The sequence below is a fragment of the Felis catus genome, chromosome D3 (assembly GCF_018350175.1).
Source record: "Felis catus isolate Fca126 chromosome D3, F.catus_Fca126_mat1.0, whole genome shotgun sequence".
NCBI classification, from domain to species: Eukaryota; Metazoa; Chordata; class Mammalia; order Carnivora; family Felidae; genus Felis; species Felis catus.
In genome coordinates, this window is record NC_058379.1 from 27,321,303 (window position 1) to 27,393,391 (window position 72,089).

The 72,089-nt window shown below is 41.8% G+C and overlaps 1 protein-coding gene across 1 annotated transcript; it reads left to right on the forward strand.

The window, feature by feature from the left end:
• Nucleotides 1-31,027: 31,027 nt before the first annotated feature.
• On the forward strand, nt 31,028-59,793 carry PIWIL3 (piwi like RNA-mediated gene silencing 3; the record flags this gene model as incomplete). The annotated part of the gene is made up of 21 exons (XM_045042081.1): nt 31,028-31,126; nt 32,234-32,336; nt 35,211-35,339; nt 35,909-36,123; nt 37,414-37,532; nt 38,403-38,483; nt 39,131-39,325; nt 41,442-41,553; nt 44,860-44,986; nt 45,205-45,322; nt 45,713-45,827; nt 46,329-46,516; nt 47,084-47,156; nt 50,014-50,142; nt 53,896-54,096; nt 54,242-54,345; nt 56,701-56,771; nt 57,178-57,334; nt 57,896-58,021; nt 58,918-59,065; nt 59,229-59,793. Coding segments are annotated over 21 exons (2,727 nt in total), but the record flags the coding sequence as incomplete, so codon positions are not given.
• Between the last annotated feature and the right edge of the window lie 12,296 nt (nt 59,794-72,089).

The following is a 72,089-nucleotide window of genomic DNA, read 5'->3' on the forward strand; positions in this document are numbered from 1 at the left end:
GAGAGGGAGAGAGGTGGTGGGGGGTGGGGGCAGAGGATCCAAAGTGGGCTCCGCACTGACAGCAGTGAGCCCCATGCAGGGCTCAAAACCATCAATCGTGAGATCATGACCTGAGACAAAGTCGGAGCTCAACCAACTGAGCCACCCAGACAACCCTATAGTGTTCTTTTATACTCCTTCATATTTCTCTAAGGTTAGTAGTAATGTCTTCAATTTCATATCTGATTTAGTTATTTCTGTCTTCTTTTTTCTTTGTCACTGTAGATAAGAGTTTATCAATTTGTTGATCTTTTTAAATAATCAATTTCTGGTTTTGTTGGTTCTCTCCATTGTTTTTCTAGTCTCAATTGCATATATCTCTATTATAATCTTTTCATTTCCTTCCTTGTTAGCTTTGAGTTTTGTTTTGTTTTATTTTGTTTCTATTTCTGTGATATTTCTAGTACTGTAAAGTGATTGAAGACCTTTTTTTTCTTTTTTAATGTAGTATAAATTTACCTATGAGCACTGGTGTTGCTATGTCCTGTAAGTTATGTTTTGCTGTGTCTTTATTTTCATTTGTTGCTAACTATTTTCTAATTTCCTTGTGACTTATTCTTTGGCCCATTGGTTATTTGATAGTGAGTTGCTTAATTTCCATACATTTTGAATTATCCAGTTTTCCCTCTATTATTCATTTGTAGCTCCATTCCATTGTTGGTTAAAAAGATACATTGCGTAATTTCAATATTTTTACATTTTCAGACTTGTTTTGTGACCTAACGTATGCTGTACTCCAGAGAATGTTTCATGTTCACTTGAGAATAATGTATATTCTTCTATCATTGGGTTGAGTGTTGTATATATCTCTGTAAGGTCTAATTTATTTAGTGTTGTCCATTTCTTCTGTTTCCTTATAGATTATTGGCCTAGATGTTTTATACATTATTGAAAGTGGCATATTGAATTCTCCATCTATTTCTGTCTACAAGTCTGTTAATATTTGTTTCATTTTTGGGTCTCTATTGGCAGTGCATGCATGGTTGTAGATGAATCTTCTTGATGAATTGTTCTTTTCATCACTATATAATGCCCTTCTTTGTCTCTTTTAACTGTTTTTAAAATAAAATCTATTTCATCTTATAGAAGTATATTCAATCCTGCCCTCCTTTGGTTATATTTATATGGAATATCTTTCTCCATCCTTTAGCTTTCAATCTATTTATGTCTTTGGATCTATAATGAGTCTCTTGTAGACAGCATATAGTTGAATCATGTTATTTTATCCCTTCTGTCAATTTCTACCCTTTTATTCAAGAGTTTAATCCATTTACATTTAAAGTAACTGCTGACAAGGAAGGACTTCTGCTATTTTGCTATTTGTATTCTGTGTATCATACAGTTTTTCTGTTCTTCACTTCATCCATTATCCCTTTTTGTATGTTTAGTTTCTATTTTTCTAATGAGTTGTTTGATTCTCTTCTCATTTCCTTTTGCCATGATTTTGTGAGATTTTCTTTATGGTTACCATGGAGATTCATATAATTCTAAGTTTAAAAGAATCTACATTAAACTGATACCAACTTAACTTCAAAAACACACAAATCTGCTGCTTCTATACACCTCTGTCCCCCACTCTTTATGTTGTTGTTGTCACAAATTATGTCTGTATACACTCTATGCCCAATAACAGAGTTATAATTATTTTTATGTTCTAAATTCTGTAGGTAATACAATGTAGGATTATAAACCAAAAATATAATAATACTTGCTGTTATATTTGACCAAGACCTATGTTTCCTCATATGACTTAGCATTACTTTTTATTGTTCTTTCTATTCAGCCTGAAGGATTCCTTTTACCATCTCATATAGGGCAGGTCTAATTAACAAGCCCGCTTAGCTCTTGTTTATCTGGAATGTCTTAATTTCTCCTTCATTTTTGAAGGACAGTTTTGATGAATACAGAATTTTAGTTGTTTTTTTTTTTTTTCTTTAAGCACTATAAATACCCCATTGTCTCCTTGCCTCCCTGGTTTCTAACAAACAATCAGCTTTTATACTTATTAAGGGTCCCTTATATTTGGTGAGTTGCTCCTCTCTCAGTGCTTCCAAGACTCTCTTTGCCTTTGGCTTTCAATGATTTGATTATCATGTTCTCAGTCTGGGTCTTTTTGAGTTCATCCTATCTGAACTTCATTAAGCTTCTTGGATTTGCAGCTTCATATCTTCTACCAAATTTGGGAAGTTTTCAGCCATTATTTCTTTAAATATTCTTCCTGCCTCCTTTTCTCTCTCTCCTGGAACTCCCATAATGTGTATGTTGATCTACTGGCTCGTAGGCCCACAGATCTCTGAGGTTCTTCTCACTTTTCTTCATCCTTTTTTCTTTATGTCTCTTAGACTCCATACATTTCAATTGTCCTATTTTCAGTTCACTGATTCTTCTGCCTATTAGACCTGCTGTTGAATGCGCCTAGTGTTTTTGGGTTTGTGTTCTGTCATTTCAGTTATTGTATTTTTCAGTTTCAGAATTTCTGTTTGGTTCCTTTAAAAAATTTCTACCTCTTTATATTATTATTTTGCTCATACATTGTTTTTCTTATTTCCTTGTCAGAGCTCTTCTTTAGTTCTGTAAGCATATTTAGAAAAGTGTTTATAGTCTTTGTCTAGTAAGTCCTAGCTCTGTCTTTCCTCAAGGATGATTTCTGCCTATTTATTTTGTTTCACACATAGTTTGAACCACATTCTCCTCTATATACCTTGTGATTTGTTATTGGTGGTGGTGGTGGTTGTGTAGAAAACTGGACATTTGGCTAACTGGAAATCAGATTCCACCTTCCCCAGGGTTTTCTGTTGTTTTCCTATGTGTTTATTTAAAATTAGTGGTCCATTTTCTTTGTGATTTTCCGAAACTATTATCGAAAGACTGTAATTATTGTTTTTTGTGTTCACTGAAGTTTCTGTACCTTAACTAGTGTTTTGACATAGATTTCCTTGGATGCCAGGAGCTCTCCCAGTGTTTGCAAAATGGTTCTGTGCCTGGAACCTCCAACACTTACCAAGGCTTACACTGTACCTAGGGATCAGCCCTAGGTGAAAGCTTAGTGTCTTCTTAGGTCTTTTCTGAGCATACATCTTGCCCTGGGTAATTTTCTAAATTCCCCAGTATAACTGAGAGCTTTTTAATCTCCTAAATTCCCAGAGAAATGCTCCTCATCTTTTTCCATAGGCAGTCTTTTGTATCTTTGAGCTATAATCTTTTGCTCTATGCACATGAGGTTTGTTCATTCAACTTGTGGTGTTTCCAGCTTTCTCCACCTGAGTTTTGAGTTAGACAAAACAGAGGGGTGCCTTGCATCAGTCCTTCAGGTAGCCCCCAAATAGGTTAGAACAGACATATAAAATATTTTAGGAATAATCTCTGCTCTGCTTCCTCCAAAAACAGGGAAATGGCTCCATCATGGTAACATGAGCTGTTACCACTTTAAGATCCCTGCTGTCTTAGGGACAGTTTGGGACTGGGGCCACTTTAACACATCTGCCACATTATGATCACTGCCACTTTAAGACGACTATCACACTGGAGAGGGAGACAGGGCATGTAAAATCACTATAAACATTCCTACTATTTTGAAGTACTCCCCTGATTTAATTTCATTTAGCACTTGCTTAGTTGCTATAAGCTTTTGACTGCTTTCCAGAGTTCACAGAATTCTGAAAATATATGCCCGTTTTTCTATATTTCTTTGTCGGGATGAGACTTGGGAAATTCCTACGCCATGTTTTGCTGATATCCAGCACTAAACTCTTATTTTTTAAACTTTCTTTTCTTCCCAACCCCCCTTAGCAATAGTGTGCAATCAGATGGAATCGTAAAAACAAATAAAGAAATTATGGCCAGTTTTGTTTGATTTGGCATATGGTTTTTACTTTACATATTGTGCCAATTGTGATTAATTGTTCCATTTGGAAGCAGATATGCTGATAGAATTAAACAAGTCCTTATTTCTGTATAAATTTGAATGAGTACTTTTAACTATATAAAAAATCAATCTCTAATTTAATTGACTTGGGTGTCCCCATTGTTCGGATGTGGGGTTTACCTTGTTAAGCACTTAAAAATTGTTATCTAGGCATTAGGGTTAGTTTGAGCTCTTGTAATCAGAAAGCTAAAATACTGAAAATATCAGCAAACACCAGTATTTAGTTGTAGAAGTAACCCCATAGAATATATTAATTGAGTGATTCTCACAGCAGAGTTCCAGAGAGGACTCTACAGCTACTTATTCTGAAGCCACCTATTGAATCAAGTCTCTGGGGTTTCAGTCTGAAAATCTATATTTCAAAAATGTCTTTAATTGATTCTCCTGTATAGGTAGGCTTGGGAACAAATGATATAATTCAACTCTCTAGATTTTCAGGTAGAGAAACATAAGGCCCCAGTAGGTAGAGGGAATTAACCACGATGGGTATCTCGTTAGAGTTAATAAACTACCTCGCAACTTTGTTATTTTGGAAAGAAAGACCACATTCCCTAGAAAACAAACAAAATCAAAAAACTAAGAAGGAAGGGTGAGAGGGAGGGAGGGAGAAAATAGGGGAGGAAGGATGGGAAGGAAAAAAGACCAAATTCAGTTTTGTTAAAGTCATTAGAGTATAAAAATAATGTTAATCTAGTGTGGAATCTCCAAGGTACCAACAATTGGCTTGACAAAACTTTCCTACTAGGTAGTTGGTTCTGAAGATACACATTTATATCAATTCTCACTTATCTTTACTAATAATTATGGACAGTGGTACAGAAAATCTTATACTGAAGGCAATTAGAAAATGATTTTTTTAATATTTATTTAATTTGAAAGAGAGAGCATGGTTGAGTGAGCAGAGGAGAAGCAGAGAGAGAGGGAGAGAGAATCCCAAGCAGGCTGTGCACTGTCAGAGCAGAGCCCGACACAGGGCTTGAACTCACAAACCAGGAGATCATGACCTGAGCCAAAACCAAGAGTTGGATGCTTAACCGACTGAGCCAGCCAGACACCCCTAGAAAATGATTTATATTTATTTGTCTTTGAAGACTTTATGTTTATGTAACCAGCATATGAAACATATAGGACTCATGAGGTATAAACATAATGCAACTTTATTTTTGTCTCCCTTTGTTCCCTTTAAGTTTTGTGGCTAAGAGCAAGATCTTCCTCTGCCCCATGAAAACTCAGACAGGCTATGTGACTTTTGTGCTCATTAGCAGGTAGGACAAAATCCTCCAGTCAGAGTTAAAATGTCCATGTCCGTGTCCATGTAATAAACAAAATTGGTGACTTGATTTAAAGTTAAGGTGCCCTCCAGCACCCTTTGCTAGAGCATGCTGCATGGGATAGCCCTTAATGGGGAGAAAGGAGCTTACCAGTTCTCTTCTTTTTTTTTTCCTGAATATAATTTATTGTCAAGTTTATTATAATATTATAATTTATTGTCCGATTAAAGAATTCAGATTCTTTAATGCCCTTACCCATTTAGCCCATTCCCCCTCCCACAACTCCTACTACAACAGTAACCCTCTGGTTTTTCTGCATATTTAAGAGTCTCTTATGTTTTGTCCCTCTCCCTGTTTTTGTATTATTTTTGCTTCCCTTCCCTTATGTTCATCTGTTTTGTATATTAAAGTCCTCATATGAGTGAAGTCACATGATATTTGTCTTTCTCTGACTAATTTTGCTTAGCATAATACCCTCTAGTTCCATCCATGTAGTTGCAAATGGCAATATTTCATTCTTTATCATTTCCAAGTAGTGTTCCATTGTATATATAAACCACATCTTTTTTTTTTTTTGTAATTTTAACGTTTATTTATTTATTTTTGAGACAGACAGAGATAGAGCATGAATGGGGGAGGGTCAGAGAGAGGGAGACACAGAATCTGAAACAGGCTCCAGGCTCTGAGCTGTCAGCACAGAGCCCGACGCGGGGCTCGATTTCATGGACTGTGAGATCATGACCTGAGCGGAAGTCGGACGCTTAACCGACCAAGCCACCCAGGCGCCCCACAAAAACAAAAAGAGAAATTTCTAATCTGTCTTTTTAACATCTCTTTTAGCCTGCTCTTGAGGTTCACAGATGATACTTTTGATCCAGAACTTGCAGCAACAATAGGTAAGCCTGTATTTAAAAATTCAATAGAGGGGCGCCTGGGTGGCTCAGTGGATTAAGCATCTGACTTGGGCTCTGGTCATGATCTCATGGTTTGTGGGTTCCAGCCCTGTGTCAGGCTCTGCTGACAGCTCGGAGCCTGAAGCCTGCTTTGGATTCTGTGTCTCCCTCTCTCTCTGCCCTTCCCCTGATCTCTCTCTCTCTTTCTCTCTGTCTCTCTCTCTCTCTCTCTCTCTCTCTCTGTCTCTGTCTCTCAAAAATAAATAAATGTAAAAAATTTAAAAAAATAAAATTAAATTTAAAAAAATTCAATAGAAATGCCACATATTTTCTTGCCTTCAGTCTGTCTTATCTGATTCCTTCTATCCTTCATCTCACCACCCCATTGCTTCCATGTCTGTTGCTTTCATGTCTTCTTTATCTTTCAAGGCTCAACTTGGTTTCATTAAGTTTCTGGAGCCTTTGTAGATCTCACCAAGCAAAACTAACTTTATTTGTTGGTTCATGGCACTTTGTTTTATCACTGTGGACATTATGATTATCTGTACACACATTTCTTTCTTGTACTATGCATTGTCTTTTATTTAGCAGCATATAATTATCTGACTATTTATTGTATGCCAGGCATTGTCCTGAGAGGTCGGGTTATAATGATGAATAATGCAGACTTGGTGTCTATCATCATGGACCTAACAGTATCACCTACTAGCAGACTGTGTTGCCTTTTTATCGTTTGCTACAGTATCCTGCATATGTTCTGAACTCAACAGGTTTATTGATATTAGTTGTTAAAGATCGTTAGAAGCCCTAATACCTAAGTGGCTTTTTAAAATGAAATTTAGATTGCCTGAAAGTGGTTTGCTACACTAGCTTACTAGAATACATGAGAAAATAGAGCTAAATATTTTGGTGTGTCACATGTTTAGAGAGTAGATGACAATAGAAAAGTATCAAGAGACAGCGTGCAGGATGTGAAAGAGCTGAGTCACGGCAGGATAGTAGTCTTGGCTCTGCCTTGAACCAGCTGTCTAGATTTTGAGCAAGTCCTTTAACTTCACTGTTTTCAGAGTGATAATACATTTTTCTTACAGCTCTAAAATTTCATGATCTGATGAGAATGTAGTAAATACGATCCTAGCATTATTATTAGGGAACATGAGTTTCTCTTAACTAGCTTTATTTGTTTTCATTTATTGTGTGTGTAGATTTATTTTTGTTTCCTTTTTTTTTCAAATGTTAAATAATTTCATACTTAGAGAAAGGTTATAAAAATAGTACAAGAATTTTTGCATACCCCCAAACATTAATATTTATGCTTTAAACGTATGCTTTATCATTCTTCCTTTACATACACATACCAGTATTCTTGGGTTTTTTTTGTTTGTTTGTTTTTTTTAACTGAGACTAAAACTGGAGACATGATTAACCTCTAAATACTTTGGTGTGTATTTCCTAAATGAAGATGGATACAATTCTACTCTATGTAGACAGATTTCATTAATTGTCTCCCTAATGTCTTATTTATATAAAAAAAGAAAAAACTATGTTTTGTTTCTGGTCCAGGATCCAGTCCAGGATCACACACAATTTCTCTCCAGTCATTCTCTCCAGTCTTTCTTTGTCTTTCATGGCTTTTACATTTTTGGAGTTCTTACAGGTCAGTTACATTGTAGAATATCCTTCAATTGCATGGTTAGATGCAGGTTATGCCTTTTTGACAGGAATTCTTCAAAGTGTTTCTCAGAGCATGGTGGATATCTGTTCCATTCCTGTGATGGGATTTAGGTTACTTAAAGTGACATATGCCAAATTTCCCTACTATGAAGTGTCATTCAGTCATTCTAACTATGGTGGTTATCAAATGGTGATTTTTCAAATCCCATCATTCCATCTACATTTCTTATTTACAATTCTTTAAGGAGGAGGTCCCTTTTTTGTTTCTTTCTATCAATATGTACTCACAGTGCCTCTAAATGTTTAGTCAGTTATACCAAGCATTACTTAGCTTTTGTGTGGCATATTAACATTTACCGATTTACTTTTATGTGTGTGAAAAGGAGTCATTTAAAACACTAGTAATTTAGGGACACCTGGGTGGCTTAGTCGGTTAAGCATCGAGCCTTGGCTCAGGTCATGACCTCATGGTTCGTGAGTTCGAGCCCCGTGTCGGGCTCTGTGCTGACAGCTCAGAGCCTGCAGCCTGCTTCAGATTCTGTGTCTCCCTCTCTCTCTCAAAAATAAAATAAAAACATTAAAAAAAATTTAAAACACTAGTAACTTAAAATCCATTTTAATTTGGCTTTTATATATTACTTGTTCCTTTAAAAAATTGGTTGAACTTCATTTCACTCAGAACATGCCTAACAATGGATAGTGAGGAGAAGGGTAGTAACTGGCAGGAAAATAAATTTGCCTAGAGTTAAAATTTTACTAAGGGAATGATCCATATAGAATATAAAGCCATCTGTCCTCATTTCAAACCCAATTGGAATCTGGGGAGTATGATACATTATGTGTTGTCCTTCCTATTAAAAAGACTTTTTCTGTTTTAAAAACAAATACTGAGATTGTGGCATACTGATGAGTATATACATAGTTTGTTCCCCAGATGGGCCCTAGGTCTTGAAAAGTATCTTTTACATTTAGGCATCAGATTATTTTCTGCCTTAGCTTATAACTAACATACACATGAGTTTTTAAAATAAAAGCAATTAGCCCATTTGCTATAATGACCTTGTAAAAATTAGTGCAGTGTGGAAAATTAGTATCTTACCAATAAAATAGTAAGGAAAGCATACTTTTGTCTTTCCGTAATATGGTGAGACACTCAAGTTTTTGTCTTGTATAAAATGTCCTTTTAACATATTTGTTAGATTTGGAGTCTGAGGATGGTACAAGAAAGTTGGCGTTTTCTTTTTTTCCTTTCTGTCAGTTGGCCAGAGTAACAACAAAGAGAGGGAAAAACTAAAACACATACGCTGTATTCCGCTAAACTAGAAGAGAGCTAAAAACCCTAGGCCACAAAATAGGCGGAATGTCTGCCAAAAGCAGCGAGAACAAGCAGGCTGCATGTGGGAAGTGGAGCGAGGATACCACAGCTATAGAGCTTGGAACCAGCAAGAGATGCTTCATGAAACCGAGAGGCCCACCCTGAGATGCAAAACCAAAATCCCTTGTTTGCAAAAGCAACATGGGCTTTTAAAGCTGATGGCAGGAGTTTCCCTGTACCTGGTTTGATTCTAAGAAGTTGGGGAGATGAAGCCAAACAGGCTTTTTTTTTTTTTTTGGCATTTTTCTGTCTCTGTAGAAGTGGGGAAGAGATGTCTTTGCATCCTGAAAACCTCAGGGCTGCTTGTCTCCAGTGGCTGTTGAGAATTTAAAAAAAAAAAAAAAAAAGATTCTCATGGAAAACCCTGAATCAAGACAAAGTTTTTCTGGTCAGGAATAGGAGTCACTATGGCCTTCTTCATGAACCTCTTACAAATAGCTTATCCAAAAAACCCCCAACCTCCTTTAAAGATGAATTAACAAAAGGATTTCAGCTGAAGGCCACTCCTACCTTTCCAGAATCAAAAAGGAAGAAAGTAGCAGAAAAACCAAGGACAGATAAAGCATACTCAGCAGAAAAAATACTTCTGTACGGGAGTTGAAAATCACGTCCAACCATTTTGTTACTTTAAAACACTTTTTGGAAGTATTTACCACTGAGAGCACAAAGCAGTGATAGAAGAGGTCAGGGAAGAGATAGTGTAGCCACATGAGAAAATGCAATGTAAGCTGATTGAGCAGAAAGAAAAATAAGGTAAGAAAGTAAAACCATCACTGAAATGAAGGTGAAATTAGAAGGATCACAAGGGACAGTAGAGACTGGAACACAAAATAAAGGACAGGGAAGCTAGAAATGGAAAAAGTGGGTGGAATTTATCAAAGTGAATACAAATGTTAAAACACATTAGAGAAAATGATGTGGAAATCAGAAAAGGAGATTCAGCATATGTGTATTTGAATCTTAGAAGAAGAAATAGAATGAAGCAACAGATACAAAGGTATAACCCAAGGTAATTATTTCTGACATAAAAATAAATACAGACACTCACAAAATTGTAAGAATATACTGAACAGGTTTTTTGTTTGCTACGTAGGGGTGTTTGAAAGAAAAAGGCATAAAGTTTCTTTTTCTGCTGTGGCGAGGCCATATGATGGTACTTAATTGGCTGCATAAATAGAACTAATTGAAATGTAAGCATCGGTTAGATCTTGTAGAAATTAGTTACACTAATTTCATATAATTTGATTACATGGGCAAAATTTGCTTCATGTTAAAGTTTCTATTTTTAATGTTAATTTTTTTTAAGTTTTTGTTTTTTAATTTACTCTGTTTTAGGTAACTTACCTTTGAGTAGAAAAAGTGCTTTAAGTAAAAAATTAAGGGAAAGGTCAGCTATCTGTTTATTCAGTGAAGTTTCTTGGTATAATTAAAAATTGGCCTCTGGTTTTTTTCATTAAGTTTTATTTTAATTCCAGTAAAAGCAACATCCAGTGTTATATTAGTTTAAGTTGTACAATATAGTGATTCACCAACTCCATGTTCACCCGGTGCTCATCACGACAAGGGCAATCTTTCATCCCCATCACCTCTTTCACCCCTCCCACCACTCACCTCCTCTCTGGGAACCATCTGTTCTCTGCAGTTGAGAGCCTGTTTCTTGGTTTGTCTCTCCCTTTTTTTTCTCCCTTTGCTCATTCATTATTTCTTAAGTGCTACATGAGTAAAATCATATGGTATTTGTCTTTCCCTGACTTTCCTTAACATACTACTCTAAGGCTCCATCCAGGTCATTGCAAATGGCAAAATTTCATTGTTTTATGGTTGAGTAATATGCCAGTGTGTGTGTGTGTGTATCGATATACATATACATACATACATACATACATACATACAGGACTTCTTCATTCACTATTTGTCCATGGACACTTGTGCTGGCTATTGGAAATAATGCTGCAATAAACACAGGGGTGCATGTGTCCCATGGAATTCGAGTTTTTGTATTCTTTTGGGTAGTATCCAGTAGTGCAATTACTGGATCATAGGATAGTTCTGTTTGTAATTTTTTGAGGAACCTCCATACTGTTTTCCACAGGGGCCTCACCCATTTGCATTTCCACTAACAGTGCCAGAGGTTTCCTTTGCCTCCACATCCTCACAAACACTTGCTTCTTGTGTCTTGGAGTTTAGCCATTCTGACAGGTGTGAACGTGGTATCTCGATGTTGTTTTGGGGAGCATCTTTTCATGTGTCTGTTGACCATCTGCATGTTGTCTTTGGAAAAATGTCTGGTTATGTCTTTCGCTCATCTTTAAACTGGGCTTTTTTGGAGGGGGGGATGTTGACTTGTATCAAGTTTTTATACATTGGGGATACTAACCCTTTACAGGATTTGCAAAACATTGGCAAATATGTTCTCCCATCCCAGAGGTTGCCTTTTAGTTTTGACAGTTTCCTTCACTGTGCAAAAGCTTTGTAGTTTGATGTAGTCCCCATAGGTTATTCTTGCTTCGTTTCCCTTGGCTCAGGAGACATAACTAGTAAAATGTTGCTACAGCCAAACATCAGAGAAATGACGGCCTGTGCTCTCTTCAAGGATGTTTTATGGTTTCAGGTCTCACACTTAGGTCTTTAATTCATTTTGAGTTTATTTCTGTCTATGGTAAAGAAATTGGTCCAGGTTCATCCTTTGGCATGTGGCTTGTCCAGTTTTCCCAACACCATTTGGTGAAGAGACTGCCTTTTCCCCACTGGATAGTCTTTCCTGTTTGTGGAAGATTAACTGACCATACAGTTGTGGATTTCTTTCTGGGTTTTCGGTTCTATTCCATTGAGCTGTGTGGCCATTTTTTACACCAGTACCCACCATACTGTTTGGATTACTACAGCTTTGGAATAAAACTTGAAATCTGAGATTGTGATCCCTCCAGTTTTCCTCTTTTGCAATATTGCTTTGGCCATTCAAGGTCTTTTGTCGTTCTATACAATGGTTAGGATTGTTTGTATAGCTCTGTGACAAATGCTGTTGGTATGTTGACAGGGATTGCATTACACCTGTAGATTCCTTTGGGTAGTGTAGACACCTTAAAAATACGTATTCTTCCCATCTATGAGCATCGGAAGTCTTTCTCTTTCCGTCACCTTCCATTTCTTTGATCAGTGTTTTACGGTTTCCAGAGTACAAGTCTTTCAAAATTTGGACCCTGTTTTAAAACAGCTTTCAGTTCGCTATTTTGCCTCCACCTCTCCTAACCTGTGAAATCTCCAGGAAAGACCCAGTCTGAGTTTCCATAACCAAGTGTGACAGGCAGGGAATTCTCTGAAATGGTTGAAAATTAAATGTATAAAAGTTACCACAATGACTTCTCACCTCACATCTGTCAGAATGGCTCAGTTTCAACACACAGGAAACAACAAGGGTTGCTCAGGGTGTGGAGAAAACCCTTGTGCACTGGTCACGGGATGTAAATTGGTATCGCCACAGTGAAAGCCAGTATGGAGGGGCCTCAACAAATAATAAAATACAAATACCGTAGGATCCAGTAATTCCACTACTGGGTATTTATTTACCCAAGGGAAATGGAAATACTAATTTGAAAAGATATATGCACCCCTATCTTTATTATAGCATTATTGACAATAGACAAGATATGGAAGCAACCCAAGTGTCCACCAATACATGAACAGACCACACACACACACACACACACACACACACACACAATGGAATATTACGCAGCTATAAACCAGAATGAGATCTTGCCATCTGCAACATCATGGATATACCTAGACAGTACGAGGCTAAGTGAAATAAGTCAGAGAAACACAAATCCTATATGATTTCACTTCTATGTAGAATCTAAAAAAGGGAACAAATGAACAAACAGAGAAAAAGCAGAAAAGGATCCATAATGCAGAGAATTGACTGTTGCCAGAAGGGAGGGGAGGTGGGGGGATGGACAAAATGGGTGAAAGGGGGAGGGAAGTTCAGGGTTCCAGTCATAGAATGAATAAATCACAAGGCTCAAAGGTACACCATAGAGAATCTAGTCAGTGATATCGTAATAGCATTATACATTAACAGATGGGAGCTACACTTATGGCGAGCATGGAGGAACATCCAGAGTTGTTGCATCACCTATTACATTGTGTCAGGTAGACCTCCATTTAAGTAAATATACCAAAGTGAAGGTTTCTATGTTATGAGTGGAAGTACTAACTGGAGATTAAAAGATTAAAAGTTCCCAAGGCCAACTTTGTTCCTACACTGGTCTTGCCTTATTGAGGTCCATAAGAACTAGCAAGACCTTCCAAGCCTTCAGAGGCATTCAGCTCCCCAAGGAGAGAGACTGCGATCAAAATGGTCCTGGTAGTTGTGCCTCTATTTCTCTATTCGCTGCCTGAACATTTTCTTCCCTATGAGCTCCCACTCCTACATCCCTCTTCGGCACGGTTCAGTGGCATTCTCCAACCTTTCAATCTTTAGCCTATGAAGGCACAGACCCCTACAACAAGGATGGGCTCAAATGACCGAGGGCAGGAGCCATGTCCTGCTCCTGGAAAACAAGCTAATTGGGAGTCTCAGTCATCCACACAGTCACCTCAACTTAGGCATGTTATCACCTATCCAGATGAAGCTCCCTTACTGATTTGACAAGTCAGTCGTACCCCTGCCCAGCCCTACAGGTACATGGGAAGGGCATCACAGATTCAGGAATAGAGGTGGAGTGAGGAGACAGCTTGCCTTGGGCCATACATCTCTGTAGTTCAGAATCTCCACCCCCACCCCCAATTCCTTGAGAGGATCTAAGCCATCCTCCCTAAGTGGGGGTGGAAATAGATGGTATCATATTTCTCTTTGCTGTAAACAGACTCTTCCCAGCAGCTCAAATGATTTTTAATCTCTCTCAACAGAAAATCTGAAGTATGCTCGCACCTTCAATGAAACCAACAGACAGAAAAGCAGAAACTGGGCAGGACCCTCTTGAACTCTCTATTTGGATATGCCTTTCTAAGCAACTCCCCTGATCCTGGGTCCTTCATTCCTGTCATTCACCTTTATCTCACTTGGCATAAACCCCATATTGTGACATCTTTTCTAAAACTCTTATTCCTATCCAGCTCAGTGTTCTTGAAACCTGGTCTCCTCTGCTAATTCGATTCTTACCCTCCTTCATTGTATTCATTAGACCCGCTCCCCAGCTTTCTATTATTAAAACATTTGCCTGCAAGGTGAAGACAAAAAACAAAGAAAGAAAGAAAGAAAGAAAGAAAGAAAGAAAGAAAGAAAGAAAGAAAGAAAGAAAGAAAGAAACCCGAATTTAAATCTCATTTCTGTCACTTATCATATCCAAATAGGTCACTTCAATCTCTTTTGAGTTTCAAATTCTCCATGGAAACAACCATTGGGCAAGGAGGTTAAACATAGGTTGAAGTACCAGAGGGTATTTTGATGAATTAATCTCTGAGGTTCCCTACATCTTGAGATTCTAAGTGCTTTTGATTTGGCCTCTGGAAAAATGGAAAGTCCCTAGCTGGCAGAAGTGGAATAATTAATGGAAAAAAAGAAATACCAAGAAAACCAGAGAAGAAAGTAAAAAGGCAAAACACAGTAAAGTCATGGGAAGAAAAATCTCCAAAAAAAGAAAAAGCTTCCTAGAACAAGTCAAGGGTACTGGCCCAAAGGGAAACCAGCCTGGGAACTTAGGCAACAGAGAATCATATAGTAATATCCTCCAAATAAAGGCTGAATTTAATGAACATAACATGGTCTACAACTAGATATCCTTCCCTTATGGAAAACTCATTTGTCTCAAGAAGAGGGGATATCACCACATCTAAGGAGCTGCCTGATGAGATCTTGCTTATTATGTAAAAGCCGTGACACCATGGCCATAGCTGACATCCACCCTAAAATCTCTGATCGTAAAAACAAGGGACTAGTTACCACTGCACTAATTACTTTTGTTAGCAGTAGTGGTCAAACATATAAGGGCAAATGCTTGGACTATCCTGGTTTCTTAAGAAAACCTTAAATTAGAGTTCCGACATCATTACCTTTGACATTATGAGTTGATCTGCCCTAGGATCTGTGTCTTCATCTCAGTGCTGCTGAGGAACCAGAGAATGGATGTGGAAGCTACACAGGCTGATGGGCAAACCCCTCAGCTACTCATTAACTATGAAATCATGGGGCAAGTAATCAACTGCCCTGAACCACATCTGCCAAAGTAATAAAAAGTAGGCTACAATAACACAGCTACTTTGCAAAGCTAGGCAATGACTATATAACTTAACAGATGTTATGCATAGGATATAGTGTCTTGTCCAGGGTAGAACACTCAACAACTGCTTTTGTTCTGTGCATTCCCTTAGGAAACACATAATTTTCAGTTCATTAATTGCATTCCCTTTCCTTTCATTTTCCGTTTCATTTCATTTCATTCCTTTATACTGTGAGAGTGAGTGCACACAAAAAGAGGGAAAGATACCCCAAGGAGGCTGTCAGCGCAAAACCCGACGTGGGGCTTGAACTCACAAACCTGAGTTGAAATCAAGAGTCACACCCTTAACCGAATGAGCCACCCAGGTGCCCCAGCAAATGTCATTTTTACAAATCCATAAAAATCCTACCTGGTTATAGAGTCTTCTTCAGCATTCTTATCTGCTCCTAAAGAAGAAAGCAAAATACATGTTAAATCAACAATCGAAAAATATAGTAAATTACAAGTGTACAGCTAATGATTTGTTCAAAAGTATTCCTTTGGGACCACACCTGGAAACCACACTACACTGAATGGTAATCATACCATTGGTAGGCTTAAAGCATTAAGAAATCTTACTTTCTCCTCTATATTGACCAAAAGCAAGAATAGGTTTTATCGGAATTTGACACCTACAGGTGAAATGATGTTTACAATGACCATCACTGACCGACTCTATGATGCTGGAGGAAAATGGTATCGTTAGGTGAATGTTTATCATGAGCTGACAATGTCAAACTGAAACTAGCATGATTTTTCTGGACTTCCACTACTAGAGGAGTTAAAAGAGAGTATGTTTATTTTTGCTGTAACACGGCAGAACTTCCCCAGCCCTTCAGTACAGAGTGTTCAGTTTTAGGATGAAACACCCCCTCACAAAGTGTGCTCTATAGCTATTGTACTTTGCAGCATGGCCAAACCATAGCAAACAGACTCTCCCTGGCCTTATTTCCATTGGCAAAGTAAGAAGGATTTGACATTCCAGTTTGATAAAGTTCTAACCTCTTGAGACTGTCTCCTTCCATTGCTAGACAGTATATCTAGACCCACCTCACATCACAGAGGAGGATGATCCCAATGTGAGTGCAATATAGTGGTTCATGATGTCATTTTTCTCAACCCTCCCCATTAGGTGACACACATCTAGAGAAATCATGCTTTTTTTTCATGGAAGGCATATATCATCAGATCCTCTACTGATGAGCAACAAAACAAAACCAAGTGCAAAGAATATCTTGAATGCCTACATTCAATTCTGGGGGAATTTAATTTTCTAAACATTCAAACATATCCACTGTATAATTCTAACCATATGACACTCTGGAGAGAGCAAGACTATGGAGGTAAGGGTTGGGGTGAATGTAGGAATAAAGGGGCACAGCACAGAGGACTTTTAAGGCAGTGAAACTCTTTCACATGATACCACAAAGGTGGATTCACATCATTACACATTTGTTAAAACTCATAGAATGTATAACACCAAGGCTGAGCACTAATGCAAATTAGAGACTTTGCCTGAAAATGATGAGTTAGTGTCCGTATAAAATGCACCACTGTTGTCAGGGTGCCTGGGTGGCTCAGTTGGTTCAGCGTCCAAGTCTGGATCTGAGCTCAGGTCATGACCTCACAGTTCATGGGATCAAGTCCTGCATCAGTATCGGTGCTGACAGCACAGGATTCTTTCTCCCCTCTCTCTCTGCCCCTTTGATGCTCACACACGTTCATGCTCTCTCGCTCAAAACTAAACAAAGGAACTGAAAAATACATACTACTAAAAATGGACCACTGTCATGCAAGATGTTGACAACAGGGGAGGCTAGGCGTGTACGGGAGCATGGTATGGCATATGGAGACTCTCTGTACTTTCTATTATATTTTGCTGTGAACTTAATACTGCTGTAACAATAAGGTTCATTAAATGTAAAAAACAACAACAAAACACAGTATCCATTGAAGCTACTCTTGCCATATATTAACGCATGATACAGTCACCTTGAAAATTAAGATAGAGATCAAAGTAACACAATAGGGGGACTGTCTCCCATATGGAAGCATATGAAAAAACATAAAGCAAAATACAAAAATACAAAAGTTATTTGTATACTTAGGAAAGAAAACAATTGGTTAATATGATCAAATATCTTATAACTATAAACAGGTACTCAGCACTATAGGAATCAAACCTGGGTTTTCCATATAATTAAGAGATTGTATTCTAATTTTAAATCAAAAATCATTATGTTGATCGTATCTAAGAATCATAATGAAAGCTTAATCACATTAAAAAAGATTATAATGACCTAATATTGCCCTAGTAATTTTTGTACAAATACCTACTTCATATGGATGATGAAACTGAAACCAGTACCATGGTAACCATCATATTACTTGCTAGTAAAATAAAATTTTAAGACACCACCAAATATTAAGTCAGGGCTATAATTCCTATACAGAACAGATTTCATCCAGCAGGCCAAAGATGGTTACCCTCCGAACATCCTCCTTGAATGACTGGCCCTTGGTTGTTCCCGGGGATCTTGGATTTAAGGAGGGTTCCCACCATTCCCTACCTGGTCAAGAGTGGCTCACTGTGCCTAAGTGCTGGTAAAATCAATGTGCTTAAGGCCGTACAAATGATTTCCTTCTGGAAACGTGGAACTTTGGGACATGCTAAGGAGAAGATGCCTATGTGATTAGCATTTGATGAAAACCTCGGGCACTGAGTATCCATAAGCCTCGTACTGGCAGACAACATTTCACTTGCGCTGTCCTAATTTCATGCTGGAGGAATTAAGCACATCCTGCTAATTCCATAGAGAAAGGATTCCCGGAAGCCTGCGCTTGGTCTCCTCTGGACTTCACCCCATGCACCTTTTCTCTGTGCTGATTGGCCTTCCTAGCCTGTCGCCATACCAAACCACAGGCATGAATACAACTATATGCTGAGTCCTGTGAGCTCTTCTAGTGAATAATCAAATCTGGGTGCCGTTGGGGAGCCTCTAACACAACTGCGTTATATGAAATTTTTATTATTTGGGTTGATGTCTTACACGTGGTTACAGTCAGAAGGTTATGTCATAGAATGCCTTTCCTGGAAACTCTTTTTCTTGGTATTTGCCTGGAAAATTCCTACATTCCTATATATCCATTTGAAGAAAGGTTTCAAAGCAATAGATGAAATCATGATGTCAGAAAGTGTGAAACAAGCAACAATCCTATTTTACTCAGAAAAAAAAAAAAAGAGAGAGAGAGAGAGAATCCTGGTGACTGCCACTATGTTCTACCATATACAAGTTCCTCTCAAATATGAAAAATAAGTTAATTTTCTCCAACTCACTGGGGCTTAGTTCATTTTTCTGGCCGATAGGAATCAAGAAGTAACAGGGATCATTCTAGAAAAAACAGAACTATCAGACCCAGTATAAAAACATACTACTGATTACAGGTTTTTTTTTTTGTTTGTTTCTTTTCCTTAATTTCTTAGAAAATTAAAAATATAGTTCACCTATTAAAGGCACTTATTGCCAAAATAATCAAAAAGTCATAATTCCTGTGTCTTCATTCCTGCTGCTCTCCTCTGTTCATCTGATAAAGTCCTACTCATTCTTCATGTCCAATTTAAATGCCAGCACACAACGTGGAAACCTCTGAATCTTCTGAGAGTTCTCTATCACCCCCTAACTTTTTATATTCAGGAATCACAAATTCATATTAACTATACTGTTTCTGTCTCTGCTTTATCTTTCCCCTGCCACTGCCCTAGTCAAACACAAGTTCTTAACTGATGATTTTCACAGGAAAAAAAAAAACCACCAAATATTAATGTTATTTCTTAAATGAATAAAAAAAATTTCAGCAAAACAAATGAGAAAGACACAGGCCCAGAAAAAAAAATTAATGGAATAAATTGAACCCCCTGACGTTTTCAATCTACACAGCTGAAAGTTTCACAATGGACTAATACCAGGCTAAGAAAACAAGAGCTTCCTTTGCCTCCCAGTCTCTTTATGTGGTTTCCTATAACCTATCCTCCATATGAGGGTTCAGAAAACTACGGCCACAGGCCAAACACAACCTGCCATCTGGTTCTGTAAATAATGTTTTATTGGGGCATAGTCCCAGGTCTTCACTTACATATTGCTACGGCTGCTTTCACACTACAAGGGCAGAGCTGAGAGACCACATCACCTAAAATATTCACTGGCTCTTTAGGGAAAAAGGCTTGGTGATCTGTATTTTATGCCATAACCAGAGTGTCCTAACTCAAATCTAATCTTCTTAGTCTTCGGCTTCAAATTCTCCAAACTCCCTGCATCAAATACTGCCGCCTCCCTCCCTAAGAGCCCTTCCATATTCTTCATCCTTGCTAGAGAATCACAACTTTATTTGGATATTACTGTCTCCATACACAAAGAAGGTGGCCTCACCCTGGCTTCAAAAAGAGAAAGGATTATTCTAAGCTAATCACAGTACCTGATTTACCAGGGACCAGTTTAGGAGTGAGTATGTGATGTAACCTAGTCTTTAAAATGCTAGAGGAAGGCTACTGAAAGCCTCTTCCTAGTGAAAAGAAACACCTCAAGAAAAGCAGTCCTTCCCACCCACTGGATGTTGCCATATGAGAGTATGATAACCTGGAGCTGTCGCTAATTAGCCACCCCGGAAAGGAGAAATAAAAACACCACCAACTCCAAAACTGAACAAGAGACGACTGGGATCCTGATGACATCACTGAACCATCAAAACATTTCTGGTTCCTACTGTTTTCGTCGCTGTTAGAAGTCACCTATTATTTGCCGCTAATTCTACCAAAGAAACTTCCCAAGGCTTATCGGGTAAGATCTACTCCTTTCTATAGCACTGACAAACTTCCATAAGCTTGTCTTACCTAGGTATTCACCTCATTCCCAACCATTCCCATAGCACACGTTTTCTACCAGCAAAACCCAACTGCTCATAAATCCTGCTAAGTTCACTCGTACACCTTCGCCTCTGCACTGTACTGTACTGTACTCCGCCAAACACGTAATCGTGACAGTTTACAAACACTGTCAAACATACAAATGTTGGTCCTGCCAAACATTGTCATTCTGCCTCTCTACCTGGCAAACTGAACTACTCACTCTGCATGCTTACCGTAGATTCTACCCAGTCTTTGAAAACTCTGATTCCTCACCGTGAACTTACAGTAACTGGAACAAATGCCAATACAAAATAACAATGATAATTATAAGCTCTACGAGACTCTGGCACCTAGTAAGCACTAAAGGGAGTAAGTAATATAAATGACAGGGATAACAACAAACTCCTGGGGCGCAGAGACTGGTTTTTGAATGTTTGTACTCTACAACAACAGGATAACACTTAGTAGCTAAAAGGCACTTAAGAGTGACTTGCGAAGTGAACAAATGGGCATGAATAAAAATGATTCCTTTGAAAATTATTTTTAAAAACCACAGAAACTTTTCTGTTTCAAAAACCGCAGAGACAGCTCTATTCTGTTATGAGCACCTTTATGATCCAAACGCTGTCTGCTCGATCTTTGCCTTTCCTGTAACTTCCAAAACTCACCTACAGAAGGTCTTTGGTAACAGTCTACCAAGTTAAAGCTTTCTTCCTACTTTCCAGATTGTACAGTGCACTAGTGTCCGGCTTTGGCTCAGGTCATGATCTCACAGTTTGTGGGTTTGAGCCTCGCATCGGGCTCTGTGCTGACAGCTTAGAGCCTGGAGCCTGCTTCGAATTCTGGGTCTCCCTCTCTCTCTGCTCCTCCCCCGCTCATGCTCTCTCTTTCTCCTTCAAAAATAAAGAAAAACATTAAAAATATTTTTTTAAATAGAAAAAATAAAAAGCAACTGACTGTTAAGCCAACAGTTCCAGAAAGAAGGGTGGGAGGTGTCTCTGGGCAAGGCTGTGACAGGCAGGGATGTGGTTCCTCTGAACCCAGAAAATGGGGAGAAGGAAGAGTAGACTTGACTCCTGGATTGCTAGGCAAAGAGCTTCCCTATGCCACTCCACTGGAGCCTGGCTCTCTGATACTGGGGGGAGATGCTCCCCAAAGAGGTGGGCAGAGAAAGGGAGGAGGGAGGAAGTCGGCTTTGGTGGGACAGGGGCTTGTCGCCATGCCCTCAGGGAGCACCCGTGCTGAACAAAGGGCTCACAAACAGAAGACCTGAACTTGTCCTTTACTGGTTCTGTGCCCTTAGGACATCATTTATTCTCTCTGGGCCAGTTTTCACATCTGTGCGATGGAAATCATGGCACCACACGTGCTGACATTGCAGTGCTGCATAGACTTGGATGGACATGGTTGGGTTATGACAGGCAAAAGCCTGGCTCTGATGTCAGACAGACCTGGGGGTGAAGTCCCTGGCTCTGCACCCTGTCGGCTGTGTGCTCTTGAGCAACTCACGCCTCCCCTCCAAGCTCGGGTTCTCTGTCTGTAAAGTGGGGACAATCGCACTCACCTCAGAAAGTTACCTGTACACACAGGGTACGGCACAGAGTAGCCCCCAGGAAATGGAAGTTCTGATTCCTGAAACGATGTGCCCCAAGAAATACAGAATTCAGAATCAGCCACCAACTCACTACTGTAAGCCCTGCCTTCTGACTGCAGATCCAGAGTCAATGGGCGCTAGAGGCCTTTTGCCCAAATTTTCAAGGTTCTGTTCCTGCCCCACTGAGGCACCAAGGGAGATCCACACAGGTCCCTCTGATCAGGCGATGGCCTTGTCCTCATGTCAGGAAGAAAGCTCATTCCATGCCCCAAACTCGGCTGCTCCCAGGAGAGAGGATGCAGGCCCACACCTCTGGTCACCAGGGGCAAAGTATACCCACCCCACCACCCCAGTCCCCCACCCCGCGGCCAATAATCCAAACTAGACTGACATGGGTGGGACCTCCAAGGACACTCCTTCTCCACATGTGGAAACTGAGTCCTTGAGAGGGGAAAGGACTTGTCCAGGGCATCGAGGGAGCTGCTGGCAGAGCTGGGACCAGGGTCCCAGCTGGAGCCCTGCCCAGAGGCAGATGCCTTGTTCACACATTTTTCTGCCTGTGGCCCCCACTCCCAGTTGAACAGACAACCATTTCCTTGAAAACACAGCCATTCCAGTTGCAAACATCTGCAGAGCACATTGTTTGGGTAAACAATGAACAAAGAGTCTGCAGGTTTTTAACCTGAAGGCTTTTGGGGGAGGTGCTAGAGACACCCTCCCCTAACACAGTCATCAGAATACTGTAGGTCTGTATGTTTTGTTGGAAGGTGGTCTATCTACATGGAGCTTTCTTCAGGTCCCCACAGGGCCTCTAAGAGGGCTAAACTGAAAACATCTGGGCCTTCCTGAGGAATTCCACACATCCCACCTTATTCAGAAATGCTAGAATCAGGGGTGCCTGGGTGGCTCAGTCGGTCAAGCGTCCGACTTTGGCTCAGGTCATGATCTCACAGTCTGTGAGTTCCAGCCTCGCGTTGGGCTCTGTGCTGACATCTCAGTGCCTGGAGCCTGCTTCAGATTCTATGTCTCCCTCTCACTCTGACCCTCCCCCATTCGTGCTCTGTCCCTCTCTGTCTCAAAACTAAATAAACGTTAAAAAAAAAAAAAGAAGAAATGCTAGAATGTACAGTCAGCCCTGGAGCTGATTCTTTCAACAACGTGGGACATGCCACACCTAGAGACCTATACGCAGACATATGCCCAAGCTTTCTGAGCAGGGAGGGACAGCAACAGGTTCAGGCTTCAAGCCTGTCCTTTGGCGGCTGTCTGCCACCAGGCGGGGAGGGGCTTCTTGGTGCTCAGTGCTGACACCAGATGCGGACACCCTCAACACACATACACAGGCACAGATATGAGGCCAGCCCCCAAGGTCTGAGGGCATTTGTGGTCTCAGGCTGAGGACTCAAGATACAGGGGTGAGGCAGCCCAGCAGTGACGGGGTCCCAGGATGTGAAGTGACATAAGGAAGGCAATAGACACACATACAGTCACACATACACGGTCACGGCCTCACCCATGTACACAGAGACTCATGCATCACACAGATACACCTCATACTCATGAAAACACATAAACACACAGACCCATGTACACGCAGTAAGAAGATACACTCGGATATCTCCAGACCGATGCACAGACATGCTCAGAGGCACACACTCACAGCCACATGTCCTCGCCCACATAGACGTGTGCATGCTTTACACACACGCGCACACACACAGTCCAAGCATCTAAACGCTCCCGGGAACCAACCACTATGGATTCTCCCCTCTGCGGGCAGTCCAGGGCTAGAAACTGAAGGCTGGACTGGGTTCCCAGTTGGCCCCAAGGAGAGAGAAGGGGCAGAGGAACAGTTGAATCTTGCTTGCTTCTCACTCGACTGCATGTGGGGGTGGGGTAGGGGGTAAGGGAAACCCACCTGCCAAAACAGCAGGGGACAAGCCCACAAATGGAGTCACCCACTTGCCAGGGGCTTTCAGGGATGGGGGACGGGGGGAGTCTCTTGGCTCCTGGGGGTGGCTCCAAACACTGAGAATTTACGGGAAAGGGGAGATCTGGGATGAGGGGCATTTTTCCACAGTGAACCTTTTCCCCTTTTCCCCTTCCGAAGTCTGGTCTTCCTTCTGCAGCTCCACTCAGCCCCCCACCACCCAAATCGCCCAGTCAGCACCCCCAGGCGCTTGCCTCACCTTACTGAGATCCAACCACCGGCTCCTCCACAAGAGGAGGTCCTACCCAGACATACCCACACCTAGGGAGGGCCCTCCCGCTGCACCTGACCCTGCACACAGCATAAAAACATCCAGAGTGCCCCTATACCCCCATTCCCAAACTCATCCGCCTCCAGTTCCCCGGGAGGTAAATACCCAGCCAGGTGAGCCCCAAACCGAAAATGGCCGTCCCCGCCGCCGCCGCCACCGGCCACCTCTCCTTCGGAGACCCTTCCCCAGGTGGCTTGGAAGCCCCCTCCCCCAGGATCGCGCCCCCGCCCCCGCCTCTGGCACCCACCTCCTTCTTGATGATGCCCAGCAGCCTCTGTCTAGTGTCCGCCTCTGTGGGACGAGACGAGGGGGCAGCCGGTCAGCCGAGCGCTGCAGCGGGGGCCCAGGGCTGCCCTCCCGCCGCCCTCGCACCCTGCGCCCGCTTAGCCGCAGCGCTGGAGGCCATGGCCCCACGCGCTGCGTTCCCAGCCCAGGTGGCCGCGGTGCCGGCTCTCCGGCTCCTCAGCTGCAGCCACAGCGGGGAGGGGCCGAGCGCCGGTGACGTGAGGCCCCGCCGCGCAGCCTCCCCGCCCCTCCGGCGAGCAGCCGCCGCCGCCTCCGCAGTGCAGCCTGGCCCCTGGCGGGAAGGTCCTCGGGGCGACGCAGGCTCTGGGCCCCTACCACCAGCAGCCCCGCCTCCACGGGAAGCCCCGCCTCCCACGCCCTGCGACCCAGGTCCCACTTCCCCTCTATTGGGCAGGGCGGAAATGTATCCTTCATTCCCAGATCCGCTCCTTGCCAGGCTGCAAGTGGCCTGAGGCAGTGGGGCCTGTTATTGACAGGCTGCGAGCCTCAAGGTTCTCATCTTTAAAATGGATGTAATAGGGGCGCCTGGGTGGCTCAGTCGGTTGAGTGTCCGACTTCCGCTCAGGTCATGATCTCATGATTCGTGGGTTTGAGCCCTGCGTTGGGCTCTGTGCTGACTGCTCAGAGCCTGGAACCTGTTTCCAATTCTGTCTCCCTCTTTCTCTGCCCCGACTCCGCTTGTGCTCTGTCTCTAAAATAAATAAACATTAAAATACATTTATGTGTATAAAATGGATGTAATTGGACCACCTCATCAGAATGATACCAGACATAAAAGAGATAGTGAATGTAAAGCACTTAACAGAGACCTAGGAAAAAAGACCAGCAACCATAAAAGCTGCCATTATTATTATTATTATTATTATTATTATTATTATTATTGAGTCTTCCAAGATACGGTGGCTCTCCACCCAGATTGGCCAGGCCTTACGTGACTCCCTCCCCCACACGCAGGTCAGTGGGAGAGTGGCAGAGTGGGATCCTTCCAGGACCCCAATAGGGCACTTGTCAGCCAGGATCTCCAAGACTCTTTGCGACCAACGCTTATTCCACCACGTTCCTGACCGCGTCCACCCAGACTGCAACTCGGGTTTACAAACGTTTATTGAGCACCTACCACATGCCAGGTTACTGTGGATACGGAAGTGAGCAAGATGGGCAAAAGCCTGCCCTCACGGGCCGTAGGATGTAGACAGAAAAATAAATAAGCAGATGATGTGATATGTTGGAAGTGTCTGGAGAAAAATGAAGTAGGCAAAGGAGACAGGTGGGGTTTGTATTTTTGAAGTAGGCTCCTCATGGAGGCCCCATGAGGAGATGCCATTTGAGCAAAGAAGAGAAGAGTACATCGGGGGATTTCTAGAGGAAGAGCAGTCCAGGCAAAGGGAACAGCAAGTGCAAAGGCCCTGAGGTAGGAGTGTGCCACTGGGTGTGACAAATAGCTAGGAGGCCAGTGGGGCTGGAGTGGCATGAACAAGAAGGGTTGGCAGTCTTCCAAGGTCCTGTTAAGGCCTTGAAGTCCACTGAAAGGACTTGCATCCTGCCCTCAAAAGCCCCCCGGGTTTCAGCCCTCCTGTCACAGCTCAGAGCACACCCTCTTGCTGAGGGGATTCAGAGTCCCCTTTTCCCCATTTGTCAGTGCCATAAGCCAGAGAAGATGATTTTGACTAGCTTAGGGAAAAGAAAATAAGCTGGAAGGATAATGGGCATTCCCAGAGTCCAAGGGGGGCCTGGAGGACTGGGTTGAAAGCAAGGTAGCTCCAGAAAGAGAGACCCTTGGGAATAGTCGCCTGGCAAGGACAGAGTGGTTAGGGTGCCACCACTCAGGTGGAAGGAGCTCCAGCTGTTGGAGGTTCCCGTTCCAAGGAGGGAGCATCCTATTGGCCTGGCCTGAGACCTACGCCTGCTTCTTGCTGGGCAAGGGGAGTCTCAGTCACAATCCCACCACCCCACTATCTCCAGTGAGAGTCCTTGGGGAGCCCAGAGAATGTGAAATGGTTGCTTGGTAGCCAACCCCCCTCCCCATTATATTAGAACCATATATTGAGGACCTACTGTGTGCCAGCCACTGCATTAAGGGCTTTAGGGTTTGGGTTGCCTGCTTTAAACACAACACGGACATAAGCCCAAGCTTCACTTTTGGCCTCTTAATATTATCTTCTTCAATATATTACTTTGTGAAAGGTGAAATGAAATAGTCACTTATGTCAACAGGTTTTCAAATGGAGCCAGAGGCCAGTAAGGAGATGGGCCTTATGTACATCCTCACCGGTAGGAGAACCACAAATGTTGGAACCGGGCCAAACTGCAACTCTTCCAGGGACTCGGCCCAAACACCTGCCACTTGCTATAGTAAGAGACCCTGCTTAGTGATAGCCTTAGACACCAGTTACGGTCACCAAATTTAGTTTCCTGCCACCAACACCAATCCTGGTCATCAGAATTCTTAGTAAATGACATATCCAAGCATTCCCTTTTGTCTTCAAAAACCTTTTCCTTTTATTCCCTGGATGGGGGTGGGGAGGGTAGAGGCACTATTTTGGTTGCTGCCCAAATGTGTCTTTCCCAAACTGCAATTCTGAGACCCCAAATAAATAACTTTGTTTTTATTTCAGCTCTGCCTCTTCTCTCAGTTGACAGAGTTACATTGTGCTTCGCTAAGTAGGAATGCACAAATGCTTTCTTCACAGCTTCTAGGCCTCTTCATTTTGATACAATTTGAAACCTGTGGGGGTGGTGGGCCGGACGAATTCAAGCACAGCACAAAGCATCTTGATATATTGATCAACTGAATTCATCAGTTGTTAACTGAGATTCATCAGCTGTTAACATTTGCTGCATTACCTTTATGTTCTCTGTCTCCCTCTTTTTACAACAAATTGCACACATTGATTGTATACATCTTGATGAATTTTCTCCTATGCACTCCCCTGTAATACCATCACTATAACGAAGGTACTAACCATATTCATCACCTCCAGAAATGGATGTGTGTTCTTTCATGGGTATTTATTTACTTGGGTAGGAACATGTAGCATGTGATCTATCTCCTAGAAGCAGAGGCGTGGGAACAAGATGTGGGAGGGAAACATGAAGGAAGCAGAGAGGGAGCAATTGATGTGATTTTATGCAAGGTGGTGTAGACAACCATCCCTTTGACCCAGGTTTCTCCATTACTTTGCAGAGGTCTGCTAATTATTCCTCTTCTCATCCTTTCCCTCTCTGTGATCATTTCTTCATTATCTTTGCAAAGATTCTCGGTGCTTTCTTTTTGTCTTCATTAGGCTTCTTGGTGGTTTAGCTGCTTAGCTGCTATCTTGATTTCTTAAAGAACCACCTTAGTTTTTTCACCTTCCATTTTGTCAGCCTCTTCCATTAGGTTTATTTTGGTGTGTGATTGTGTCTTCTCATTTCAGGTGTAAATAAATACATATATACATAAGTATAAGCAAGAATGTGTGTGTAGATTCAGTATATGTACAAACTGTATATCCAAATTGCATTTAGTTATCTACCGCTTTTTGCCTGTGTATCCCCAGTGTTCCAACTTAAATACCACCTTCTCTCCCGCTGCCCTCCACTCCTTTTTTTTTTTTTTTTTTTTGCCCAGAAAGAACACTGGCAGATTCCTGCATGTCATCAGGAAGGTAATGATAATCAGATCAACTCTGTGGCATTTGGGGTTGTTTATAAGAGTTATAAGTCAGGGACGCCTGGGTGGCTCAGTCAGTTGAGCATCCGACTTCGGCTCAGGTCATGATCTCGCGGTCCGTGAGTTCGAGCCCTGCATTAGGCTCTGTGCTGACAGCTTGGAGCCTGGAATCTGCTTCAGATTCTGTGTCTCCCTCTCTCTGCCCCTCCCCCACTCATGCTCTGTCTGTCTCTCTCTCTGTCTCTCTCTCTGTCAAAAATAAATAAACTTTAAAGAAAAAAAAGAGTTACAAGTCAGTCAGATTTCCCAGGGATTCATCATTAAATGTAATCATTCATGCATCCATCGATTCTCTCTTAATATATGAATTGAGTGCCTAGTCTTGGTCAGGTACTGTTATCTCTATTGGAGAAAGAGCAGAGAAAGAACAGATCCTTCCCTTGAGGCCCTTCTATTCTGTTGGTGAAAGACCAGTCATAAGTAGTGATGTAGACTCTATGGAGCTCAGGAACAAATTCAATGTATGACCTGTTAATGCCAGTGGGCAGAAAATGGTACAACTTTTCTGAAAGGCATGAGAGAAGACTTACTGGGAAGAGTCCCAAGTGCCATGAAGAGGCAGCTCCTTACTGAAGGATGCATCTCAGGTGTGCTTAATACTAAGAACCTGCTATACCCAAGGACTGGGCTGGACTCAGGGCAGGACACCAAGTCAATAAGTGATGTCTGGGAGTCTCATCCAATTTGCTATTCCAGAGTTTTCTCCTCTCCTTCTCCCTACACCCTCTCTCAGGTTACCTCCACCAGACAAACCAGAATCTGAAACCAGAACACTCAGTACACATGGCCCCCACCATGGGGGGTACACATGCCCCCTCAGAGGGCACCTGAGCCAATTTCTAGGGTGCTCTCTATACAGCAACCTGGATACCCCCAAACATCTTCCTTGGAATCACTTATGAGCACAAGGATTTTCCAGGAAAACCTTAGTGAAGACTCTGCAATTCAGAAGAACTAAATCGATGTCTAAATTCAATCCAACCTCAGAGTCACCAGGCAAGAGCACTTATTATATTCTGGAACTTAATGCACTGACTCAAAAACTCATTTGAAGGAACAGCCAGGGATTTTCAAGTGCTTAGCCAGTTTAGCCTTTTCTAGTCTTTAGAATACTTTCAAGGTCAAGGAACAAAACATCATGTTACTGGTACACCAGACAAAGCAGAACTGAGTTTGGAATTAGAGCCAAAGGAACACACAGGTTTCTGCAGAATTATGATGGGACTTCAAAGCAGGGGCAGGGTTAGGATTATTTTAGAAATGGTGTCAGATAACTCTCTCTGAATTAAAATGACTGTCCAGTGGAAACTAATGGAATGCTGTTATGCTAACTGGAATTAAAATTAAAAAGTTAAACAATGAAATGGGTATCCAGTGTGTGCATCAAGGATTTAAGTGCAAGACAATGAAATTACAAAAATTAAAGAATTAGTGAATTAAAAAAACAATTTTAAGTGGCGAAGTCAAAGAATGACAGAAACTTGGAAGCAATGGACAAAAAAGCCTGATTCAACAACAACAAATTTTTTTTTAATTACCCCAATACTTAAAAGCTTACAAGTCACTGCAAACCCACTTGTAGGGATCTAGGCCAAGGAGACGATGATGGAGGAGCCTAGATTTGGATCCAAGGATAGTCACAGTGGTTACAATGTAGTTTTATTGGGAGCCGTGGGGAACTGGTTAAAATATTAAGTGGTAAGGGCCTAAGTTTCTGGAGCTCCATGTGCACCTCATTTGGTGAAGTCACCTGGCAGGTTAATCGGGGGATGTTTGGTGGGGGAGGTAGGGTGGGGCAGGAGAGCGGGCAGAACCACCCACGCCCATCCCCCTGAGACTCAGAACACCTTTGAAACCGCCAGGTGCACTACTAGGTAGGCCTCATTTGGGCCCGGATGGAGGCGGTGCCTGAAGGGGCTGGGCCAGCAGGGTTGAAATAGAAATGAGGGTGGGGGCTGGTCAGGCCTTGCTGACTGTGGGAGCGTCCCGCAAGGAGGCCAAGCTAGACCTACTGCCCTTCGGTGGCCAAGGCGAGGTACAAGGCCAGTCCCGGGAAAGGCTGACCCTTTCAGAGAGGAGCTTTGCCCCTCTGACCCCGCGGATGTCAGCGCTCAGGCGCTGCGGGGCTGAAAGAGGAACCCTAGGCTACAGGGCATGAAAGAAGGCAACTAACACCCCACAGATCAGACTAATACTTCAGGAGGAAGGAACGAAGGTGAATTGTGTCAGCAGAGTCAGGGAAGGGTGACCCATTCGGGTGGCGGTAGCCCTGGGTGTGTGTGCCTGTGGGTGTGGGGTGTGGTGTGTGTGTGTGTGTGTGTGTGTGTGTGTGTGTACGCCAGGGGGATAGGCGGTAGGTGTGAACTCCGTGCGCACCGGACTCCTAAAAGCAAGCAGGGTAACCCACAGTGACCTGTCACTTGGTGTGGGGGAAAAGAATCCCAGTCAATAAATTTCTGCACGTCTCTAAGAATATTTTACCAGGTTCCCTTTTACCACAGGATCCTTCTCTGACAAGTTGGCAGTTAGCAGTCTTTTTGGTGTGATTGGAAAACACGTGTAGTTAGCAACCTGATGCCTTCTTCAAAGTCCTGGTTTGTAGAAGGTGACCAGACAACTACCTAGAGAAGTCTAACATAACTGTGTCCCCTTCCAGGGTCTGTCCCCTTCAGGACAGTAATGTCAGGTCGGGCCAGGACCCGAGCCCGAGGCCGCGCGCGAGGTCGGGCGCCCTCTCAACCAGCCCCGCCGCCGGGAGCCGCCGCGCCTCCGCCGCCGGGAGCCGCCGCGCCTCCGCCGCCGGGAGCCGCCGCGCCTCCGCCGCCGGGAGCCGCCGCGCCTCCGCCGCCGGGAGCCGCCGCGCCTCCGCCGCCGGGAGCCGCCGCGCCTCCGCCGCCGGGAGCCGCCACAGCGGTGAGCACAACAGCCTGTTCACTCTCTTTGGTGCAAAAGATACTTTATCTTCCTCAGCTACTGCTTCCTTCTCACGCGTTTTCTCATATGCAAATATGCCCTAGATTCCTCTCTCGACCCCAAACTCTTCCTGCACACCAACATCCAGGAAACACTGTCGTCTCCCAATTTTCCAAAAAATATCTGGCATCTGACAATGTGTCACCACCTCTGTTACTACCCTCTGGTCCAAGCCACCAGCATCCCTTGCTGCACGTGGCGAGTGGTCTCCAAACTGGTCTTCTTGCTTCCACCCTGGTCTTCTGCCTGTTTCCCAGCACACAGAACCATATAAATTGGTCCATGCAGTTCCTCTGCCTGACATCCTGTAAAGGTTCCCATTTTCTCAGTCAGAGGCACATCTGAGATGGCTTCCCTCCTGGGGTGCACCTGTGGCTCATTCCATTAAGCCCCAACTTCAGCTCAAGTCATGATCTCATGGTTTGTAGGTTTGAGCCCCAAGTGTGACCGTGCAGAGCCCGCTTTGGATCCTCTGTCTTCCCCTCTCTCTCTCTCTCTCTCTCTCTCCCTCCCCTGCTTGTTCTCTCCCTCCCTCCCTCTCTCGAAAATAAACATTGAAAAAAATGGCCTCTCTCCCACCACCTCTCTGACCTAAGCTTCTCTACCTCGTACTCACCTTGCAGCAGTCACATCAGCCACCTTGTTCTTTCTTAAACGTTTCTACAGTAGAAAATTTGCTCTTTCCTTTACCTATGGCTCGTATAACCTTGTAACTCACTCTCCTCTTTCCAGTCTTTGATTCATTAGCAACTTCTCACTGAGGGTCTTTGTCCCCCATGAATTCAACCAGCCCCCTCACATCCCACCATCTGGTAATACCCAGTTTTCTGTACTTTGCTTGTTTCTACATTTCTTCAATTCCTTAGCAATTAACACACTAACCTAGAGAAATCATGACTTTTATTTTCTGTCACTGGCATGTGAGCCTTTACAAGGGAACATGCTTCATGCCCTGGCAGTGCCTGGCACCTGGCAGGCAAGCCATTTAGGGATGATGAACAAACACCGTTACTATCACTCTTTATTTCTATCTCCTAAAACATACAGACCCAGCAAACTGGTCAAATTCAGCCTGGCCTCCAGCCACTGGAAAGTCCAGTGGTCAAGCCTGCACGACGAAGAAGACCAAGAAGAACACCTCAGCCTCCAAGTAAAAAGAGGGAAAGAGAGGGATATGGGGGGGGGGGGAGGTGTTTAATACATGAGGGTGTACCACAGCCATAAAACTCTAGGCAGAGAACCTCAGTATGTTTTGGCAGGATGCAAAGAGTGTACAGCTTGCAACTATTTTTCATTTCTGCAATGAATTATCTGTCAATGTTTTAGTCCCCTTCTATTTTAAGGTTTAGGGAAAAGAAATGGAGACTATTATCAATCAGACTAGCCAATTGTTCAAAAGAATTGCTTTTCAGATTTAGACAGTGCATGTGTATACAATAACTCCATGTTAATTAAGAACTCTAGAAACCTTACTGTAAACCACTGTATGGAATGCTTGGGCAGCTCATTGGGCATCTCAGTATTTACCTGCATTTTATTATTTTCATAGGTGAAAGGTTATCATTATACAGGTGTGCATGCAGCCTAATACTGATTGCCAAGGATTTGGCTCATATAATTACACCTCAAATCTGATTCTCTGATTTGCTGCTATTTAAGTTTTAAATTCTTACTAATTATGGTGAGAATAGTTAACATGAGATCTACCCTATAACATATTTTTAAGTGTACAATACAGTACTGTGAACTAGAGGCACAATGTTACATGGCAGCTATCTAGAACTTGCATAAGGGAAATTTTCCACCTGTTGAGTAGCAACTCCTCATTCCCCTCACCGAATTGCACCGTTCTACTCTCTGCTTCTGTGACTTTGACTATTTTAGATGTCTCCTACCAGTGGAATTATGCAGGATCTGTCCTTCAAGGACTGGCTTATTTCACTTAGCATGATGTCCTCAAGATCATGCCTCCTATTGCAGGATTTCCTTTTTAAGGCTGAATTATATTCCACTATGTGTATATACTGTATTAACTTTATCCATTCAGTCGTTGATGGGCATTCAGGTTGTTTCCAAGGCTTGGCTAGTTTTAACAAGGGCTGCAGCAAACATGGCTCTTTAAGATTCTAATTTCAATCCTTTGAAAGAATCCTCCAGAAGTGGGATTGCTGGATTGGTGGTTCTACCTTTAAGTGTTTGGGGAATCTCCATACTGTTTTCCATAGCAGCTATATCATTTTGTATTCTAAGAGGGTTCAGGTTTTTTGACATCTTCACTAACACTTGCTGTCTTTTTTTTGGGGGGGGGGGTTCTTCGTGTGTGCATGCATACTTTGTGTGCATGCATACTTTGTGTGCATGCATACTTTGTGTGCATGCATACTTTGTGTGCACGTGTGCTTTGTGTGTGTATGTGATATAATAGCCATACTTACGGATGGAAAGTGATAGCTCATTGTGGTTTTGATTTGCATTTCTCTGATGAATGACCTTGAGCATCTTTTCATATATCTGTTTGCCATTTATATGTCCTCTTTGGAGAGATGCCGATTCAGGTCCTTTCCCCATTAAAAAAAAATTAGGTTATTAGGTATTTGGCTATTGAGTAGCAGAAGTTCCTTAATGTATTTTAAATTAACCCCTTATCAGATACATGGTTTGCAAATACTTTCTCCCATTCCATAAGTTGCCTTTCATTCTGTTGATTGATTCATTTGCTGTACAGAAAGTATTTAGTTTGAATTCCCACTTGTCTATTTTTGCTCCTGTTGCCTCTGCTTTTGTATCCTCTGTTGTAAATACTTTTATAATAAACTGAGACAAATTCCAGACCCCATAAGATGAAGTTATAAACATGAATATATAATATTAAGACACCTATTTTTATCACCTGTCACATCTCAGGGGTTATTAATATTTTATGTAAAGTATACTGTATGTAGCAAGTACTAATGAATGATGCTTGCTGTTTTCTTTCACTGAAGTTTGAATATGATAAATTTGATTGCTGGGTGTGTCAGGAATTAGTTGAGAGTTTGATAAAAATCATTTAAAAACTTATGTGTAAAATGAAATAAGTTTTTCTATTATGGAAATTCAGACTGTGTTTTTATAAGAGCATCATAAGCTGGGGATAATAGCTTCCAGAAGTAACATTTTGAAGAAAACCAGTTTGTGCAACCCAAGGCATGGACTGTATTACCCATTTATGGAGGTTTCTTTCATAATATGTGAAAGATTGTCTTGCACTGTGCTCCAAATATTGACCTTTAAAATAGTTAGACGAATATTACAATGTGATAAAAATAACATGAGAGCCTTTCCCAGTTGCTGTTAAAAAAATCGATTAGTTATTTTTTTAAAAAAAAATCATGAAACTGGCTTTTGATAAACAATTTTTTTTTTAGTTTGTTTATGTAGAGAGAGGGAGAGAGCCAGAGCAGGGGAGGAGCAGAGAGAGAATCCCAAGCAGACTCCATGCTGTCAGCACAGAGCTCTGATGCAGGGCTCAAATTCAGGAACTGTGAAATAATGACCTGAGCTGAAACCAAGAGTCCTCAGCTTCATCCACTGAGGTCACTCAAACACTTCTCATGCATTTTTTTTTTTTTTTTTTTGAAAGGGCTGTTTATTTAGTCAGCATTTTATGATGCCCACTAGAGGGCACTCTGGTATCAGGTGATTAGCCTATAAAGAAGTTAGAGAAAGGACAAAGTTTCTGATTTGAAGAAGCTTGCACTCTGAGCAAATACCGGATGAAAGGAGGCAAACACCATAGCAGCAATGAATGTGGTGCTAGGGTAGCCGCTGACATGGAATGGGGTCTTGTTGGGAAAGGCTTCTGGGTAACATTCACCTTTTCTGGTGATCATTACTGAACTACTGTTGTTTGGATCCTTTGACAACCCTGTTTTCTACCTCCAACAACCTCAATTTAAGTTGTACTTAACATTGTCCTTTGTTTACGTTTCCATTTGTTTTTTATCACATAAAACTCATGGTTTTTGCATTTGTTTCTGTGTAGAGGAACTTCAGCTGGGGGCTGGATTGCAGGCATTGTCACTGAAGGGGAAAAGGGGTCTTGGAGCCATTTTTCAAGACCAGGTGGTGAATACCCGACAGTACTTGGAACATGTGAAAGACTCCACAACAGGTATGCTGGCCTTGAACAACCTAGTGTTATGGAATTGTTCGTATTGATCCTGTTCTGGGGTTCATTTGTGTTTGAGAGTCTTAGAGCTTCACCCCATCACTGTGAGTGGAGGTACCTTCCCACCTTCTCATGTTGTAATAACCTCCACCTTTGCAGAAATAGAGACCTATTTGGGGACCTGGATGTACTCTCCAGTTTTCCTTTTATAGCAACTAAAATCAAATGACCCAGTTCTTTGGTTGTGCTGAGCCTTTTTTTTTTTTTATGCTAAACACTATTACAAACAATGGCTCCCCACTTGCTCTCCCCTTTTGGAAGCTTTGTGTTACAAGAGGTTTTCTTTTGATCTCTTGTTGTTGTTAATTTAATATTTTAATCTTCTATTTTAACTCTAAATGTATGTTTGTGTGAGGATTCCTTTAAAAGGCTGGTACATATTCTGGGCATCAGGTGTGTGCAAATGTTCGTTACTTGTTCATGTCTTTGTTTGACCTAACTTAAGCTCTCAAGATCGTGGTGTCTACATTGTCAACTTGTTTCATTATTGACATGTGGCTTGGTTTTTTCAGGAACGCAAGGTAGAGTGGTAAAGCTATTCACCAACCATTTCCGAGTGACCTCTCGCCCTGAACTCCTCACGTATAAATATAACATTGATTACATGCCAGAGATTGAAGATGGAAAAGTTCGTACAGATTTGCTTTGCCAGCATAAACATGTAATTGGAGAGTGTCACATATTTGATGGGAACTCTTTATTACTGCCTCATAAACTACAAAAGCAGGTGAAGTAATGTTATTGGATATTTTCTTTTTCTTTAAGTTTATTCACTTGTTTTGAGAGAGAGAAAGCACATGTAGGGGAGGAACAGAGAGCAAGGGAGAGAGAATCCCAAGCAGGCTCTGCACTGACTGTGCAGAGCCACAGGGCTTGAACCCACAAACCACGAGATCATGACCTGAGCTGAAGTCAAGAGTTGGGCACTTAACCAACTGAGCCATGTAGGCACTCCTGTTAGTGGACATTTTCTTGACCTTTGTTCTTTCTTTCTCTCACATTCTCCCTGTATTATAGCAAATATACCATTTTTATACAATGGTTCATGGAGACCTCGCGAAGATCTCTTGCCCATAGGATTTGTAACAAAACCCACATGCCATGTTTGGCTATCACTGATGTTCCCTCATGCCTCATTTTGGTGGTTAAAATGAACTTAGGACCAAAATATATATATTTTTACCTTCTCAATGGCAAATAGGGCTCAAATACTGATGAAGTATTGAATAAGTTTTTATTTCTTGTTCCAAAACATCACATATGCACGCACACGCACACACACACACAGAACTTGAAGGACTTAATATTCCATTTCTTTTCCTTAATTTAATATTTTTGAGAGTGAGCAATTGGGGGAGGGGCAGAGAGAAAGAATCTCAAGCAGGTTTGACACAGCACAGAGCCTGAAGTGGGGCTCAAACCCCGGAGCCATGAGATCATAACCTGAGCTGAAATGAAAAGTCAGAGGCTTAACTGCTTGAGCCACCCAGGTGACCCTCTTCAATAAACTTAAAAAATTTTTTTTCAAACGTTTATTTTTGAGAGAGAGAGAGAGAGAGAGAGAGAGAGGGAGAGACAGGCAGAGACAGGCAGAGTGTGAGCAGGCGAGGGGCAGAGAGAGAGGGAGACACAGAATCTGAAGCTGGCTCCAGGCTCTGAGCTGTCAGCACAAAGCCCGATATAGGGCTAGAGCCCACAAATTGTGAGATCATGACCTGAGCTCAAGTCAGACATTTAACCAACTGAGCCACCCAGACACCCCACTTCAATAAACTTCTATATTTATTTACCAAGTGCATAATTTACAGGAGCTTGTTTAAGTTAAAAAAAATCATTGTAAATATTTAATTCTGACCCCCATTTGGGACTCCTAAATCCTATTTTCTACCTGAATGTGCCTCTGGGGGTTAAGATTGCTCCTGCCGGACAGCCAAGTGACCTGTTGATTTGTGGTCTAGTAATGAGCATACTCTCCTTGGAAGGAGCACCAGACCTTTTTGTTTTTTCTTTACCTCAGAAAACAGAACTGGTCAGCCGATGGGGCAAAAAGATTGTGAAGGTCACCATTGAATTCTGCAGTGAACTCAAACCCACCTCACTGGACTGCTTACGTTATTACAACATTCTCTTTAGAAAGTGTGTTTGTAAGATTTCGTTTCCTTGAGATTTGGTTGCATGTTAGTGTGTCAGTGGCACTGCACATAGGTGTTTGGTCCTAGAATTTGTGTTCTTGATGTCTCCTCATGTTCTGGGAGGGCAAGCGATCTTTGAGATGAATCAGCACTTGAACCTCACCTAGATTTGAGTTTTGTTTGAGTTCTGTGGCTTATTGTTGACATTGTTCTTCCTGCCTACCCCACATCACATGCCTGCTCCCTGTCTAGGGAGGGGCAGATGTCAACTGTGCACAGCGATGCCTCTTTCTCCCTGGAGTAAATGTGCATTTGTTTTCTTTTCCAAGTGTTTGTTTATTTTTGTAAGAGAGATAGAGCACAAGGGGGGAGGGGCAGAGAGAGAGACACAGAATCCGAAGCAGGATCCAGGCTCTGAGCTGTCAGCACAGAGCCCAGTGCGGGGCTTGAGCCCTCAATGCAAGATCATGCCCTGAGCCGAAGTCTGGTGCTTAACCGACTCAGCCAAGCAGGCACCCCTACATTTGTTTGGTGTTCTACACTTACGGTGATGCACAAATAGTGAAAATGAAAATTGGAGGCACATAGTCTGCAAAAGAGGTTTCAGTTCATTTCTGGGGATGAAGGACCTTCTGATGACCTTCCCATGACCTTTTGTTGTAGATTATGTAAAGGAGGGGAAAATGGAGGTTCAAGGGGCTTTAATATCTACCTTACAATGTCATTTACTTGTTGTATCAGGCACTTCCTGTTAATTGTTTGTAAAACAAAGTCACTTGTAGATTTCTTTCCCCCAGTGTATCTCCGTGTTTGTTAGTAAATGCTTAATAATATTCACTGTGGTTTCAATGAAATCCATTCTTCCAATTTCTAGGATTTTGAAGATGATGGATTTGAAGCAAGTTGGTCGCAACTATTACAACGAGAATGAGGCCACAGAGTTCCTCAATCATAAGTACACAGTGGAAAGTTTCACATTCTACAGACCTGACCATAGAAGCATTTAGAGAAAGTTACTCTCATTTGAAGCAGTAGGATTTATAAGTGATGGTCTTTTCAGTGGTACCCACTGGCCATGAACGATTAAGTTAGATTTTAATGTAAATTTGAATCGAAGTGAAAAGATTCACTCTTATAATCCTAGAGTGATAAGCATGAACCTTGAGGTATTTGGTAGTTATATGAACCTCATAAGAAGTCTAAATCTTCTAAAATTTGGATAATAAATTTCTCTTAAATACTTTCAATCATAGTAATTATAGCTACATGTATGTATGTATATATTGTGTATATGTTTATAATTTATACACCTATATCCTATATATTCTCACATACGTATGTACGTGTGTGGATATAGGTGTGTGAGCCTGTGGGTGATAACAATATGGTTTAACAAAGAGGGTGTAAGAGTTATAACTAGCACATCAGGTAAATCTCTATTGGAAAGGTCCTTCAAAAGATCAGTTCTTACTAAAAATAAGAAATTGAAACTGCTTGACTCCTAAGCACCAGTTTTAGACCCCAAGTTCCAACCCTGGGACACTTGCTTCTTTGTTCAGAGCTTGGATTTTGACCCTTACATCTAATGTATTCTGTTTGCAGGCTGGTAATCTGGCCTGGATATAGTACTTCTATTCTTGAGTATGAAACCAGCATTACCCTCTGTGCTGATGTGAACCATAAACTGCTCCGAATGCAAACTGCTTATGATCTAATAATGCATGTTGATAACAAATCCCAAAGGAAAGATGCTAAGGAAATCTCTAAAGAATTAGTTGGATCAATTGTTTTTACAAAGTAAGTGTTTTCTTTAATTAATTTTTTAATGTTTGTTGTTGTTTTTTTTTTTTTTTTGAGAGAGAAACAGAGTGTGGGGGAGGGGCAGAAAGAGAGAGACAGACAGACAGACAGAATCCGAAGCAGATTCCAGGCTCTGCACTGTCAGCACAGAGCCTGATGTGGGGCTTGAACCCACGAACCATGAGATCATGACCTGAGCTGAAGTCGGACACTTAACCAACTGTGACGCCCAGGTGTCCTGTAAGTCTGCTTTTTAAAAACCTATCCAATCACTTTGAGAACTTTTTCTCCCCATAAGAGATGGTCCTATAGTTTTCGAATCACTAAACATTAAAGGTCAGAAGCAGAAATAGCATGGAAATGGTGAGAATCCATCCATGCTTTTCTCATCTGGCTATACAGCATGAGAAAAAGATAAGTTTCAGTTGTAGATTTTGCTGTTCTTGTGATTCCTGATGTTGATCCAGTCACCTGCTCTGAACCCTCTCTCACATGTAACAGAATATGCTCCTTCCAAATTTCTTTTCTCTTGCTTTGTGTCTATTTTTAAAAATCAGGGCTTAATTATAATCCATTAGCAAATTTCCGCTTGACGGAAGTGTTTTACTTTTAATCTTCCTCTAGACCAGACATTTTAAGCTGAAGAGCATGAAGATGAGGACTCATCTTAGGAGTCCTCAACTTTATTCTTGCTTCCCAATTTCAAAATTTACTGCAAAGCTCTAGGAATCAGGACAGTGGGATACTGGTATGAAGATAGACCTAAAAATCAATGGAATAGAATTGAGAATCCTGGAGTTAACCCTCACATTTATAGTCCATGATTTTTTTTCAACAAGTGTCAAGACCGCTTTCTTGGGGAAGGAATACTCTTTTCCTCAAATATTGCTGGGACCACTGGATATCTACCTGGCCCTTCCTCACAGAAGATACAAAATTAACTCCAATTTATCCCCAAAATTAACTCAAAATAGACCTAAATGTAAGAGTTAAAACTATAAAATTCCTAGAAGAAAGTCTAGGAGTAAATTTTCTTGACTTTGAGTTAGGCAAAACCTTATAAAATAAAATGCCAACAGAGAAGGGATGACAGAAGGAAAATATAAATTGGACTTCACCAAATTAAAAACTTTTTAAAGTAAAAAAAAAAAGAAAAAGAAAAGGGACAGAATGAGAGAACATTTGAAATCACATATCTCCTAAATAACTTGCATCTCCATATGTAAGAAATGTTTACAAGTCAATAATTAAAAGAGAACCTAACTTTTATTTATTTTTTCAACCCAACTTTCAAAAAATGGGCAAAGGATGTGAATAGACAGGCCTCCAAAGAAAATATACAAATGGCCAATAATCACATGAAAAGAAACTCAATATTATTGGCCATCAGGGAAATGCAAAGTCAAACCACAAGCAAATACCTGTTCATACTATGATGGCTTAATTTGAAAAGGCAAAGATTAAGTGTTGGCAATGATGTGAAAAAGTTGGAACCAACCGTCACATACTGCTGGTAGAAGTAAAAATGGTGTGGTCTCTTTGGAAAACAGGATGGTCCTTTCTCAATATGCTAAATATAATGTCACCATATGAGCCAGAAATCTATTCCTAGTTTTATACCCAAGAGAAATGAAAACCTATGTCTACCAGAATTGATACATGAATGTCCATAACCTCATTATTCATAATAGCTCAAAGGTGTTAATAACTCAAATGTTCACCAACTGATAAATGGAAAAATAAAAATGTATATCCATAAAATAGTGTGTCATTTGGCAACAAAAAGGAATGAAATACCAATACATGCTACGGCATAGACAAACCTTGAAAAATAGTACACTAAGTGGAAGAAGGCTGTCAGGAAAGGTCACATACTGTATCATTCAATTCATGTGAAATAGGGTGGGTAGGCAAATACATAGGATTTACAACTCTGTGAATATACTAAAACCATTGGATTGTACCCTTACATAGGTGAATTATATCTCATGTGAATTTACTAAAGTGGATATATCCTGAAATTTCTTGTAGGATTTAAAGCTTCTCACTTCTTACATGATCCCATGCCATAAATATGTTAGGAATAATACTATATGTTGTGACCATTCCACAGGTATAACAATAGAACCTATCGAGTGGATGCTATTAATTGGGAGGAGACTCCCAGAAGTACGTTTAAGAAATCAGGTGGTGAGGAAATCACCTTTGTAGACTACTACAAGGAGGTAGGAAATCTCCTGTCTTTCCATGTATTTAAATCTCATTTTTTTTCTTATTATGTAGTCAAATATGTCTCATAAAAATACATGTGCAATATAGAGTCTTATATGTTAGATTATAATAATATAACATACTCTTTTAACCTATAACATATATAATAATCTATTATAAAATTTCTCCTTAAAGGTATTGTAACTTGACAGATCTATTATCCATGCATTCGAGTGCCTCATATAGAGGGTAATGTCACATGATTAGAATGGCTCCAATATGGCCTCTAATGTGGGCCTAAGAAGAGGCTATGGTAGTTTGAAACATGTTGATGGATCATTGGGTAGAAAATAGAATATGGCAAGACTTCATATATGAACACTTTCCTTATATAGAAGTTTGAGCCCTATAGAATTTGGTTTGAAAAGAAGAAACAAATGACTAATTACCATCTGGAAGGATGTCAGCTGTGTGCTGAATCTCAGAACTCATGGATTCCTCAATCTTTGCTCACAAAGACATAAGTAAACTTGGCTTGGTGCACAAAGATACAGTAGTTGACGAGATTAGTCTTATAGCTTTGGCAGATGAGAGAAAGGAATTACAGATACCTGTAGCAAATGGAAAGAACTTATATTTTTTAAAAAACAGCTTGTATTTTTATACTGGAATCCAAACCATGGCTACTTGGAACCACCAAGGCTATACAGCCCTCTGGCATCCCTTCAAGGGGATGGTGCTATTACATTATCCTCACTTGTGCTTCATACTTAGTTCTTGTTCATTCAATCCAAAAAAGCACTTAATGAGTGCCCATTACACATCTTGGGTATACATTGGTAAGACCACTGAGTTGTCTGTTCTTAAGGAACTTGCATCCTTATGGCAGGAAGAGAGACAGACAAGAAGACTATTCTAAGGATTATGAGGGATATATCCAGATAATTAAAATTGAGAGGTATTATGGACAGTGTCTGGTGGTTCAGAGTGGGAAGTCATGGAAAGCTCTGAGAAGCTGGTATGTGAATGTCTGAAAGGAGCAAGCTGTGTGCAAATGAGGGAGAAGAGAAAAGGCCCCACTTTCCAGATGGGCAAGATGTATCCAGATCCCAAACAAGGCTAGATTATTCTGTGAAGAAGTGCACATGGTTGCGGGGAGGACATCCTTGGGTTGTAGGATATGAAATCAGAGGATGAAGTGGGGGCCACATTGTATAAAGTTCTGTCCACGGAGACAAATCAGATATTGTGAGGTGTTATACAGATGGATGAAGTGATATATTTTATTTTACAGATATGTGTCTAATTACAAGGAATGGACTGTATGTGGGTAAAAAGGGAGGCAGAGTCATCAGTCAGGAGGTGGCTAAGTCACTTTAGGTCAATGATAATGGTGACCGGAATTAGGGTGGGAGAGGTAGGAAGTGAGTGGATGCCAGAGTTATTTACTACAACGGGGGAGTCGGTGTGAGGAGATTAGGGATTTTTGGGTTGACTTAGGCTCTGATAGAGGTGGTAGATGGAGATGCCCGGCTGATATTTGCTTGTTCATTCTCCAAATTTGACCTTAAATGTCATTGATTGAGAAGAGCCATGCTGGGTATCCAGAGTACATCCACCCCACCCCCACACCAACCTGAAACCTCAGGCCTCTGTGGGGTCCCCCTGTTCTGTTGTGCTCTTGCATTTCATAGCATCTATCCCAATTTGGAATTCTGTATTTGAGTGGTTATTTTACAAATCTCTTCCCCTCTCTGTAGACAGAGTTCCACCAGGGCAGGACAATGTTGGTTTTGCTCCTTGTAAATACCTCTTCTGTCTTACACCACGACTAGCACATAGAAGTTCAAATATATATAGGTTGTAGTAAATTCACACATGCTGGCATCACAGAGCAGTGGGTTTGGGAATAATTAGAGGATTTGTCACATGAAGACAAATTACCTTCTTGGCACGAGTTGATAGGCAGGAGCCTTGGATGTAAAAGAAACCTAAGACTGTGGTTTCAGCAGGTTTAATTGAGAAAAAAAAAAACAGATGGGCTGAAATATTCGAAACGATTTGAGTCATCTTGGGATGCCCTGGTGGGAACTCAGTCTAATGACAGATGGCAATTTAGTTGTCCTGTTGTCATGAGATCTGGAAAAATCCTGGAATCCATCGATGAGCCCTTAGAAGGAAAGTACAATCCTGGCCTTCAAAAAAGATTTCATAATGCTGCAAAGAAGGACCACAGAACTCCTGTTTAGGTGCAGAAGTTGATGTTGGAGGAGGAGATCCTTCTAGGATGTTGCATGGCAGCTATGGGAAATAAGAGGCATGTTTCCCAAAGTTTTTGACAGGAAGAATAGCTCGTCCAAAGGCTTTGATAGATGAGGCCCTAAAACGATGCCATGATTCTACACACATGTAGATACTTGCACAAGCTTGGACCTTAAGACTCTAGAACTAGGAAAGTGGGGGTGAATCCCAGCTGTCTTTCAAATAACTAAAGACCACTGTAAGGGTGAAAAAAAAACATATATAGTCTGCAATGAGATCATAAGAATTAAAAGCAATAGTTCAGCTTAAGAGAAAAAGAGCCATGAACACTGGATGTGTGAAGTTTTGTCTCAGGTAGGAACTCCTTTGGAGTTCTCAGGATGTTTAGCAGGCAGATAACACCAGAATTCATGTGGCTAACTTCTTACTGATGAGGACCTTGCTGATCGGCATGGAAGGATCTATGAAGAACCATTGCTGTGTGTTAGAGAGTAAAAGCAGTTTGTGGCATGGAAATTGCAGCCCAGGGGTAGGATGTCTTGGCAAATATCTCTTCCTCCTGGAAGCAGGGACTGAGAGTTTAGGGGAAATGATGCAGGAGGCATGTTGGGAATAGATGTGGAATTGCAACTCTAAAAAGTTGACTGGGTTTGTTGTCCACCCCTTCGTTTGGGAATCCTCTTGAAAGTTCTCAAGTATGTTTGAGGAATCTTTAAGACAGTGCTGTAGTGAGAAATACAGATCCTAAGAGACTGTCATATGTTTACATATATGTAGTGAAAGGATGGTACAATGACCCCCAATATAATGTCTGTAAGAATCCCTCTCTCCTTGGCTACGTGTGTTGATAGAAAAAAAGAGGCCATCTGTGGGACGTCTAACTAAGAGAATATTAAGAATATCTTTAATGCGTTCTTAAACTTGAGGAAACTGTATCACCAGCACACCCCCAGGCCTCTGTTGGTGACCCCAAAATGCACTTCTGTACATATTTATGTGACTTTGCTGAGGCTTCACTGATAGTTACACCAGTGTTCTTTCTTGTTTCTGTTGAGCAGCAACATGGTCTAGTGGTTACTGACCTAACTCAGCCACTTTTGGTCAGCAAAGGCAAATGGAAAAAGAGCCAACAGGACACGCCCCATGAGCCTATAATGCTGGTTCCTGAGCTATGCTACCTGACAGGTACTACAGATTTATGCAGTCTTCAGAGAAGTCCACCCCTTTTAAGCCCCAGGTGTTAGGATGTAGAAGTACCGGCTTTTCATAATACTACATATGGCCCAGAGCTGCATTCTCTCTGCTGGTTCTTCCTCTTGCAGGTACAGTGGTCCAGGCTTCTCTCATGTAAATCTATTCTTGCTTCTTTAGCTATATCTTTTCTAAACTTTTTTTTTGTAAAGGTCTAACAGATGAAATGCGTAAAGACTACAGAGTGATGAGAGACTTGGCTATGCATACAAGGTTGGATCCAGAGAAAAGGCAGCATGAATTACGAAGATTCATGAATATTGTACAAAAGTAAGTGTTATTTTTCTGTGTGTGTGTGTGTGTGTGTGTGTGTGTGTCCTGAAGCGGAGACTGCGTAGAACCCCTGGCATCTCAGATTCTCCAACTAAAATGTGACAGTTGGGACGAAAATGATATCTTGGGGGAAACAACTCTATTTTTTTTCTGTCAATGCAAAGTTAGGGGAAGTCTGAGGGGGAGAATGATATAGAAAGATCCTAAGACCCTGTGCAAATGTGAGAGCGAAGACATCATGATTTCAGGGTACCAGGGACCTTCTTTGTACCATGTCAGCACAGAGGACAATAGAAGACATCTTTAGATTAGAGGAGAATTTTATAAGTGGATCATTGCCTTTTCTTATTTCGTTTGGATTGATTTTTTAGAAATTTTAACTTTCAGAAATAAGAGTGCACAAAGGGAACTCCAACTTTGGGATTTGAAATTTGACCCCAACTTCGTGTCCTTCTCAGGAAGAATTATGAAAGAAGTAAGAATTCTTCAAGGAAGCAGAGCGGTAAGACCATTTCAAAGTGGCCATGTTTCACTTACTCATTTAGTTATTTGAGGTCAGGTGAATAATAACACAGAGGAACTCACTCAGGTCAATACCTGGGACTACTCTCTCTTCTTGGGTTACCTGTCCTTTCTCTATGAGACAGTAAGCAGATGTTCAATGAGAATGCATGTAACGTGGTTGGCATGTAGTAAACTGTGTTTTATCTTTATTAGTACTGTGGACATTGCTCATGGCAAAATTATCTTCCAAATGCATCCTTACGAGTCAACTACCTAGAACCAAAACAGCCCAGAATGACCCATGATGGAATTCCAGAATTACTCTCTATCTTAAGGAAAAAGATATCATTCAGTTATGACTGAAGGTTAAAATTGTAGTGTTTCAATAGGAAGTAGCACAGATTTACGATGGAAAGGCTCTTCAATGATGTATAAAACTTCATTAAAAAATATATATATGTATATATGTCTGTCTGTCTGTCTTGGAATTCTCTTCCAGTTCAACTCCCATCCACAATTTGCAGATTGGTCAAAAGAAACTAGAAGTGGACCTTTACTCAATGTGAAGTCACTAGATCATTGGCTAGTGCTATATCCTAGGAGAAATTATGGAGCAGCCTTGTCCTTGCTACAGAGCCTACGGAAAGTTACACCCACCATGGGCATAGCTATGAGAGATGCAAAAATGTAAGTACGGCAGAAATTATATCCGATTTAAAAATTAGTTGTCAGCAAGGGGTGCCTGGGTGGCTCAGTCAGTTAAGTGCCTGACTTCGGCTCAGATCATGATCTTACAGCTTGTCAGTTTGAGCCCCACATCAGGCTCTGTGCTGACAGCTTGGAGCCTGGAGCCTGCTTCGGATTCGGTGTCTCCCTCTCTCTGCCCCTCCCCCCCCTCAAAAAATAAACATTAAAAAAAATTTAAAAGCAGTTATCAATCTAAAATTGGAATCAGAAGATACTAAGTTATAGGAATCAGTCACTTCATCAAAATGAAAGTTTGTAAACAAAAAAGTCTATTCTAGTCAACAGGTATTAAAATAGGCTTTTGTGATATATGGTTTGTGGCTATTGGGATACATGTTGAGGAAGCCAAAAATTGACCTTATTTTTAAGAACAAACTTTCAACTGAAGTACTTGACTTAACATAGTATCTTGTTTTATCTTATATCATGCTTCATTGGCTGCATAAAATGTTACATGTTCACTATTTGTCACCTGTTGAATATAGAGTATATATACTTATTTTCTAGGCTTGAAGTAAATGATACAGTCCAATCCTATACAACCATCTTAGAAAACCATGTGTCATCCAAAACACAGATGGTAAGTGTCTGTTATACATGTATATATGCACACTACTTAGTGACTATCCTAAAACTGCATTTGTATGTATTTTTAAATTTGAAATGTTGCCAGTGGTTTCCAAAGCTAGCAAACAAATATAAATTTACCCCTCTCATGTAGCTGAATACAGCCTTTTGGGTTTTAGCCACTAGGTAATGTTGGGTTTTAGCCACTAGGTAATGTTACCATGTTATGCTAATTCTTTCAGGCTTGAGAACTTGGAATTATTATTTTTTAAAATCTCACAGAGGCGCCTGGATGGTTCAGTCAGTTAAGTGTCTGACTCTTGGTTTTGGCTTAGATTATGATCTCACAGTTCATGGGATTGAACCCCATGTTGGGCTCTACACTGACAGCTCTGAGCCTGCTTGGGGTTCTCTCTCTTCTTCTCTCTCTCTGCCCCTCCCCCACTTGTGTGCGCGTGCTCTCTCTCTCTCTCTCTCTCTCTCTCTCTCTCTCTCTCTGTCTCAATCCTTCAAAAATGAAAAAACATCTCGCAAACTGAAAACCACCATGTAAATGTAAAGTAAGGTGGATTATGGTAATCACATTCATCTTGTCTCCACCCCCAGCTGTATCCTTTGAAGTCCATGATCTCGTTCTAGTCCAGCATGTGTTCTCTACTTTGGTATTTTTCTGAGGACTTTTCCTTACCTTTTCTCCATCCAGTGTCTTAGACTAAGTTGTCATTATGTTGTATCTGAATTACTAAGGCAACTTTTTTCTTCTTTGTTCCTGGGGTTCTTTCTCCTAATCCATCTTGCATTCCTTCTTCCTCCTCCAGGATGATCTTTAAAGGGATCTTTGTTTCTTGATCATGAAACCAGGATGTTTCTCCTATTGTCCTTTACAGAAAGGGTAGACTTTTCTCTTTTTAGTTTCTACTATGGAGGCTTTTAGGCTACTCTGAAGCCTACCTTGTATGAGCCATATGCATTCTTAAATGAAAGGTCTCATTTTTGAAATCCTATTGTACTTAAATTTTGTGTATTGCCTCCTGTTCCTTGTTGAGTGCTGTGTTTTGTTCTGTTCTTCAGTGTTGCAGCCTTAGATCCTCAGCTGGAAGCCTTCATTGGGAATCAGCAAAGCATAGTGTTTCCATTTGTTAGAATCAGAGTTGAAGAACCTTGGTAGTTGTTTAAATCCTCTAAACAGGAATTTCTTTGCTCATTTAGCATCTGCCTGAAAAGCTCAAGACTGCCTTCTTAATTGTGGGAATGTCTTAAAAGATGTCTTTATCCCTTGAATGGGATCTTGTCCCACTTTGAGTCATTTGTCCTAACTTTGCTTTTTTGGAACAGTATCTTCTACTCAAGGTAGCTCCTTCAATATTGTAAGGTATTCTGTCAGATGGAGTTGGGGGGGAGCATGTCTACAATCCTTCTTATGCATGCCACACAATTGGGGATGACCACATAACACAAGGATTGACAATTATGTGTAAAATGGTCTTTAAGTGCAAATGGAAATCTCCATAGATCGAGTAGAGAGGGAATTCATGTATGTGAACAGGGGTGAAGCCATGCGGCTAACAAATCTCAAAGCGGTGTGGCAGTAAGGTGGGGGGCCAGAGGACATCAAGCTACAGATTTATATTCCATCTAAAATAAAATTTTAACGTCACAGATATGCAATATGGACTGGTGGTAACACTACCAACAATTCGCAGATAGTTTGGGAATATATTCTCCTTATGGTGTATACAGATAACCCCCTATAGCTCACTGGTTTAAACAAGGCATGGTGAGGAAGCACAAGTGTTTGACTAATTAAATTCCTATAAATGTGTGAGTTGGAAGAGTAAGGCAGTAACAGGAAATAAAAGTGTGTTCAAGATATGGGGATTTATTTGGTTTGATTTCCTTCCTGTGAAAAACAAATCTAGGATTTTGTTAAAAACTTAAGGCTAAAAGAATAAAAATACATTCACTCACCTGTAATAACCGGTTCCTGAAAATTAAACATTTGCAGTAAAAAGTGCCAACTGGAAACATTGTCCCCATTATTTTAAACAGAGAACCTTACTGTGTTCCTTTTCCAAATAACCATTACACATCAATCTGAAACTTCCAGTTTCTGTTCTCATGAATATTTAGAACCTTAAGTTCTTTTAACTTTATATTTTAATGCAATTTCAGACTTACAGGAAGAGTTGCAAAGGCAGTACTAAGCTCTCTACAGCCATCATCTGGATTCCACAAATAATACATTCTAACACATCCATATAATTGTTCTCTCTCCCTCTCCTTTCCATCTACCTACCCCCTTTTCTGCAAATCATTCTCTCCCTCTCCTTATGTACAGAACATACACACATATGTCCATTTATGCATGTGTGTCATTATTAACAATATGTGTGTTTTCCTGAGCCATTCATCCATCTACCCGCCTAATTCCGATTCTACCAACCATCTCCTTTATAGGAAACCAAATTATTGGGTCCTTCTAGGATCACCTGAGGCATTTAAGAATTTATTTTGTTTTAAATTAATGTATTTATTTTCCAGAAAGAACACAACCGGGGGAGGAACGGAGAGAAAGAGAATCTCAAGCAGGCTCCTTGCTGCTAGTGCTGAGCCTGACATGGGGTTTGATCCCATGAACTGTGAGATCATGACCTGAGCCCAAATCAATAGTCAGACATTTAACCAACTGAGCCACCCAAAGTGCCCCGAATCACCTGAGGCATCTGATGGCCGTGTCTTTTTAGTCTACTTTTAATCTGGAAAATTTTTTTGGTCTGCCTTTGAGATCTATGGCCTTGACATTCTGAAAGTATGCTGGTCAGTTATTTTGTAGAACAGTCCTCAGTATGACTTTGCCCGTTTCTTTGCAGCTGGAGTCAGGTCACGTGCTCTTGCAGGATTACCACAGAAGGGACGCCGTCTTGTTTTCAACTCATCATGTTTGGGAGCATGTGGTGTTGACTTGTAATTTTAATTTGGATCATCTGATTCAGGATGAGGTCTGGTAGTTTTCCCCATTTTTAAAGTGACAATTCCCCCCCTCTTGTAATTAATCAGTTAATTGGGGGGAGACATTTTGAGACCATGCACATTTCCTGTTTCTCAGTGGTTTCACTCCCCAGTTTTAGCATCCATTGATGATTTGTGCCTGAAATAGTGCTTATTATGGTGCTCCCCAGTCAGTGCTTTTTATGCTTTTGGCATCTCTTCTGTGTTTGTTAGTTGTTTTTCTATTAGAAAGACCTTTCCATTCTTCTTGACTCGTGCCAGTATGTATTTATTTACTTATGTAAACATGGACTCATGGATTCTCATTTAATGGATTATGATCTTTTACCCTCTGGTGAAATAGACTGTTTCCTTTATGCTTACTGTTTTCCTAATGCATCTAATACCCACCCCCGACTGCTGTCACCAGAGCTTCGTGTTGTGTTTGTTTGAATTTTGCCCCTAAAGAGTCCACCATATAGTCCTTTTTTTAATGTTTATTTTTGGGAGAGAGCGGGGGGAGGGGCAGAGTGAAAGGGAGACACAGAATCCGAAGCAGGCTCCAGCCTCTGAACTGACAGCATAGAGCCCGAAGCGGGGCTTGAACTCATGAACCGCGAGACCATGATCTGAGTTGAGGTCAGACGCTTAGTCGACTGAGCCACCCAGGTGTCCCTACATAGTCTTTTTGGTCTGTTTTTCTTTTTGTTCAACCTTGAGCTTCGCCTTTAGTGGGATATAGCTGTGGTTTATTTGCTCTCTTGCTCTAGTAGTATCCCATTTTTTTTCCACTTAACCCATTCTATTCTTGATGGACATGTGGAATGTCTCTAGTTTTGCTATGATCTAGAGTACTGTTTTGCATACTTTAGTACATGTCTTTTGTGCACATGCATTTCTGTTGGCAATTTACCTTGGAGTAGAAAGGTCCCTTGTCATTAGATGCTACTTATCACTTTTCCAAAATGGTGGGTGTGTACATTGGTACAACTATCAGCTTGAACATTCCCGTGGCTTCATGCCTTAATATGTAGTGTTCTAAAGCTCATCTGTTTAGTTTTGAGTGGTAGAGACTCAAAATCTATCCCTAGTACTCTTTCCTCGACAGGGCATTGCCTTCAATTTCTGTCCTCCTCTCTCTCTCAGGCTGTCTGTTCATAGTCTCCAACCTTTCAGAGGGTGGGCAGACACTTTGGGAGAAAGCATCCCCACTTGCTGGGATCATCTCTCTACTTCTCTCCTATCTTAACTCTGTAAATCTTTTTTTAATTTTTTATTTATTTTTTTAAATTTGCATCCAAGTTAGTGCCACAATGATTTCAGGAGTAGATTCCTTAATGCCCCTTACCCATTTAGCCCATTCCCCCCCCCCACAACCCCTCCAGCAACCCTGTTTGTTCTCCATATTTAAGAGTCTCTTGTGTTTTTGTCCCCCTCCCTGTTTTTATATTTTTGTTTCCCTTCCCTTATGTTCATCTGTTTTGTATCTTAATGTTCTCATACAAGTGAAGTCATATGATGTTTGTCTTTCTCTGACTTCACTTAGCGTAATACCCTCTAGTTCCATCCACATAGTTGAGAATGGCAAGATTTCATTCCTTTTTATTGCCGTTAACTTTAGAGCTCAGCCAGTTTAACAAGGCCATAAACAGGAATGCCCCTATATTTTCATAAGCTTGAACAAGTTCTCCTCAGGAAGAGACAGGTCCATGCTACTCCAGAAGCTGGTTGTAGGAGACAATGTTAGCTGACCACTCTCAGAAAACTCAGAAATCATCACATAAAAATTAGAATCTAGAAGATTTTAAACTCATATTTAAAAGCCTGACTTACCAGATAATATATAAATATATACATATAAAGAGGGAAAGGTGTGTGTGGGTGGGTGGGTGGGTGTGTGTGTGTGTGTGGGTGTGTGTGTAATCTATACCCAAAAGATTAGGTGCTTTTCAAAACGTATCTGTAAGTTAGTTCAGCTTTATACTTAAGTGATCCCAATGGACATGGAGAAATCCTAAACCAATAATGAAGGACTGACATTACTATCAAAAACACACAGTGACTACAGTCCACTGCAAGTAGAAATCATTAGTCCACGTACATTTAAAAACTGAAGAATTACTTGTAAGTAGCAATTATATTAGAATAATATCAATGGAAGGGCACCTGGGTGGCTCAGTTGGTTAAACATCCAATTGATTTTTGGCTCAGGTCATGATCTCAAGTTTTGTGAGTCTGAGCTCTGCATCAGGCTCCATGCTGACAGTGCAGACAGAGCCTGCTTGGATTCTTTCTCTCTCTGCCCCTCCCACACACTCTTCTCAAAATAAACTTTTTTTTCTTAAAAAAAGAAGAATATTAATGGAAGTTAAAAAAAAAAAAAGCTTAGACCATATAAGTAGTATGTATCAAGACCTGTATAAAACAGCAAACTAATAACAATGGGGGACTCCTGGCCCTCGGTGAATGCATTGGGAATGAAGTCTAAATTTTAATGCACTAAGAACAGAATGAACCAAAATAAAGTAGGAGGAAATAACAAAAAGCAGAAACTAAACAGAACAACAAATCTGAAGCCAAGAATATTAAAACTTGAGGTTGTCAAGTGTGAAGAAAAGAGGCCAAAAGAGACTTGACAACATTAAGAACAAGGAGAGTTCATGATTAAGATTCCTTGGAGGCTAAAAAAATATTAGGAGAACACCATGGTCCAGGGGGGTGCTAGTAGATCTGAAAACTTGAAATTCAGTTTTTAGAAAAAGAGAAGTAATTAGCTGGTTAGTATTGTGAATTATAGGAAAAATTATTGCAACTGAAAAAAATGCAGATAATGCATTTGATAGAATTCCACATTTCTTATGTGAAAAGAAAAACTCATTTAATCTAGAATAAGAATTTCCTGGGGTGCCTGGGTGGCTCAGTCAGTTGAGCATCCAACTTTGGCTCAGGTCATGATCTCACGGTTCAGGAGTTCGAGCCCCATGTCGGGTTCTGTGCTGACAGCTCAGAGCATGGAGACAGCTTTGGATTCTGGGTCTCCCTCTCTCTGCCCCTCCCCTGTTCTCTGTCTCTGTCAAAATAAACATTAAACAATTTCCCTAATCTGATCAAGGATATTTGCCAAAAAAATCTTGCTGAAGGCATCATCATGGTAAAAATAATATATTGAGGATTTTCCCATTATAGTCAGAAACCAGCAAGCAGTAATGGCTCTTCCTCATGGCTCTGTGTCCTGCTGGAGGCTTGAGCACATGTAGGAAACCTTGCTCTGCTGCCTGCGAATCTGGTGGTTCCCATAACTCCTGAGCATGTTTTCTTGGAGATAAGATGGGGATACTAGTATTTATCTCAGTAGGTTGTTGAGGAATTAATTGAGTTGAGTACAATGCTTGGCAAGTGCTTCTCACATAGTCTGCAACTGGAAGTGGTGACTGTCCTGAGAATGGTATGCTTCAATCTGTGTTTTAACCCTTCCTTGATAACTTCATGATAAACTCCTAGAAACAGAATAACCAGGATGTACAGACTTTGCAAGTTCAAACAATCGATGCGTATCGCCTGTGCCTGGCTCCCAGACTCTCTTCTACACACTTTACAATTATTTAATGTAACAGGATTCCAGACCTTTCACAGATAAGCTATTGAATAAATGGACTCTGCTTTATCAGTGTTCCACCTAAATATCTTCCTTGATATTTCTCCTGTCCATTTCTCCTGTCACTGTGGTTGCATCTTGGACAGTTTCATCTTTGCTTTCTTTCAAGGTCCTTTGTGTGCTGTCCAGTGACAGGAAAGACCTGTATGATGGCATTAAAAAATACCTGTGCGTCAATTGCCCCATCCCAAGCCAGTGTGTGGTGGCACGGACCTTAGACAAACCCCAGACGCTGATGACCATTGCTACAAAGATTGCCCAGCAGATGAACTGCAAGATGGGAGGAGCCCTCTGGAAGGTGGAAACAGGAGTATGTTGGATTTCTTTGCCTTCTCTTTATTTCAGTTGTTTCATTGAATTTGCTAAGACTGTATTTGACTCTCTTTAACATGTAATTGCTTAATTTTGCTTACGTTTTGTCCTAACTCAATGGACTCCCTTCTTAAACCTTTCAGTTACGGAATGCAATGTTCGTCGGTATTGACTGTTTCCACGATATTGTAAATCGACGGAAGTCCATTGCAGGCTTCGTGTCCAGTGTCAATCAGGAATTAACACAGTGAGTGGGCTCTGGCAGACATGGTTCAGTTGGCAGCTGGCTGGACAAGCAGGAGAGTGGGCGTAACTAGTGCTCCTTAGCAAGGTCCACAGACAATGTGTTCTTAGCCACCTTGTACTGCTCCTCTTCTGGCAAGGTTATGCTCCAAAAACATTTTGTGTGGAAGCCTCTGTATGATTTTTCTATAGCTGCATAACAAATGATGACAAATATGGCAGTTTGACACTCATGTGTCTGCACACAGGTCTGTTGGTCAGCCATCTGGCACCACATGGCTCTCAGGTCCTCATACGGCAGAGGTTAAAGTGTCAGCCAAGCCACATTCTGGTCTGGAGAATCCAAGGGCACGTCCTTTTGGCAGAATTCATTTTTTTTGTAGACCAAGGACAGAGGTCCTCATTTTCTTGCTGGCTGCCACCTGCCGGCCAGTCTCCATTCCTAGCATTTCATCCACATTCCTTCTTACACGCCCTGATCCCCCAGGGCACCTTGAGTCCTTGTTCTGCTTCAAACCTCTCCTTCTCCTCTGCCATCAGCCAGAGAAAACTCTGCTTTTAAAGGGGCTCATGAGATTAGATACAGTCCATCTGGAAAATCTCCTTATCATAAAGTCAACTGTGTCACAGGACATAATCACGGGGCAATATCTCCTGATAGTCACAGTCCTGGGGATTAGGACAGGTAGGATTCTGCCTACCAAAGGCTCTTATCAGTGGGTCTCTGCATGGGACCATCAGCCACAGGAAAGAACTGTGTACATGGGGAAGACCAACTAGGAATGCAACCAGTAGCACATAGATATGGGATGTTGTCTTCATACGTTCATATGTAATGCACCTGCCAAAGAAGACCTGCTTCCATACCCCGTGCTTCTCCTTTGCTCCAGGAACACTTCTGTTTTCTGGGCTTAGAATAGAATCCACCTTTAGATGAGTTTGCACACACTTTATAGTTTCCTGAGCATTAGGACATGTATGACCGTCACAAATCACTGCTACGTTTAATGATGAATGTGACCCACTAGGTATAATTCGAGAGTTTTCTTTTGAGGATTCATCTTTATTTTCATAAATGACCATTTTTTTCCCAGTCATACTCTATCTCCATATAGTAACATTGTTTTGTTTTTTTGTGTGGGGAAGGGAATTTGAAAATAATGGGGAGGAAATTAAGCTTTCATTCAGTTCATAGATAATTTTTAAAATTTTATTTTGAGAGAGACAGAGAGTGAGCAGAAGAGGGGCAGAGAGAGAGGGAGAGAGAATCCCAGGCAGGCTCCATGCTGTCAGTGCAGAGCCTGACACGGGGCTTGAAACCATGAACTGTGAGATCATGATCTGAACCAAAACCAGGAGTCAGATGCTCAACTGACAGAGCCACCCAGTGTCCCTGGTTCAGAGAGCTTTTTGAGCACTTGCTATGTTCAAATGCTGCGAAAAGAGCAGTGAAAATGTAGTGCCCAAAAGCATCATCTCTTCTCATAGAATGTAAATACCGAAAAAGAGGCAGACAAACAAATACGTTGTATCATGTCAAGTCATTGTAATACTTTGAACTAATTAAATCACAGGGGATAGAATACTGAGACCAGAGGTGCCTGGGTGGCTCAGTTGGTTAATTATCTGACTCTTGATTTTGGCTCAGGTCATTATCTCATGGTTTGTGAATGGGGAGCTTGATTAGGATTCTCTCTCTGCCTCTCTCTGCCTCTCTCTGCCTCTCTCTGCCTCCCTCTGCCTCCCTCTGCCTCCCTCTGCCTCCCTCTGCCTCCCTCTGCCTCCCTCTGCCTCCCTCTGCCTCCCTCTGCCTCCCTCTGCCTCCCTCTGCCTCCCTCTGCCTCCCTCTGCCTCTCTCTCTCAAAATATTTACAAAAGAAAAAACAATAACGTTGAGACAACTATTGATCTATTGGGACACGGTCAAGTAGCTATTACCATTCCAAAGCAGATTGCTCCTTCAAAGCAGATTATTATGGATGAACCATTGTTTAAGGCATCAGCCTGGAAGCAGGAATCTCCAGGAAAACAGTCTGTTTATTTTGTGGTGTCCACCAGTGGGTGAGATAGCAGTAGTCAGCACTTTGAAAGTATGAATAATTTGTAGCAATGTTAATCAATGCTTCCATTCTATATCACTATTTGTGTACATTCAGAATCTTATTAAATGCCTAAGATACCAGAAGAGACTAATGCTTTGATCTCTGCAGGGAAATGAAAGAATGGATCCTCAAATGGATCCTCAGCTACTGATAGTGACTTTTTTTTTTTTTGGAAGTCCTAGATTAACTCCGCATAAAAATGATGAAATTTTAAGAATCCTGTTTGCCAAACTAATTGCTTATGTTTCTCCAAACAGGTGGTTCTCTCAGTGTGTCTTCCAAGAAGCGGGGCAGGAGCTTGTGAGTGGGCTGAAAGCCTGCTTGGAAGGTCAGTGTCCCCTGGAGGTTGGAGTGCCTGACTTTATAGTTGTGTATACTAGTTGGCCATTAGTGGAGAGATTATCCCCCAGGAGATTTTTGGCAATGCCTAAAGACACTCTTGGTTGTCACAACTGGGATGGAAGTGCTACTGGCATCTAGTTAGTGGGTAGAGACCAGGAATGATGCAGAAGACAACAACACGCCTACCGTCACCACCACAAAGAATTACCTGGCTCAGTATTTCAGTAGTGGTGCTGTTGAGAAACCCTGAGCTAGCCTGAAGGCCTAAAAGCTGTGAAAGCATCCTGGAGGCTACAGTGTTGAAAAACTGAACCTAGGAGTTGTTACAAATAGCAGTGGCCAGTTTGTTCCCAGTTACTGTCTATTTATCCGTGTTTCTCGTTTCCTTTCAGCTGCCCTGAAGCTCTGGTATAAACATAATCTATTTCTGCCACAATCCATCATTGTGTATCGGGATGGAGTGGGGGACGGTCAGCTTCAAGCACTGATTGAACACGAAGTACCACAGATTCGGTCCTCCTTAAAATCTGTTTACGGCGACGAGTCTAAGTATATAAGTTGTAAAATGCAGATTCTTTGACATTCTGCTCCACACCCAAGTCAAGAGTGCAGAGCAGAACTGAAACATTCCAGATTGTGTTCTTCCTTTGGAGCCCCCATGAACTTTCCTTTTTCCTAATCTCCCTGCCACCCTTCATGTAGCGGGGGCTTCTTAACCTCAGATATTCATTAAAATCCATGATCATAGCTGGTCGATGGTTCGTGTTTATGGAACTCCTTTCTTCTGGAGTTGTGTCAGTCGAGGGCTGGAGAATTCCTCTCAACTGCCTCCTCTGGCCTCATCTGTTTGTGGGTGAACCCTGGTGCCCAGCATAGGTAGGAGGGGTCCTGACCTTGTGAAGAAGTTCCTCCCCCTATGATGTGGGTGGCTGTGAATAGGAACCTCTTTTACTGCTTGAGTCGGGCACACAGAACTAGGACCGTAAAACTGGGGTGTGTGGGGAGCAGTCTTTTGCAGATTCTTCTTAATCCTGTCTGTGTGGTGTTTCAACCTCTGAATGCTTCTGAGATTATGGGGCACACCTAGTGACACCAATCGTAACTCTTAAGGGTCCGACTAACTGTCGTTGTGGTGAAGAAACGAATAAATACCAGATTTTTTGCTGAGTATCAAGGAAGACTTCAAAACCCACTTCCAGGAACGGTTATTGATGTGGAGGTGACCAAGAGGCAATGGTAAGCCATTCTTTTATTTAAATAAAGGTTCCCTTTTATTCAAACAGAAATGTTATTTTTTTTCTTCTAAAAAAAGGTTTGCATGGTTTGGAGGAGAAAGAATTGACCTAAAGATGGTGAAAAAATTATATAAACAGATATACATGGAATTATAGAGGTTTCTGTCTTCAGTTGTCTTCTCCTAGAATTTAAATATGCTTACCATTCTGAGATTCTTCAGTTGTTGGGAAGGATGGCAGGACTCCTGGTCAAATGGAGACTCATCCATTCTGCCAAATGAAAGAACTATGCAGAACCCTGAATGGGAAACAAACAAGACCTTCATAGCATCAGACAGGGAGAAACATAGTAAGATTAAGGAAGGACAAACATCGATCAATCTAGGAGAGGGCAGGAAAAGAATGAAGAGAAAAGCAAGCAAGTGGAAAGAAAGTAAGATCAACACCAAGCAGAACATAGTACACATAAAAACCCGTGAGCTACAAGAAGTTGATGAACCTTGCCATTTCTATCATTGGGGACTTTGAATGGATTCTGGTGACTTTCTGGGAAGAGGAGAAGGTGTTCATCCCTGGAACTCTAAACTCAGTGTCCCTACGATCATATCCAACATGCCAACTTCAAGTTTCTGCATCTAGGCATTAGCACAGATGCTTTTGTAGAAATCATGAGAGCATTATTACTTGTTTGCTTGTATTGATGGTTGCACTGCCCTTTGTAGACTTGCTTTCCCCAATCATTGCTCAACAGTCAGGCAGGCTTCTAAATGTAAAGGAAATTTGTCCATAGAATGGATTTCTCTCCATTCATGTCACGTCAGATACTAGGTTTGCTATGTTGTTTTTTCTTTCTGAAAATAAGCTGACATGCTGTATTCTTGTGTTGTGTGATTCCAGGTATGACTTTTTTATCGTGAGCCAGTCTGTGAAAGATGGTACTGTCACTCCCACTCACTATAATGTTATCCATGACACTGTTCACTTCACCCCAGATGGAATACAGTGTCTAACTTACAGACTATGCCACATGTATTATAATTTGTCAGTAAGTACTTTTTTTGATATGGATTTTCCTATAGATCTGTAAAATTGTTTGAAATTAAATCTATACTTTCTGAACCTTTGAATTGGTATCTCTGAAAAGTTACATTTAGGGAAAGTAGAGAGAAGCTTAATTTTTTTTGTTGTTGTTCTTCTTCCCACTAAAGGGTGTCATTCGAGTCCCTGCTCCTTGTCACTATGCCCATAAACTGGCTTACCTTGTGGGCCAGAGTATCCACCAAGAACCACACTATTCCCTGGCAAGCCGTCTCTTTTACCTGTGACCCACAGAAGAGAGCCTGACGACTTGTTGAAAGCCACCATTTGTGAACTTATTTTTCCTTTTTAAGCTGTCCTTCTGAGATACTTTCCTTGATGCAGTTTTAAATTATAATCATTATTGGTTAGACATGAGGGTTCAGAGTGGCGCATGCTTTGGGCAATACTACCACTGACTGAACATGACCCTTCTATTTTCCAGGCAGGAAAATGGGCTGTGAGGGTTTTGTCTTGCAATCCACCTTTGAAATGTGTTACAGTGACTTTATGATTGACCATGCCTGAACACTTGGTGTTCTGAGCAAGTTACTGTACTCAGTGTAGTGGCTGGATGTTAGTCACGTGCACAGGTAGATTATACTTGGAAAATAATACCTTTTTGAAACAGTTCTTAAAGAACAGCAAAGCTCTAAAAAAAAAAAAAAAAAAAAAAAAAAAAAAAAAGAGGGGCGCCTGGGTGGCGCAGTCAGTTAAGCGTCCAACTTCAGCCAGGTCACAATCTCGCGGTCCGTGAGTTCGAGCCCCGCTTCGGGCTCTGGGCTGATGGCTCAGAGCCTGGAGCCTGCTTCCAATTCTGTGTCTCCCTCTCTGTCTGCCCCTCCCCCGTTCATGCTCTATCTCTCTCTGTCCCAAAAATAAATAAAAAACATTGAAAAAAAATTTAAAAAAAGAGGCAAAATTAAATGGGGATTTATTTGTGTTAATTAAAATTTTGTATGAAAGAAATAACATGTATGTAGTATCGATTACTCTTTGGACTGGGGTGGAAATTTGAAATGTATCTCTGGTAGAGATGTAATGAGGAGAGCCTTTTGCTTTAAGAGTTGACAGCTTAGGAACATCAAAATGTTTTGTCACTTTTTCCACAAGGAAGCAAAATGAAGAGCTCTATTAGCACTTCTGACTAATTCATTCTCTTGTGTATGTTCCAAGTGGGACGTTATTGTTAACTGGACTGTGATCAAAAGGGTCCTGGGTAATTTGTTAAAATGAAGCTATTGTGTCTTTCTTGAAAACAGATAACTTTTTTTCTCTCTCTTCCCTTAAAACTATCTTTAAATAGATTCAGGAAATATGTGAAACTTTGTTGTTTTTTTTTAATATTCCTACATAGAATCATATTTTGGGGAGCAGTAAGGAGTTGATTTGTTTCAGACATAACAAAAAAGGATATGTTTAAAAACAATAGAATTTCTTTGATCATAAGTTAATCAGTTTAGGTTTGCAATTTGAACCAGTTTTCTAAGAAATAAAATTAAAACAAAAGTCATTTTAAAATATATTGTAATCCAAGTAATAGCTTACCTAGCAGGATTGGCAATAATGATAAATAGAATATAGAGGATGGGTCTATAATTAAAGATAAATTAAGGTAACATGTTTTTTTCTGATGCTAGATTTTGACTTAAGATAATACATTTCTAGAGATCTATATAAAATGGAAGGAACAAATTCAAAGTAGTTATTAAAACTTTCTGAACATTTCCCATAAGTACAAGACAAATCATTTGTTTATAACAGTATATACAAATTTCAAGATTTATAAATTTAAAATGATGTAATAAAGGTATTCATGTTACAATCACTGAAATTGGGTTTTGTTATTTTATTATATTTTTAATGTAACGTATTGTCAAATTGGTTTCCATACAACACCCAGTGCTCATCCCAACAAGTGCCCTCCTCAATGCCCATCACCCACTTTCCCCTCTCCCCCACCAACCCTCAGTTCTCAGTATTTAAGAGTCTCTTTTATGGTTTGCCTCTCACTCTTTGTAACATTTTTTCCCCTCCCCCTCCCCCATGGTCTTCTGTTCCAATGGAATACTACTTGGCAATGAGAAAGAATGAAATCTGGCCATTTGCAGCAATGTGGATGGAACTGGAGGGTATTAATGTTAAGTGAAATAAGTCAGTCAGAGGAAGATAGATACCAAATGTTTTCACTCACATGTGGATCTAGAGAAACTTAACAGAGGGTCTTGTTACTTTAAAAATATAGTCTGGTCTTAAATTTCTTAATCTACTGACTAAAAGAAGTTGTTGGTTTTCTAAGATACATGGAAATAGTTTTGTGATTAAGGTGCTATCTGACTTTATTAGCTTAGTAGCACTTTATAAATTAGGTGAAGGAGGCTGGTAGTCAATATTTCTAGGAGAAGGCCTCACTGTTCCAAGAGCTTATAAATCCCACTTATATATCACTGTGCCTGAGTTTCCTATTACGGAGTAGGTGTTGAACTAATTAAAGGTCTTTTGGGAATGGGTTTGGCCTAAGTAGCAATGTAATATGTAAGAAAAATGAACTTCCTCTGGCAAAAGTTAATAAATATATATATCAAACCTCCCACTGAGCACAACTCAAAGAGCTGGACAAAATATCAGAATGTTAAACAGCATTGAGGAGATGGTGAGACACAGAAGAAAATAGCACCAATATCTAGCATAAGGAAATCTAGAGGGATGACCCTGGTATTTGTTATGATATTTATTTCATAAACTATAGATTCTTTAAGTGTCCTTCATCAAGTTGACAGTATTAATTCTTATTTATTGAGTCTTTAGCATGAATGGATGTTGAATTTTGCCAAATGCTTATTCCGTATCTATTGAAATGTTCATGATTTTCAGCCTGTTGATGTGGGAATTGCTGTGTCAGCTTTCTCTTACTGTAACAAATCACCACAAAGTTAGCGCCTTCAGACCTCATAAATGTGGTATCTTCATTTTGTAGGTTATAGGGCTGACCTGGGCCTCACACTGGGCTAAATTAAGCATGTCAGCAGTGTATTCCTTTCTGGAAGTGCTGGCAGAGAATGCGTCTCTTGTGTTTTCTGGCTTCCACAGGCTGTTCCTTACCCCATGGCTCCTACCAACTTCAAAGCTGGCAATGGCTGATTAGCTCATTCCCCCATCCTGTCTAATGTTGACTCCTCTTCCCCACTTCTACTTCTTAAAAAATTTTTTTTAATGTTCATTTATTTTTGAGAGAGAGAGAGAGAGAGAGAGAGAGAGAGAGTGAGTGCAAGTGGGGGAGGGGCAGAGAGTGAGGGAGACACAGAATCCAAAAGCAGCCTCCAGGCTCTGAGCTGTGAGCACAGAGCCCAATGTGGGGCTTGAACCCACAAACTGCAAGATCATGACCCGAGCTGAAGTAGGACGCTTAACTGACTGAGCCACCCAGGTGCCCCTCCCACTTCTACTTTTAACGACTCTTGTGATGACATTGGGATCACTTAGCTAATCCAGGATCCTCCCCCCTATTTTGTTAGCTGATTAGCAGCCTTAGTTCCATCTGCAGCTTTTTTCATTTCTTTTTTAAGAAAGGCAGATTGCCACATGCAGTGCCTCATTTGGATATGTCTGGAGTCTTGGAAGCTTGACCACCCAAGTTCTCCTACGAAGGGACCTGGAGAGCTTATTGAGAGGTTCTAACAGGAAAATTGCAGCTACTTGTAAGGCCTTGACCAAAGAACGGTTCTCCTCTATTAGGGAAGGTCGCCCTCTTGGACCGGGCGTGCAGCTTGAGGAGGAATGTATATGGAGCTGTGAGGGAGGAAGGGGACATCTGTCCAGCCAGCCAGACCAGCTGAGTCAACCCTGGTGATCATTGGGGTGGCAGATATCGCAGCCAGGTTGCTCTCACACCCCAGTTTACAACTTTAATTACCTTTCCCCATACAAGGCAACATCTGGGCAGATTCCAAGGATTAGAACATGAGTATCTTGGGGGGTGGGCATTATTCTGACACAGATAATATTGCCCAGGAGTGTCTGGGAGCAAGTACTATGTGAATGTAGAAACCCCTCCCTCCATAGGTACCCAAGGAGAGAATAAGAGACACTCAGCGGGGGGCGGAGGGGCGGGGGGGCCCGCTGGAGTCTCAGTGGGGGCAGAACTCTTGAGTATCTGCACCATGTCCTGTGTTCCTTTCGCCCTTGTCCTCCTCAGTCTGCACAGGTGACAGCCGACCTGCCCTGGGTGGGAGATTTGTGGGGGACCTCTCAGCTGTGTTCCACCCCATCACTCACCTGGCTTTCTGTTCTACCTGTGCCTCCCCCTGCCAGGGTGTGTGGCCCAGACAGGGCTGACTCAGCCACCCTCTGTATCCAAGAGCCCAGAACAGATGGCTACCATCACCTGCACGGGAAACAGCAACAGTGTTGGCAACCGGGGAGCAGCTTGGTTGTAGAAACACCTGGGCCATGTTCCCAAACTCCTGACCCACAGAATTATAACAGATTTTAAGGGATCTCAGAGAGATTCTTAGGCTCCAGGTTAGGCCGCCCAGCATCTCTCTCTCTGCGGCTTGAGCCTGGAGATGAGGTTGAGTATTCCTGCCCAGCACAAGGCAGTGGCTTGGGGCCTGCATTCTCAGGGCTCACAAGGAAGTGAGATTAAAACCCATGGGCTGCCTGCACCTATTCACTGCCCAGAGCCTTCCTTGACACTGTTGCTTAGTGGGTAAGTGCCTGCTGAGTTCAAGGGATGTGTCCGTGGGGTGGGGGGTGGTCACGCATGGCCATCCTTTCTCTTCTGGTCCCCCGGAACTGGGTGTGTTGCTGCACCTCCATTTCTAAAGTCCTGAGTGTGGTCTGCTGACTCAGCCGTCCTCACCGTCTGGGGCTCTTGGTCAGAAGATCACTCTGTCCTGCACTGGAAGCATGTTAGTTCCTAGGACCAGCTTGCCTAGGGAAAAAGTTCTCCCCTCGAAACTCTTGCTCACTCCCAGTATTCTGGTTCTATATGTACACCCCCAAACAGTAGCCCCAGTTGATCCCTGGGTCCGATCTTAGGCTGAGGGTAACTGGCTTATTACAAGGAGGGCTCACGTCTGCCACAGTGGAACACCCATGAAATATGCTGAGAGCTGTCTCTCTGTCCCTGAGGACACATCCCTGCATTGTCCCCTCCCCCCAATCAGGGATGACAGCGTGGGAGGAACCGCAGGGTGAGGTGAAGATCGTCCACCCCTCATGACTGCCATAGTGGGAAGCTGGTTGGTCTTGGCCAGTCCATCACTGTCCTTTGTCCTGATGTCCTCAATCTGGAACAAGTGCTGTCTGAGCGTGGCTTCCCTCTGGCACCCCTCTACAGGGATCTGCACCATGGAGGCCATTTCACTGAGGTCAGGCCTTCACCATGGAAAAGAGGCTGCAGCCTGAAGAGGAAGCTCGTGGGCAGTAAGGAGACCCCTGACTGTGAAGAGGGGGCAGCGGACAGAGCATGGGGTGCAGTTCTGTCTCTCCAGGGTCCCCTTTGTGTAGGTGCCTCTGGCCCTCAGGCAGCAGGGGGTGCAGTGGGCCTGCCCTGCTAGAGCCGCTGGGGCACAGTCCTGGCTCAGAGCTCAGATGGGGCTCCCTCCGAGGGTAGGAGAAGGATCTGCATGTCCCATTGAATAGGGCAAGTGGGTTCTTCAGGAAGCAGAGCTCCAGGGGCATGTCCATCACAGCCTAGGAACCCATCTTCCCTCCTCCTCCCTCTCTGTCCAGGTGATCTGCTGTCCATGAGTCAGGGGAGGCCCGGCCATTTCCTTCTTATCTGAGGGCACAACAGCCTCACCATCCCCATGTCTCTCTGCCTTTCTTGCAGGGCCCTGGGCACAGTCTGCACTGTCCCAGGAATCTCAGTGGTGGAGCATCCTGGCCAGAGAGGTCCCTATCTTGCACTGGGCAGGGCAGCATCTTTAGACTGTGCTGTGCAGGCTGGTATCAGCCGCTCCCTGGTGCTGCCCCCGAAGCTGTGATGCCCAGAAGCTCTTGGTGCTCACCTCATTCTGGGATTATGGTTCGGCTTGACCACTTCGGTTAGTTGTGGAGTGAACCATCTTGCATTCGATGGAAAACTTTGAGTCTGTTTAGAATGATATATGTTCATTGAAGGAATGACGTAGGAAGTGACCACTAAGGATTCAAGTGTGAGTTCTGTTCCTTAGGAAGTTGTCTTGATGACTTATCCCATGTCTTCAGTGACTATGGGGCTAAACAGGCTTTTCTGCCTGGCTTTGGACAAGGAATTTACTAACCTCTCTTCAGGCAGGCTGCGTGCAGTGGTGACTAAACTCACTTTACAAGTTTGGATTAAATGGACAATTGCCAGTTAAGTGCTTGGGACATGTGGGGGAACATGGAGTGTGTGGGGGGGTTGTGTTCTTTGGAAGAACCTGAGAGACTGTACAATGGACGTGCCAGGAGGGCAGGGACACCACAGCACTACTGTGTATCCCATGTCCCCAGTAGAGACATTCAGCCCCTAGACATCTGTGCTTTAAGGAAAACAAAAGGCAGGCACACAACACAGAACTGAGAAAAGAATGCCCATGGTAGAGGCTGACTGGTACTGGCACAAAAACAGATCAATGGAACAGAATAGAGAACCCAGAAATGGACCCACAAACGTATGGCCAACTAATCTGTGACAAAGCAGGAAAGAACACCCAACGGAATAAAGACAGTCTCTTGAGCAAGCGGTGCTGGGAAAACTGGACAGTGACATGCAGAAGAATGAACCTGGACCACTTTCTTACACCATACACAAAAGACAGAATTTGGAGTTGGCTGTGCAACGGGGGGGGGGGGGGGGGGGGGGGTGACAGCTGTGGTGACAGTGGTCCTAGCATGGACCTCAGAACTGCATGGAGGCTCAGGCCTGCTGAGTGAGGTCGTGACCCAGTAATGCAGGGCCAGGCCTCCGCACATTTAGTGATAACAGGACAAGCACCTTGCGAGGACCTTAGGCGAATAATACTTCTCTCTGTCTTCACAAGCACCCCTTGAAGATGGTACTGGAATGACTGTCACTCCTATTTCAGACATGAGGAAAGGGACTCCTAGAGAGGTTTGTTGAGCCTGCCCTGGGTCATGCAGTGTGAAGGGCAGAGCTGGGCATGGAGCAGACTGTGCAGCTACAGATCCTGCACCCTCCCCCATGTACACCCGTTGTCCTGTCTCTGGAGAATCTCTGTCCTGTTCACCAGGTGCAAGTGGGTGTGTGCAGCATGCCTGTGTAAGAACTTTGCAGCCTCTGCCTCCATCGATCCTAATTATTCTCTGGAAGATACATATGAAATAACCATGCAATAAAAAGTCACCTAGGAGGAGATCCCTGAAACAGATCACCTGAGCACAGCTCTAGTCAGGGAGCCCCTGGGTGGCTCTCTTGGAGGGGCTGACTGTGCCCCCAGCTGAGGAATGCATTCAGGGTAACTGGGGTGCAGTGTGGGTCATGGCTGGGGTGAGCAGTGGCAGAAGCAATGTCTCCTGCAGAGGAAAAAGCATATGGATGGAATCAGGAGGTGACAAGGAAAATTTGAGAAGGAAGTGATGGGAGGCCTATGTGACAGGAGCTTTACCTCAACAAGACAACTTGTAACCAACCCAGCAAACTGCAGGGTGTGCTGAGACACAGCTCAGGGCACAGAGTCAACTTGAAGCCACAATAATGGTGTCCTGAGGCTCAGACTTCCGTGATAGGAGATACAATGAGAATCTGAGTCCTCCCCAACCTCTCTGCTATACACACATCTGTGTGATACAGGTTTGGAATGGTCTCTAGGAAAACAGGATACAAAAGTCAGCTGCATCCTCTTGGCTGCTGTAGACAGCCTTTGAGCAGTTTGGAGCAATTCTGCATGTATTTTAAAGATGCAACATGGAGGGGCACCTGGGTGGCTCAGTCAGTTGAGAATCCGGCTTTGGCTCAGGTCATGAGCTCATGGTCCGTGAGTTCGAGCCTCGAGTCAGGCTCTTTGCTGATAGCTCATAGACTGAAGCCGGCTTTGGATTCTGTCTCTCTCTCTCTCTCTGCCCCCCCCCCCTCGTGTGCACGTGCACTCTTAAAAATAAAAACATTAAAAATTTTTTTTAAAAAGATGCAATGTGGATCTCCGATGTCTGGAAGCTTTACATTGTATCTTGGAATCCCTGGATATGTTCACATTTCTTTTCCATAAATCACAAGTCTCATCAAGATAGTTTTTGATAAAACATTCCTGGCAAAAAATAATTATTTTATTTTATTCCAAAATATCCATCTCTGTGACTGTGAGGATGAGTGAAATTTATAAGTGAAAGAAATCATAAATATCCAAATTTGACCACTACAAAATAATATATATAATAAGCTTTGAACAATTGTTTGCTTTTTCCAACTTAAAAATAACACAACAAAACCACATCTAATAACCTAAATTCAACTGTAGGATACTGTCAATATTAGCCACAAGTGCTGGGTTACATTATTCAGTATACTGTTTTAAGAAAATTCCTTTTATTCATTTATTTATTTTTAATGCTTATTTAATTTTTGAGAGAGATGGTGAGCATGAGTTGGGAAGGGGCAAGAAAGAGAGGGAGACAGACCATCTGAAGCCGGCTCTGCACCGAGAGCACAGAGCCTGACACAGGGCTCAAACTCATGAACCGTGAGATCATGACGTGAGCTGAAGTGGGATGTTTAACCAACTGAGCCACCCAGGTGCCCTTAAGAAAGTTCCTTTTAAAGTGAGACTAGCCTCTGTTTTTAAGTTTAATTGCACGTATTTGACCTAACAGTGTGCACACAACTTCAAGGTGAGTTTTCATCTGAGATACAGTTTATATTGAACTGTGCATATTACAAAAACCCGAGGACAATCCGTCATGCATGTGGCCTGAGGATACTCAAAAGAATATGATTTGGTGAATGACTTCAGTGGAGAGATGGCAGCTGACAGACCCACAAAATTCTGCCCTCCAAAAAAGCAATGAGGAATCTGTCACAAATTGCCGCCATCAACATTTGCAGAACTCTGGAAATGAACTGGGATTTGCAGCAATAGAGGGGATGCTGGTTCCAGGAAAACAGCAGCTAAATCTCAGAACAATGAGTTTCGTGCTGTTCTCACATGCCTTGCCCCATGCCCTGCTCTGTGGTTCCATGCAATCCAGAAAATGAAGAGCCCACATTCACAGTGAGAGTCAGCACTGTGCAGCCAGCCACCAGACAGAGCAAAGAGGGGCTTAAGCCTCCTCAAAACCTCATTCCTAGGAAATAATCACTACTGGACCTATCTGGTAGGTCTCTATCAGACCCTACTTATTCGACTGTCTGCATCTAATTGGACTTGGAGCTTGCCCAGCACAAAAAGCCTTTTTTCCCCTGGAATCATTGTCAAAACACAACAAAACAAAAATACAGGCAATTGCTTAACTTGCACTTGCTTAATGTAATGGATAATACTTGGAGCAAATAACAGGCCAACAAAAAGCCTAAAAAAGGAGCTGAGAAATGAAATTTCTGTAGGAGTTTTGAAAAGCTCTTAGTCCTAGGAATCTAGACCACGTGCAAATGTAGGGCTGCGCGCACGCTCAGAAAAGACTCCACAAGCCCCCATGTTGTCACCGCTGGCTGACCTTGATGCTGTTCTTCAGCAAGTGAAGGTTATGGCAGAGTTCTCTGCTGCCAGCTGGGTGTTGAAGACACGGTTCCACATGCCCACACAGCCCCTCAGCAAGGACTGAGTGACTTCTCAGTTCTGGGCTGCTAATGCAATCTCGATCCCGTCAATGGCTGCACCACCAAGTAGCCAAGCAGGTACTACCACGGTCATACATGACAAAGAATACAGACTTCTTCAGAGGATGAGTTCAGAAAGGTCACTCGCAAGAAAATAGCAATGACAAAAAAAAAAAAAGCTAACACAATCAATCATAGGGAGGGGTGAGATCCGATTGCCAGAGTTGCCATATTTTTTAAAATGTTTAATTTATACACCACTTCACCCCAAATAATTGTAATTATAAGAGACCTACAAGGAAATTACTAAGTCTGGCTCTATACAGGAAAGAGTTACACAGCAGGTTTGAGACTGCTTTCCTTAGAAAGTTCTGCTTGCTCGATTAGCCACTGGCTGACGTCTGGGAACTTGGAACCAGGAGGGTCCCCACCATTCTCTGGCAAGAGTGGCTTGGTCTGCCTCAACTGTATGAACACTGTGGTTTATGCTAAGAATCTCTTACTTGCTGGAATTCTGGCCTTCAGTTATGTGCTAAATGACTGGTCTCCACTAAAAACCTTTGGGCACACAGTCACTAATGAACTTCCCTGGAAGACAATGTTTCACACATATTGTCTCGAGTCATTGCTGGAGGAATGAGGTGTACCCATGAGACTCCATTGCAACAGGACATTTTAAATTATTTTTTAATGTTTATTTATTTTTGAGACCGAGAGAGAGAGAGAGCGAGCACAAGTTGGGGAGGGGCAGAGAGAGAGCAAGACACAGAATCTAAAGCAAACTCCAGGATCTGAGCTGTCAGCACAGAGTTGATGCAGGGCTCGAACTCACTGACCGTGAGACCATGGCCTGAGCTGAAGTTGGGCACAAAACCAACTGAGTCACCCAGGCGCCCCCATTTCAACAAGATTCTTAAAAGCCCGTGCCTGGTGTTCTTTGGGCCTCCTCCCATGCGCCTTTTCCCTTTGCTTCTTTTGCTGGGTGTGCTTCTACTGTAATAAACCATAGCAATCAGCATGACTGTATGCTGAGTTCAGTGAGTCTTCCCAGGCTGATACACAAGAAAAAAAAAAAAAAAAAAAAGCAACCAACAGAGCTGTCCCTGAGAGAAGTCCAGACATTGGACAAATACTTTGTATCAGTTATTTTTATTTATTTATTTATTTATTTATTTATTTATTTATTTATTTATTTTGGTGCTAAGAGAGTAGATTTTTTTTTAATATGAAATTTATTGTCAAATTGGTTTCCATACAACACCCAGGGCTCATCCCAAAAGGTGCCCTCCTCAATACCCATCACCCACCCTCCCCTCCCTCCCACCCCCCATCAACCCTCAGTTTGTTCTCAGTTTTTAAGAGTCTCATGCTTTGGCTCTCTCCCTCTCTAATCTCTTTTTTTTTTCTTTTTTTTTCTTCCCCTCCCCCATGGAACTTCTGTTAAGTTTCTCAGGATCCACATAAAAATGAAAACATATGGTATCTGTCTTTCTCTGTATCAGCTATTTTAAAGACATTCAAGGACTTCACAGAGCTCATAGTTAAAGAACTAAACTATAGTACAAGAATTGTGCCTCTCCAAGTGGAGAGTAACAATAAAAAGATACAAATTATAAAAGAGAACCAAATAGAACTTCTGGAGTTGAAAAGAATAAAATGTCACCAGAGAGGCTTGAATTGATTTTCTGGGGCTGCTGTGGCAAATTACTATACACACTATGTGGCTTTAAACAACAGAAATTTCCCGTGTTATGCTGCTGTGTGAAAAGCTAGAAGTCTGAACTCAAGCTGTAGGCTGGGAAAGAGGTGGGGAATTATCCCTCTTCACCACTATCTTGCTTTCGGTATTTTTCTGGAAACCCATGGCTTCCCTTGGCTTATATCTGCAGTTCTTCTATCTCTGCCTCAGGCAGCACATGACATGGCCTTTGCCCCTCTGTCTGTGTCCAAACCTTCCTGCTCTGGTAAGGACAACAGCCTTTGCATTAGGGCCAGCCCCAATCCAGGGTTGATGATATCTGGAAAGACCTTACTTCTACTTTCACAAGTACTGGGGGTTAGAGCTCTGATACTTAATTTGGGATGGGATACAGTTAAATGCACAACAGAGCTGAACAGCAGATTTGAGCAAGAGGAAGACAGAACCAGCAAATTTGAAGGTAGGAAAATTGAGATCCAGTCTGATTGACAGCAAGTTAAGAAAAATAAAAGTGGGGGGGGGGGGTAGATGAACAAAGCCCCAAAGACCTGTGTAATACTATCAAGCATACTAACACACTAACTGAGAGAGAGAGAGTCCCAGAAAGACATAAAAGAGAGAAAGGACAGGGAGAATATGCAAAGTAATAAGAACAAAAATCTCACTGAATTTGATGAAAACATTAATCAAATATTCAAGAAGTTCAATGAACACCAAGTGGGATAAACTCACATCCCACTAAAATGGTTCAAGGCCACAAAGGATTGTGAAAACAATACAAGAAAAGTGATTAATTATGTATAGAGTGTCCTCAGTAGGTTTAATGGCAAATTTTCATCAGAAACCACAGAGGCCAGAAAGCAGTGGGATATCTACTGAAAGTGCTAAAAGACAAAACCTGTGCACAAGAATTCTGTATCTATCCAGGATGTCCTTCAGCGATGGAAGAAGACATTAAGACATTCCCAGGTAAACAAAATCTGAGAGAATCCATTGCTATCACCAGCCCTACAAGAAACCCTAAGTCCTGGGGCACCTGGGTGGATCATTCCATTTCATATCTGACTCTTGATTTTGGCTTAGGTCTCGATCTCATGGTTTGTGAGTTCAAGCCCTATATCGGGCTCCACATTGATAGTGTGGAGCCTGCTTAGGATTCTTTCTCTCTCTTTGCCCCTCCCCTGCTAATGCGTTATCTCTTTCTCAAAATAAATAATAAACTTACAAAAAAAAAGAAATCCTGAGTCCTTCCATCTAAAATGCAAACGCATTTATTTCTACATGAAGAAATAGTTACATAGGTAAATATAAAAAAGTACAAATGTATAAGTGTATAAGCACATAAACTATATATAGCCTAAGTATATAAACAATAGACTTTCTTCTAATTTAAAACTGTGAAGTTAATATTATACATATATATAAATTGCATATATTATAAATACAGAAAATGTAAATATGTTAATGAGCACAGACTGTATAAAGAGGTAATTTGAGTGAAAATAATGGCAAAAAGAGAGGACATCAATTAGATATATTAAGAGTCAAGTCTCT